Source organism: Gymnoscopelus microlampas, assembly GCF_963454915.1.
Source record: "Gymnoscopelus microlampas genome assembly, chromosome: 5".
Taxonomy (NCBI): Eukaryota; Metazoa; Chordata; class Actinopteri; order Myctophiformes; family Myctophidae; genus Gymnoscopelus; species Gymnoscopelus microlampas.
The window spans coordinates 50,573,653-50,645,741 of NC_139942.1; the positions used below are offsets into that span (position 1 = coordinate 50,573,653).

General features: G+C 43.4%; 3 protein-coding genes across 3 annotated transcripts in view; 1 reads left to right on the forward strand and 2 right to left on the reverse strand.

Annotated features, from left to right (window-relative positions):
• The window catches only part of LOC311045160 (transmembrane protease serine 9-like), a 72,701-nt gene extending 63,903 nt beyond the window's left edge, over positions 1-8,798 (reverse strand). The window contains exons 1-3 of the mRNA XM_084056970.1: positions 8,697-8,798; positions 6,129-6,203; positions 242-316 (exon numbers count right to left, since the gene is read on the reverse strand). Of these exons, the coding sequence (XP_083913096.1) occupies positions 242-316; positions 6,129-6,203; positions 8,697-8,739 (193 nt within the window). The 5' untranslated portion in view covers positions 8,740-8,798. The remainder of the gene's footprint in view (positions 1-241; positions 317-6,128; positions 6,204-8,696) is intronic.
• A 13,771-nt stretch (positions 8,799-22,569) lies between these two features.
• LOC311045737 (chymotrypsin B-like) lies at positions 22,570-27,649 on the reverse strand. The gene is made up of 8 exons (XM_084057758.1): positions 27,535-27,649; positions 26,618-26,716; positions 25,889-26,004; positions 25,683-25,762; positions 25,290-25,365; positions 24,130-24,310; positions 23,484-23,620; positions 22,570-22,938 (listed from the first exon to the last, which is right to left on the reverse strand). Exons 1-8 carry the CDS (start codon positions 27,575-27,577, stop codon positions 22,777-22,779), a joined length of 894 nt encoding a protein of 297 aa, XP_083913884.1. The 5' UTR covers positions 27,578-27,649; the 3' UTR covers positions 22,570-22,776.
• Positions 27,650-35,775: 8,126 nt separating this feature from the next.
• On the forward strand, positions 35,776-52,308 carry LOC311045161 (uncharacterized protein; the record flags this gene model as incomplete). The annotated part of the gene is made up of 4 exons (XM_084056971.1): positions 35,776-35,904; positions 36,996-37,068; positions 41,844-41,929; positions 44,799-52,308. The coding sequence occupies exon 4, from the start codon at positions 44,965-44,967 to the stop codon at positions 52,306-52,308; it is 7,344 nt and encodes a 2,447-aa protein (XP_083913097.1). The 5' UTR covers positions 35,776-35,904; positions 36,996-37,068; positions 41,844-41,929; positions 44,799-44,964.
• Between the last annotated feature and the right edge of the window lie 19,781 nt (positions 52,309-72,089).

A 72,089-nucleotide genomic window follows, 5' to 3' on the forward strand; every position in this document is an offset into this window, starting at 1 on the left:
GGCTATTTTATATATTTTATTAATTTTGGTGGATAAACATTTATCATTTTATATTTTACACATTTCAATTAAGTTCTGCTCATGTAAACAATACATCAGATCATGAAGTAACTCAGTAGTCTTCTCAGATGCTTACTCTTACTCAAGTAATTATTGGGATGGCTTTACTTCTACTTGAGCCATTATTATTTGAAAGAAACAAGGCCTTTAATAGAGAACAGTTTTTGGCTCCTCTACCCACCTGCGTCTGTGGTTCCGTTGCCAACAACCACTTCTTCAGGGGAACGCACATAGACTGCTGATGTCAGGTGTGAGCCTGTTGAAAACATGGAGAGTACCAGTCAAAGCTGAGCAATGCAACCAAAAGGTGGGAAAAAAGTGGTCGAAGTACATGTAACTCAGGTCCGTTTTTATAAAAAATAGAGAAGGGTTTAACCCTTTAAAACCAGGAAGGCATCTGTGTCATTTTAACCACTTTAACTATTATTTTCTACTTTGGCTATTAAAAAATAGCTGAAATACAAGCTCACAGCGCGTCACTTTGTGCCGCTCTATGAGCTTGTAGATCTGCTATTTTTGAGAAATCGTGAAAATGTGTCCCTGGAACAAAACATTTTGAGATGGGGGTCGGCGGACAAATACACATCATTTTAGGGGTCCTTGACATGGAAAAGTTGTAGCACCACTGATATAGCAACATATTGTTAGGATTTAGAAATCATGTTTAGATATGTATTTGGCCGCGGACCCCCATCTCAAAATATTTTGTTGCAGGGAATCCCAGAAGAAAATATTTCAAAAAATTATGTATTCAAAGATTTGCACACATTTTCAAGATGTTTCAATTATAGCAGATCTACAAGCTCACAGAGCATTTTATATTTATTTTCCCATTTTTCCTGCACTGGTTGTCGCTCAGCACCTGCCCAGTTTTGGGTTTGGGATGTGCATGTCTGTCTTCTTTTTCATTAGTTTCATATTTCACACTGCATCCTTGCATTGTATTTTGCATGTTTTATATGTTTTGAAATATTTAATTCCATTTTCAATGAGTCAATGAGGTTATTTTACGTAACATATCAATAGCACAATAATAGCACATAGTAAGGTTGATTGAAATAATATATTGATTGATCACAAATTCATAAGTGTTTTTATTTTACCACCATCTTGGTGGTAAAATAATTGTTCTATTGTTCTCATCTCGTATTCTATCTGTCCAGCACCTGGAACTTTATACTGTAGATGGGTGTGATTTGTTCACTTTTACTTAACCACTTAAATCCCATACATTGTTGAGCGGAGCCCCTCAGGGCTCTATGCTAGTCACTAGTGTCTTTCCTGTTTTTGCTACACATAATATATTTGCAGAACACAGATCTACAAGCTTGTGAGCTTGTAGATCTGCTATTTTTATGCTAAGGTTTTCCACAGATTAATACAGATGATGGGGCTTAAGTGGTTAAATTGTGAATTTGCCTCTAATGTAACGTGTTAGGGGAGATGGAAAGAGGAAGTACCATCATGTTACTGATATTAGTCACAAAGGGACTCTGTGTACTTCTCATCTTTAGCAAGTTAACACCCTTAAACTATAAGACTGTGGTAAGACACAGTGAGAGGCAGGGCTGCACGGACCCCCCTCCTCTAGCTATATGGACGGCCCCCCTCCCTCTAGCTACATGCACGGAACCCCTCCCTCTAGTGTGTGGACCCCCTCCCTCTAGTCACTAGAGGGAGGGGGGTCCATGCACTAGAGTCTAGTGCATGGACCCCCCTCCCTCTAGTGCATGGACCCCCCTCCCTCTAGTGCGTGGACCCATCTTTCCTCTAGTTATATGCTTCGACCCCCTCCCTCTAGCTACATGCATGGACCCTCTACCTATAGCTACAGTACATGAGTGGACCCTCTACCTCTAGCTACATGCATGGACCCCCTCCCTCTGACTATATGCATGGGCCACCTCCTCTAGCTACATGCACGGACCCTCTCCCTCTAGCTACATGCATGAACCCCCTCCCTCTGACTATATGCACGGACCCCCCTCCTCTAGCTACATGCACGGACCCCCTACATCTAGCTACAGTACATGCACGGACCCCCTCTCCCTCTGCTGCATGCATGTAATGTGTGAGTTCTATGAAATTAGCATCATTTCCTTTTCTACTTTAACAAGACAGAGTCTGGTGTTGTCTCCATGTCCAGTCTTTAGTTACCCCCAAAAAACATCATTTTCATTAGTTGAAAATAAAGAATTTCACGAATGAAATAAAAAGAATCAAAAGAAAATCCCTAAATTAGAACTATTTTTGGTCCTGGGGAAACTGATTTCTCCTTTGGGTCTTGAGCTAAAAAGTTTGGTGCGTGCGTGCCGTGCGTGCGCGCGAGGCTGTGATTCCAAACTGACCCCTGTCAAAGTCTTAACCCCCCCCGCCCCCCCTAAAAAAAAATATATATATTCAAAGATTTGCACACATTTTCAAGATTTTTCAAAAATAGCAGATCTACAAGCTCACAGAACATTTTATATTTATTTTTCCATTTTTCCTGCACTGGTTGTCGCACAGCACCTGCCCAGTTTTGGGTTTGGGATGTGCATGTCTTCTTTTTCATTAGTTTCATATTTCACACTGCATCCTTGCATTGTATTTTGCATGTTTTATATGTTTTGAAATATTTACAATATTACATTTTTACATTTTCAATGAGTCAATGAGGTTATTTTACGTAACATATCAATAGCACAATAATAGCACATAGTAAGGTTGATTGAAATAATATATTGATTGATCACAAATTCATAAGTGTTTTTATTTTACCACCATCTTGGTGGTAAAATAATTGTTCTATTGTTCTAGAGAACAATTAGAGAACAATATGTGTGCTTTTTACCCCTTTTTCTCCCCAATTGATTCCTCCCCACACTTTTGTGTTTGTGGGGAGATCACTGCTGCAGTACTGAATCGCCTGCCAGTGAGGAGCCCTCACTGGGACGACTTAGACTTAGAGTACTACTACTCCTCCCGCCCAACATTCCCTGCTGACAGGTGCCACCCCAATCCGATTAAAGTTGGCAAGCTGCCCTACCACAAATTAACACAATGCACAAGCATTTGAAGATGAAACATCCAACACAGATGCGTAAAGACTCTTCACAACAGCTATACTTTTGGCATCCAGGTGAAACGACATTAATCATAAAGGTGGACACGTTAAAACGTTACCACTTGAACTGGATAGCTCTATGAGGAGACTACAATATTCTCACAAATATTTTATCAACTTTCCCTTGGCTGTCCCAACCAGACGCATGGACGTCTGGTTGGGCAGGTGCCATCCCAATCCGTAGGAATACGTGCCGTGACAAATATCTCCCTCCCCGCCCGGCTTACCTCCCCCAAACACGGGCCAAATGTGTTTGTATAGATAGATGCTCGACAGAGCCGGATGCACCACAGAAAGTTACCTCTGCACCAGTGACCTCTCTTGGCCAGTTGGCTCCTTGAAATGGGGGTGTGCGTGCGTGCGGGCGGGCATGCGTGCGTCCGTGAGTGCGTGCATTCGTGCGTGCCTGCGTGCCACACCAGCACGAGAGTTTATGAACAAAGAAAGAAACAGGTGTAGTGATGTGCTCAACTCCAAAGCTGCAAGGTGTGAAAAGACAAAGAGGCCACAAGAGTGAGGGGGCGTATGTGTAATATACTAGTGGATCCGAGAAGCCCTGTTCTCAGCACTGAACAGGAGAGAAAAGCACCGTTTTCACAGAAAGGTGCCAGGTGTGAAAGGACAAGAGACACCTACATTTCTGAGAAGCTGACGACAAGAGTGAGGGGGTGGGAAACAGTGTCACAGTTCCATTTACATTTACCCTTAAACTGGCTGACACAGCAACCCAGCGTCACCTTCGCTGTTTGCCATTGCCCTTGAGCTGCGAGTGGTGGGGATTTGCAGGGAACAAGCAATTCATTCAAATAGGTGACAACTGTCATAAATGAATTTTATATGTGACATACATGTGTTTGTTTGTCTCAGACCCTGAGCAGTCTCTTCCATCCTTATTTAAAACTATTGATAAGTTGTCATCTATTTCAGGCTATAAGGGGAATTGGTCAAAGCCTGAGGCTCTTCCTCTTGCTCCATATTTTCCCAAATCCCTCTTTCAGGGAAGATTTAAAAGAAACATAGGAACTGTTACTCTTAAGGTCTGTAGGTAACCCATACCATGCTATAGTTGCTGTGTGCATGAATGTACATTAATTGTCTCCGCCAGGCCGAAAGGCATGGCGAGAGAGTGTTTTACCCCCTGTCCGTCCGTGTGTGTGTGTGTGTGTGTGTGTGTGTGTGTGTGTGTCATTCTGTCTTGTCTGTGTACAGCTAATCTCTGGCACCGTTGGCTTGATCGCAGCGAAACTGTGCACACACAGTCCCTGGATGCCAAAGCCGAACCTCTGCTCCAAATGTTTCACATGGGCCTTTTATAGCGCCACCAGGAGGCCGATTTGTGCAAAACACATTTTTGAACAGTATTCCTACAAATTTTGGCCAAAAATCCCCCAAACCGGTACACAGTATCTCTATAGTCATTAAAAGAAGCAGCCAGGGGCACGGTGGCGCAGTCGGTAGCGCTGTCGCCTCACAGCTAGAAGGTCCTGGGTTCGATTCCCGCCAGGGACGCTGTGGGCGCTGGGGGCGTGTCTTCTCCTCCGCGTCATCAGCGCCCATACCCAGGGTGGGGTTGGCGAAAGGGCCTACTCTGTGTGGAGTTTGCATGTTCTCCCCGTGTCTCCTAGGGTAGTTAATACCCTCACAAAAACATGTAGTAATCCTGGTCGCTATACCGCCTCCCCCATGACAGCCGGGGCGCCTGATGGAGGGGAAGGGAACTGGTTGGAATAACGTGTTCCTTCCACGCGCTACGTCCAACCAGGGAAACTCCCCCCTGTCAGGTGACAAGAAGGTCAGTTGGCTCTCATGCACTGAAGGAAGCATGAGCTCGGCCCTGGCCTCCCTGGCTGTGGGGGACTGGTGTAGCGCTGGTGTAGGGCTGGTGTAGCGCCCAGGATCACTTAGGAAATTGGCACCGGGTGAAAAAAATGGGTTACAAAAATCGCGGGATAAAAAAAATTATATTAAATTAAAAAAAAATAAATAAAAAAAAAAAAAAAGAAGCGGCTCATTTCAGATTTTTCATATTCCATCCTGATTGGCAAAAATTGTCTTTCAAAGTTTGCAGGAGTCCTCTGTTTCGAACAAAATGCCTCAAATCATGAACACAGCATGCAATTTCCGTGAAATTTTGCACACACATTCCCATTAGGCCGAGGAAGAAATGCCATTTGAAAATGTTCAAATCAGCCTCATGGTGGCGCTGTAACAGGCCGATTCGTGTTTTTACCTATAACTGCACCGATCAGTGTAAAACTTTGTATGCACACTCTCTAGAGGCCAAGGACAAACCTTTGCCCTGCATTTTTCACATTTGCCTTTTATAGCGCCACCAGGAGGCAGACTTATGTAAAACACATTTTTTGATATTAAGCCTTCATATTTGATCCAAATTTCACGCAAATCGGTACACATGATCTCTATAGTCATGTGATCAAGACGGATCTGTTTGATTTTTCATATGCCATCCTGATTGGCTACCATTGACATGTAATGTTTGCAGGAGTGGCCCGTTTTGAACAAAATGCCGCAAATCATGAATGCAGCGTCCGATTACGGTGAAACTTTGAACGCACATTCACACTATGTTGAGGAACAAATGCCACCCTTTTAACATTGGCCTGTTATAGCGCCACCAGCAGGTCAAATTTAGCAAAACACATTTTTAGAACAAAATGCCTCAAATCATGCATGCAGTGTCCGATTGCCGTGCAAGGCCTAGGAATAAATGGCATCCTTTTCACATTGGCCTATTATAGCGCCACCAGGAGGCCATAATAACCTACCTGACCTGGCGGAGACTTGTGCTCCGAGGAGCACTTTTTCTAGTTTTCACTTGATACTTACTCAAGTAAGTATCAAGTGACTAAGTAATCTAAGTAATCATTCAGGTGGCTGAGCCATTATTATTTTAAAGAAACAATGCCTTTAATTGACAACAGTTTTTGGTTACTCTACCCACCTGTGTCAGTGGTACCAGTGTCAACAACCACTTCTTCTGGAGAATGGACGTAGACTGCTGATGCCAGGTGTGGGCCTGTTGATGAGATGAATGGTAACCGTTAAACCTGAGCAATACAACTAAAAGGCGATCTCACCCTATTTTGGACCAGATTTTGCCAATATCTCAGTTTTGGCTATGCATCTCTGATGTAAGGTTTTTCATATAATTAATAAAAAATAATAAGTCACCAGCATAAGGTTGCAGGCTAATGTCAATGTTAAATAAAAATAAATAAAAAATCACACCCTGTGTGAAGGAAGCGGTGGCTTTGATGAGGTTATTTAATTGGTGTGTGTGTTTGTGCGTGTGCGTGTGCACATGTGCAGTGCTGGTGGCCCCCTGGGTGCCACACATGGTCCCTAGTGTGACTATTGTGATGGCAGACCCCTGGCAATTTTGGTGCGGATCGGAGCTGCAGTGCGCCTCGCAGGTCTGCATATTACGTGTATGTGTGTGTGTGTGCGCGTGTGTGTGTGTGTATGTGTGTGCACGTGTACAGTCCTGGCTTGCACGTGTGCAGTGCTGGCTTGTGTGTGTGTGTGTGTGTGTGTGTGCATGTCTTTAAGTGGCGCATGTGTTGCAACAGAGCGCCTCGCGTGCGCGCGTATGTGTGTGTGCATTTGTGTGCGCCCGCGTGCAGTGCTGGCTTGTACATGTGTGTGCATGTCTTTAAGTGGCGCATGTGTTGCAACGGTGCGCCTCGCAAGTCTGCATGTTACGTGTGTGTGTGTGTGTGTGTGTGTGTGTGTGTGTGTGTGTGTGTGTGTGTGTGTGTATGTGTATGTTTGTGTGCATTTCTTGAAGTGCCGCATGTGTTGCATCTTTGGACACACAGAACGTTCAAATGTAGAGCGGCTGGCACCGCTAAAAATCTTACAGAACAACCTCTTAAAGCGGGGTGATGCCCCCCTTTAAGGCAAAAATATTGTTAGACAAGTCTGTAAAAAAAATTATGACACTGCTTTTGAGATCAAATCCTGCATCTACATTGCTGAGTAACCCTCCTGTTCCTCTCTAAGATAATTGCTACACACAATAAAAGCATCCAGCGAATGCAAATGCAACTAGAAAAAGTGCTCCTCGGAGCACAGGTCTCCGCCAGGTCAGGTAGGCTATTGTGGCCTCCTGGTGGCGCTATAATAGGCCAACGTGAAAAGGGTGCCATTTCTTCTTAGGCCTTGCACGACAATCAGACTGACTGCATTCATGATTTGAGGCATTTTGTTAAAAACATGTGTTTCGCTAAATTAGACCTGTTGGTGGCGCTATAATAGGCCAATGTTAAAAGGGTGGCATTTGTTCCTCAGCATAGTGTGAATGCGCGTGCAAAGTTTGAGCGCAATTGGACGGTGCGTTCATGATTTGCGGAATTTTGTTCAAAACAAGCCAATAATGCAAACTTTAGATGTCAATCTTAGCCAATCAGTATGGAATATAAAAAATCAAACACATCCATCGTGATCAGATGACTATAGAGATCATGTGTACCGATTTGTGTGAAATTTGGATGAAATTGGAAGGAGTAGTATAAAAAAATGTGTTTTACATAAGTCGGCCTCCTGGTGGCGCTATAAAAGGCAGATGTGAAAAATGCAGGGCAAAGGTTTTTCCTTGACCTATAGGGAGTGTGCATACAAAGTTTTACACAGATCGGTGCAATTATAGGTAAAACCAAGAATCGGCCTGTTATAGCGCCACCATGAGGCTGATTTGAAAATGTTCAAATGGTAGTTCTTCCTCGGCCTAATGGGAATGTGCGTGCAAAATTTCACGGAAATTGCATGCTGTGTTCATGATTTGAGGCATTTTGTTCAAAACGGAGCACTCCTGCAAACTTTGGAAGACATTTTTAGCCAATCAGGATGGAATATTAGAAATCTGAAAGACCCGTTTCGTTTAATGACAGTAGAGATACTGTGTACCGATTTGCGGGATTTTGGGACAAAATCTGTAGGAGTACTGTCAAAAAATGTGTTTTGCACAAATTGGCCTCCTGGTGGCGCTATAACAGGCCCCTGTGAAAAATTTGGGGCAGAGGTTCTGCTCTGGTATCCAGGGAATGTGTGTGCACAGTTTGGCTGCGAGCAAGCCAACGGTGCCGGAAATTAGCTGTACACAGACAGATCGAAGGACGGACACACGGACGGACGGACGGACGGACGGACGGACGGACGGACAAGGGGTAAAACATACTCTCTCGCCATGCCTTTCGGCCTGGCGGAGACAATAAATGTGTTTAAGCTGTATTTTTGTTTCTTAGACATTTTACTATCTGCCATAACGTTTTTCAAATCAACAAACAAATATCACTAATCACTTAAACCCCAGAGTGCCTATTCTGGGGGAATATTCGCCCAAAATTGCACATCTACAAGCTCACAACACATTGAGTTGTGAGCTTGTAGATCGGCTATTATTGGTGAAGATATTAATTGTAGACGGGGGGAAAAGTGTACTTGGAGTACAATTGTAAATGTTTCTAGGAATAGAGGGTTTAAGTGGTTTTAAAATATATTCATACTGTACCTGAGCTCCACAGCAGAAGGAACATCAAGACTAGTTGTTTCATATCTGAAGCTGTCAGGACAAAGGTTGTCAGGTTCTGTAGTCTGAACCTGACCTTCACTGAACAACACTTACTGTTTTATATCTGTGTAGTTGTCACATGTCAGCTCTACTCATTATGTATTCATCAGGGAGTGGTTTACTTTCTTAATGATATTCTGAAAGTAAGCTCTCATCAACACACACACACACACACACACACACACACACACACACACACACACACACACACGCACACGCACAGCGACACATCCTTTGTGTTGTGTGGTTCCTGTATCAGCTGGTGGTTAAAGCCACATGTTTTCAAATAACTGAAGCTGTTATATATGGGGAGAGATAGTGTCTCAAAATTATTTGTGAATCCAATACAATGATGCACAAATATACCATGATTTACAAATGTGTTTCCATGATTTACAAATGTATTTTGCAATCTGCAAACACAAATTATTTATTTGTGACTTTTGTAAAAAATAATTTGTAATTTTTGCAAAATATAATTATACTTTTGTGTGCATTTATCATAAAATATATTTTGTAAATAATCAATTCTGCGTGCGAATTGTTGAATCTGCATTTGTGAGTCTTGACAAATGCAGAGGCATTTGTGTTGAATCTGCAATGCTGAAATGGTGTGTAAGAAAGGTCAACAGTGCCTCTTCTGTTTAAGAAAGCTAGCCAACTTTCTGGATAAGTCATTGAATATTTTATTCTACAGATCTTTCATAGAGTCTGTTATTTCATTTGCTGCCATCTGTTGATATGGAAACCTTGGCGTTAGACAGAAAAATGCCCTTAACGGGGTTGTGAGGGGGGCTAAGCAATCTATGTAAGCATGTGTGCCTGTGTGTGTGGTAATCTGCTTTACTTTCCTGCTAAATTTCGTCAGTTAACCAACTTCTGTTTTCCTCATAACTCTACTTTTACTTAAGTAAAAGTGTAGGTACTTAACTCGGATGCTTTTACTTAAGTAAACAATTCAGCTGTGTGAGTCATCTATATGACCAGCAGGTGCTTAAGAAAGCATCATCTATTAGAGCGGACAGCTCTCACCCCCTAAATCCTGAATATGAGTTATTGCCTTCCGGCCAAAGGTTAATGATCCCTGCAGCTAAAAACAATAGGTACAAATTTTCATTTGTACCTACTTCCATTTGTGTCATCAATAATAGAAGCAGGAGGAGGTAGCTATTATAGTAGCTATTATTATCTGGATCTTGTGATCATGTCTATGTCTATGTTATGTCTTGTGTATGTATGTTTACTGTGTCTTGGAGTTTCCTATCATCTGCTGTAACATAAATTGCCCAGTTTGGGACATAATTAACCTGAACTTGAACTTAGGGTTAGAGACAGTAGAGTTAGGAGGAAAACAGAAGTTGGTTAACTGACGCAATTTAGCAAGTAAAGCAGATTACCACACACACAGGCACACATGCTTACATAGATTGCTTAGGGTGTGGGGGCACGACGCTGCTGCAATACACACACACACACACACACACACACACACACACACATACACACACACACACACACACACACACACATACACACACACACACACACACACACACACACACACACACACACACACACACACACACACACACACACACACACACACACACACACACACACACACACACACACACACACTCATAGATTGGGTGTGAGGCACGAATGCTGTGATACAGACACACGTATGGATGCTTTTACTTAAGTAAAAAATGTAAGTACTTCTTGCTGAGAGCTAGAAATGTACCTGGGACCTCCGGAGTTCTAGAAGGGCTCACTAACCATTCAGCTATGGCCGCCCCAAAATGTTTGGAAGTGGGATCAACCTGCAAGCAAATTGATCCCAACCTAGAAGGCTTCTAATCCCATATCCCAGTGTGACATTCATTCCGCTGCCATTGGCTTCAACAGACCCCTGATCTACAGTAATACAGAATACGGAATTACTACAAGGGGACCACCAAACCTTTATGTGATTCTATTTTTATTTTTTTTACATTAACAACTTGAACCCTAGCATCCCTATTCTGAGGAGAACTTTAGCCAAAAATTGCAGATATACAAGCTCACAATGCCTCACACTTGCGAGGCATTGAGAGCTTGTAGATCGGCTATTTTTGGCAAAGAGGTTTTGGAGTAGAGGGGGGAAAAGAGCAGACTAAGTCAAAAGTAAAAGGTCAAATTGACTAAGTATTGACGGTTTAAGTGGTTAAATGTCTGAAAATACACATTTAACATGAATCTAACACAACACTGATAATAGTGCTGTCATACAGTACAGTGCTGTCAAACACACAAATCGAGTGACCTCGGAACCGTCGGACCCACCTAAACCTACTCGGCCGGCATGGAAAAGGTGTATGCCTGTGTGTGTGGTAATATGCTAAATTTCGTCAGTTAACCAACTTCTGTTTTCCTCCTAACTCCACTGTCACAAGTTCAAGTTCAAGTTAATTATGTCCCAAACTGGGCAATTTATGTTACAGCAGATGATAGGAAACTCCAAGACACAGTAAACATACATACACAAGACATAACATACACATAGACATGATCACAAGATCCAAATAATAATAGCTACCTCCTCCTGCTTCCATTATTGATGGCACGAATGGAAGTAGGTACAAATGAGAATTTGTACCTATTGTTTTTAGCTGCAGGGGTCGTTAACCTTTGGCCGGAAGGTAATAATTAATATTCAGGATTTAGGGGGTGAGAGCTGTCCGCTCTAATAGATGATGCTTTCTTAAGCACCTGCTGGTCATATTGATGACTCAGACAGCTGAATTGTAACCCCACAATCTTGCTAGCCCCCCTCACAGCCCCGTTAAGGGCATTTTTCTGTCTAACGCCAACGGTTTCTATACCAACAGATGGCAGCAAATGAAATAACAGATTCTATGAAAGCTCTGTAGAATAAAATCATCAATGACTTATCCACCTGAAAGTTGGCTGGCTTCCTTAAACAGAAGAGGTGCTGTTTCTTACACACCATTTCAGCATTGACGAGGTTGCAACTCTCCATATAGTAGGCCCCACCAAGCCCCCAGAACCCAGTGTTCTTTGTCGTTTTGAGTCGTGAGGCACTCACTATGGGAAACAGCGCCATCTGGCGATGCAACAGAGCTACACAATACGCTCCCGGGGCCCATTTCATTGGGCTAGAGGGTATGTCACGCGACCGGCTGTCCCTTCCCCTTTCCGGAAGGACATATAAGGCCCGGTTGTGACGTTGTACTTCCTCTTCAGTTCCTCTGTTCGCAGACACTACAAGGCTACACGCTTTTAAAAACTGAAAATTCTTATAACTTCGTCATTTTGGATTTCTGAGAGAAACCAGCTCTAACCCTTAAAGCGGAGACTCGGATTAGTCGCCCACGGGTTTTCTCTCTCACCAAGATTCGCTTTTCGACTTCAAAACAACTCTAAACTACATCGTGGTGAGCCGGCTTTTTAGCCACTGTTAGCTGCTATTAGCTTCCTAGCCTCTAGTCGCTACCTAGCTTAGCTGCTCGGCTACTACCGCAGCACTAGCCCCCCCCCAAACCGAGCTAACTCCCCGTACAGAGCCGTTAGCTTGTGTTCTTTATCGCCACACGATGTCGGCTCCTAAGAAAGGCCTCAGAGGCGTCCCATATTACCAGGGCCCTCTGCCAGCGAGGCAGTGCGGACTCCCCGACTGCTCGGCCACCATTGATGGAGACGATCCACACACCATCTGTGTTGCATGTCTCGGAGTGGCGCATGCTTTCAACGCGCTCTCCGACCCCGTGTCCTTCTGCGACGGCTGCTCCCGGTACTCGGAGAAGTTTTTACGCGCCAGATACGGTCAAGCCAGGGCCTATGCCAGTGATGCTAGCGGCGCCCGCCTAGCTCACCAACGACCCACCCGCCTCCCCACCCCAGCTGCTGCGGCCGGTGGTTCTCACCGTCAACAGCGTTCCCTCATGCCTCCTCCTGCTACACCGAGCCCTGTGGAGAGCCGTGCCAGCACCCCGCAGGGCCATAGGGGACACACGGCGACCACCGCTGCCTTGGGTGTTGGACCTCAACCCCCACAGCAACAGGCTAGCCCACCTCTCCCCTCCCCCCCACCCCATGTGTTTCTCCCCAGCGGCGTTCTCCAGCTGGAGGACGACATACAATCAATGGAGGGGGAGTACAACGAAGACTTCGTGGAGGGAGACGGTTTCGAAGAGGAGGATGAGGAAGAGGAGGACGACGACGAGGACGGCGCCCTTCCCTGCGGCCAGGACTCGTCGGACGTCGCCATGCTGAGCCCAGCAAGAGGAGACAACAGACAGACCGTCTCCACTAGCACCTCCACCCCCCACCCCTCCTCTCTCCCCTCCTCTCTCCCTCTCTCCTCTCCCCAGGTGGACCTGGCTGCCGAGGCCCCGAAGCCCAAGCTCTCTGTCTCCATAGCTTTCGAGCGGGCGGTGCTCAGATGTGGTCAGCAGCTCCAGATAGAGGAACCACAAGCCTCCACCTCTGAAGCTGCACCCTCCTTCCCGGGCATGGCCGCCCCAGAACCTCGCCGCCCGAGGATCAGAAAGCTGCCAGTGGCCAGGGGCTTCAAGGAGGCTCTTCAGTCCTCCTGGAAGGGCCACGCTGACCCACATAAGCTGCAGTTTGACATCAACGTGGCTGAGGGAGAAGGTTTGGGACTCAGCCTTCCCCCCATGGACACTGTTCTGGCCACCAGTCTGGGAGCGATGAGCATTGGACGGGTCTCCCTTACCTCCAAGCCCACCTTTACACACCAGAAGGACAAATCTGCTTCAGCAGCCACGCTGAGGTCCTACAAGGCAACCAGCACGGTCGCCAGGAACCTCAACGCCAGCACGCTTCTACAAGGCTCCTTGAGCTCGATGCTCCAGGACCTGCTGCCGAAGCTGGGCGAGCACGCCGAGGAGATTGAGCTGGTGATGCAATTAATTATTCAGCTCAACAAGCACTCCACTGAGTGGTCCGGGCGGTCCCTGGATCTCTGCGCCTGGCAAGAGCGCACCAGGTGGCTGGACCTAGTCAACTTCCCAGGCGAGGCAGGCCAGGAGGCCAGGAAGCAGCTCTTGGCCCTCGACCTGGACCCGGAGAACCTCTTCAAGGACGGGGCCAAGTTCATCAAAAAGTTTACTGATGAGAGGAAGGCAACTCAGGAGGCCGCTTCAGGAGTCTTTGAACCAATCGCCTCCTCCTCCTCCTCCAACGCCAGACCTCGTGGTGAGAGACCTGCAGCGAGAGGTGGGCGCTCCTCCTCTCGCCAATCTAGGTCAAGCCGCCCCTCAGACACACCCTCATCGGGCACATCCAGGGAGAGGACCCATGAGGAGGCCGGTGCTCGGCCTCGAACCTCTCGCCCCACCAGCACCGCTGCCCGGGCTCCACGTCGCAGCACCACCCGCTCCCGTCGTGGGCAGGGGAAGTGACATTTGCCCCTCTGTTCCCCCCAATGTCAGGCAGGCTTGGGGGGACACACAGCACTGCCAACCGCTCCACACAGAGCTGCTCGGTCAGCCTGGAATTACGCGGACCCCCACGGGGAAGAGACAGGGACCCTTTTTGCATCCAGAGGACGGAGTCATGGACCACTCCTCAACAGCCAAGCAACAAAAAATGTCGCACATTTCTGTATGGCCTGTAATGCATTACCCTGTAATTGTTTCATTAAATGTGTTGCAAGTTACAAAACCTTGTCTTATCTCGACCCCGCCTGTGGACCAGGGGGAACGGGGGCCACCTACATGGCGGCTCCCCGTTCTCGGTGGTCCCCCTATGAGCCCACAGTGCTCGGGAAACCCGGTTCTCGGTTTCCCGAACACTTGTGGGACAAACATACTGAATACATTCACACCAATGCAGGTAAAATTAAATTCAGTGGTGAAACCAGTGCCACCTTTGTCCGCCAGAGGGCGCCCAAGTTGCACCTTGGCACAAGGGTCACGCCGGTTTCACCATCCATATCTCCCATCCGGGAGAGGGCGCCAGAACGCCATTTTAGTGAAGGGGTCTCACAAGATGGCCGCACGGAAGGTAGGCAAGAGAACTACATCTGTAGTCCAGTTGCTGACGTCAGGGTTGCACCGCGTGCAGAGTCACGTGACTTCCTTGAATCTCCCAGTCAGTCAGATAATGCCTACACCGGCACGATCGGCCACGTCACTAGTTTCCATGACAACGACCAAACGGTTAGTGGGACGAATGACACACACAACCCCCCCCAACCCCCTAGCTCGCTGTTTAACGCAGTGGAAAGGCTGCCACCCGTCTCCATGGGTGCTACGCACCATACAGAAGGGGTACAAATTGCAGTTTTCTGCAAAACCCCCTATGAACGACAAAGTGGTATTCTCCAGCGCAAAAGGCGCAGCGGCGATAACGTTACGAGAGGAGGTTCTCTCTCTCTTAAACAAAGGCGCCATAAGGGAATTATCTCCCGACCAGAAACGCCTGGGTTTTTACTCGAAATATTTCCTGGTCAAGAAAAAGGGGGGGGGGGTGTACGACCCATACTGGACCTGAGAGGTCTCAACAAATTTCTAACGAAATTCAAGTTTCGCATGCTGACGACCGCGACGCTTTTACGCACGGTGCGTCAGGGCGACTGGTGGACCAGCATAGATCTGAAGGACGCGTATTTTCACATTCCCATTTACCCACCGCACAGAAAGTTTCTGCGCTTCGGTTTCGAGGGGCGGGTGTACGAGTACATGGTGCTCCCGTTCGGAATGTCCCTGAGCCCCCGTGTTTTCGTGAAGTGCACACAGGCGGCTATAGCTCCTTTGAGGAGGCAGGGAATACGCATGGCGACATACATCGACGATTGGCTCCTGGCGGGGAGCTCCAGCCAGGAGGTGACGAGACACACGGAGATAACTATCTCCCATCTGACGTCGCTGGGTTTCACCATCAACTTTCAGAAGACCGTGCTGACTCCATGTCAACAAACCTCTTTCATAGGGATTGCACTGGATTCGACCACGCTGGTGGCACGTCTATCCAAGGAGAGGATAGACAGTTTTCTAGCCTGTGTGAGGTCTTTTCGAGTAGGGAAGAAAATCACGTACAGGCTGTGCTTGCAAGCGGCGGGGCTCATGGCTTCGGCCATACACCTGGTCCGCCTAGGCAGACTATTTATGAGACCTTTTCAGCGGTGGGTGCGGGATCTCAACATTCCACCCACTATGGGGTCTTGGAAGGTTCTAGTGTCTCCACGTTGCATGGAAGCGCTCGAACCTTGGTCACGCGCACTTTTTCTTTCAGAAGGTGTCAGAGTAGGTGCTGTGATCTCACGGAAGGTTGTCACGACAGACGCCAGTATGACTGGATGGGGCGCAGTCTACGAGGGTCGTGCGGCCAGGGGAGTGTGGGACCACAATCTGAGATTGGCCCACATCAATTACCTAGAGCTGATGGCGGTGTTTCTCGCACTCAAGCGGTTCGAGGCGCACTTCAGCGGTTGCCATGTCCTGGTCAGGACGGACAACACTACGACCATGTGCTACATCAACAAGCAGGGAGGCTTGGGCTCCAGAGTGTTGGACAACCTAGCCCGGGAACTGACGATGTGGTGCGACTCATGCCTACTGTCAGTTTGTGCGGTCCATGTCCCGGGCCTCCAGAACGGCGGGCCGGATCTGCTGTCCAGGGGCAGGCTTTGGTACGCGGATTGGTCACTCAATCCGAAAATAGCGCGCCTGATTTGGACCAGGTTCGGCCGACCACGGATCGATTTATTTGCCTCAGTAGAGAACGCGAAGTGCTCTCGCTTTTTCTCGGAGAAGGCAACGGACCTCTCGTTGGGACTGGACGCGTTGGCTCACAGCTGGCCGAGGGAACTGCTTTATGCGTTCCCGCCACTGGAGCTCATCCGCCCAACTTTGGAGAGGGTCAGGCTCCAGGGCCTGACTGTACTGCTGGTGGCTCCAACATGGGGCGCGTGGAGATCGGAGATAACTCCTCTACTCTACGCCGAACCCTGGTCCCCAGTGTTGTGCCTGAACGCGTTCAATGAACGATCGTTCATGAACTCGTTCATATTTTGGGCGAACGTGAACTGAACGTACTGTATATCCGCTAGATGAACGTTATCGTGAACGCGTTCATTCTGGCGTTTGTGAACGGCGTTCTCTCACAGTTTAACTTCGTTCAAGAGTGTCCCAAATTTCCATGGTTACATCGGTTTGTCATGTTGTATTTCATCCTATTCTGTGTTTCCGAGGCGTCTTGAACGCACCATCAGCCAAAAAAAGAGAAAAGCAAGGCGGTGTCTAAACATTCATGTGCGCAGCGCGGAGTCCGAATCAGAGTGAACAGTCTCATTGCAGCGACAGCTAGTGAGCAGCACAGACAGTTACAGTACGGCCACTCGGCCAGGGCGAAGAGCTGACACTTTATCCGCTCTGCGAAGCTCATTTCCCGGCCACAAGCATTTGGAAGTTGACTTCTGACTTGTGTCTCTTCCAAAGTATCGGTGTTGTTTCCTTGGCTTCACTGCCGACAAAATTAACTTGAAGCTTGGCTGAATTAATAAGTAAACACCGCGGAACGGCGAGATGAGTTTGTCCGTGGCTGATGCGTCGTGCACCGTAGCCTGCAGCCGACTTTAGGACGGTAGCCCCGGCCCCCGAACCTCTGAATGAACGTATTGTAGTCTGGACGTCCGACCCGACTTTATTTTGGGATTAAAAGTGGACTTCTGCACCTGGCTTTTGATGTTAACAGTGTCATACACTCACTTTGACAAGCCCCCAGCCCCCCCCCCCCCCAAGATTAATGAAAATCTTTAGAAAATAGCAGATCTACAAGCTCACTGTGTTGCACCATGACCTGTTGTGAGCTTGTAGATCGGCTATTTTCCAATATCCAAAACTTAAATAGGGCTGAAGTGATACATGTATTTGTAAAATCTACTAAGTAACTAGTAACTCAAGTTTTCAAATAATTAAAAATAAGTACAATATTTGCCTCTGAGATGTAGAGTAGAAGTAAGTAAGTACTGAAAACTGCTAATACTCTAGTAAAGTAAAAGTACCTCAAAATTGTACTTAAGTACAGTACTTGAATAAATGTGCTTAGTTACTTTACAGCACTGGAAATAATAAATATAGGGTGCTTTGTGTATGTACACCAGAGAGGATATAATGTATAAGAAAATTAAATAAATAACATTGGTTTTATAATGTATTGGATAAATAATAAAACTATAGTAATAATAATAAATAATATATTTGGATGCATCCTGCTCCATATACAATACAATGCACTGCTTTTCAGTTCATCATTCAAGTTTGAGACAATAAAAAATATGCGATTAATATGCGATTAATCGCGCGATTAACTACAAAAATCATGCGATTAATCGCGATTAAAAATTTTAATCGCCTGACAGCACTAATATATATTGAAAAAAAAGAACGAAAAAGAACTGAACTAGTTCATTTTTTGAACCATGAACTTTAGTTCAAAATTTTGAATTATGAACTGAACTTTGAACTAGTTCATTTTAAAATTTGTGAACTGAACTTTGAACTAGTTCATATTTTAAGTGAACTTTCCCAACACTGCTGGTCCCTTCCTCCAATCACGGATCTGCTGATGCAGGCAGGGACCGAGATCAACCACCCCAGCCCCAGGGACCTCGACCTGTGGGTCTGGCCCGTGAGAGGGCCAATCTAGATTCGTGCGGCCTGCCCCCTGACGTGGTAGCTACGATTCAGGGAGCCAGGGCCGGATCCACTAGGGCTGCCTATGACATTAAATGGAATGTTTTTGTGTCATGGTGCCAGGTACAGTCACCAGTGGTGGTGGCTTTCCAAGCGCCGGTACGCAGCGTCCTTATTTTCCTGCAGAGCAGGTTAAACCAGGGCTTGACCTTCTCGACGGTCAAAGTGTACTTGGCGGCCATCGCCGCCTGCCACGAAGGTTTCGAAGGTTACGGAACGGTTGGCAAGCACCCTCTGGTGCGGCGCTTCATGGGTGGAGCCAGGCGAGCCAGGCCGACTAACAGGCCTCTGTTTCCGGCCTGGGATCTGGTGGTGGTGTTGAATGCTCTCTATCTCCCTCCTTTTGAACCCCTTGAGACGGTGAGCCTCAGGGTGGTTAGCCTTAAGACGGTCCTCTTGGTGGCCCTGTCTACGGCTAAGAGGGTCAGTGACCTGCATGCACTCTCGGTGAGTTCGGAGTGCTTGAGGTTCTCGGGTGATGGCAGGAGGGTTCTGTTGAAACCGAACCTGGCATTCGTTACCAAGACCGGAGTGGTGGCACCGGCTCCGGTCGAGTTGGTGACTTTTCATCCACCCCCTTTTGCTTCGGCGGAGGATGAACGGTTACATTGTCTCTGTCCAGTACGGGCCCTGAGGCGCTACTGTCAGATGACTGGGGTCAGTAGGTCGTCAACACAATTGTTTGTCTCCTACGGCCGAGGTGACCAGCGGAAAGCGATCGCTAAGCCGACGCTTTCTAGGTGGATAGTTGAAGCCATACAGCTCGCCTATGCTAGCAGTGGGGCCCCAGTACCTGTTGGACTGAGGGCGCACTCGACTAGGGGATTGGCTGCGTCCTGGGCCCTCTCTAGGGGGGCTTCGGTCCAGGAGATTTGCACGGCCGCTAATTGGTCGTCTCCTTCGACCTTTGCAGCTTTCTACAGCCTGGACGTGGCGGCTTCCTCTGTGGCGCACGCAGTCCTGGGCGTGGCAGCCTCATCTACTTGAGGTGCCTTTCTCCTCCTGATGTGATCCCGTGGGGCTAACGATCTGTTGGTCCTCGGGAGCAGGGGGCCCTGTTCCCTTATTTTAAGGTTGGTAGGTGACGGACCTTGTCCTCTATTAGCTGAATAAGGCGGACTTCGGTCTGTCAGGGTCTCTTTTATATCATTCCTTGTGCCGCGTCCAGGCCCGGTGGGTCTGGACGCCCCGGAGGCTGGGGCCCCGCTGTGTGCGGGCCCCTGGGCCGGAGGGGGCATGTGCGGTTTTTCAGGGATTGAATGTTTTTAACGCTTCCGGGGGGTTTATAGATCCCATAGTGAGTGCCTCACGACTCAAAACGACAAAGAACTAGAGGTTACGTAGGTAACCCCGGTTCTTTTAGTTTAGGAGTGAGGCACTCACCAAACACCCCTTTGTTTCGCCACTGCGAACAGAGGACCTGTGGTAAGAGGAAGTACAACGTCACGACCGGGCCTTATATGTCCTTCCGGAAAGGGGAAGGGACAGCCGGTCGCGTGACATACCCTCTAGCCCAATGAAATGGGCCCCGGGAGCGTATTGTGTAGCTCTGTTGCATCGCCAGATGGCGCTGTTTCCCATAGTGAGTGCCTCACTCCTAAACTAAAAGAACCGGGGTTACCTACGTAACCTCTAGATTTCATTGAAGCCAAATGGACATGCTGGCCATTCATGGTACTGCAGCTTAGGGGCCTCAACATGAACGAGCGAAAACGGTTTCGACCAATGGGCTCGACTCACGAGCAAGCGCACGAGCTTGCGCACGGGGCTGCGCGCTTCTGTGACGCAAAACGCGTCACAGAAGTGACGCACTGGGGCCCAAAATAGGCCGCGCCCACCAAATTTCCAACCCGGAAGAAGGGGTGATTTAGGACTATGCGCTGGGTGAGCAACTCAATGCAAGTGGATGGGAGGAGATTTCGGGTGCCCTCTCTATTATTTTTAACTCTATGGGCCCCACCCATTTGTGCCAGACTAGGTTTTCCACCATTTTGTGCCAGTTTTGATCCCACAGATTTTTTCCAAAACACATTATTTGGGGGGCATGTGATTAAGATGTATCAGTCCGATGTTTCATATTCTGATTGGCTATGATTGACCTCTGCGCTCCGAGGAGTGCACTTTTCTATTTTTGCATTTCCAAAATGTGGAATGGTGGCATGGGCTCACGCTCATATGATCAAATCCCACTAAAAGGTTTTCTGAAAAGTTAGCAGCCCTCATAACATTGCAACAAGTACATAGAAGTACATGGAACATCAACACATGCTAGCATCTGTGAAAGGCGGGTGCTTTACTTGAACAGGGTGGTTTTAACACCTTTGGGTACTTAGAATAGACAAAGCACCACAAACAATATAGGTTACCGAAAATGATCGCTTCACTTATAAAAGTTGAGAAAACCACACCCACAGTAACCAACTGCTGACATTTCTTTTCTCCACCCTTGATGCTTAATATATTTTAAATTTTAAACCTAAATATTTGACCTAAATCATGACTTTGTAAACAGCTCTAACACCCCTTGCAGTCCTTATACTTCTAATAATCATGATGTTAATCACTTAACTACAACAATTTCCTAAATCATTTTCAAAAGAGCAGATCTACAAGCTCAAACTTGTGAACTTGAACATTGTACTGGTTCACCCTGGCGTGTGCGTCAGTGGCGGCCCGTCAATGGAGACACCGCCCCGACCTCTCCCAAACCTTTCTTCAATAAATATAACTCTAATTCTCTTTATATTTTAAGTTATTAAACCAACAAGCTTAATAGTGTAAATTGTATAATCTGCCACAAAATGTGGATTAAAAAACGCAATGCAAGTGTGCAGGGACTCTGGGAGCGCAGGTATCTAGCGGCCAGCGCATGAATATATATCTTACAGTACATGTGGGAAACCAGTACAAGTGGTTAGAGCGGAACAAGGAGCGCCCGTTCTTTCCAGAGCGGGAGGCCAGGGCCTGGTACGCTTAGCTTTCTATGCCTGTATGTCTATGCTGAGTTATGGTTCGACGCACGCCGGTATTGCAAATCTACAAGCCCACAGCTTGGAGACATGGGTAACTGCAGGCAAAGATGGCACTGGAACATGGCCGTGTTTACACCAAGCTGTGATTGGTCTTTTGAAAAAATATCATTGGGCAGAATTGTTACTAGGTAGATTTGCTGAAACACTTAGAATAATTGTCTAATTTCTCTCTCTTATACCGTATACCTTATACCTGTGTTTTGGCCGCAGTTGTGCCGGGGAGCGATCCACAGACCCGCAGACCCGGACAACGAGTCCTCTGCCGTCCCTGGGCGACCCACCCAGGGTGGTATCACAAGTCCTCTGCCGTCCCTCGGCGAGCCACCCAGGAGGTATCGCCCGTTTTCTGCCGAGTGAAAAACTTGCCTTTCGTTCAACTTCTACCCCTCTGTCACATGGTACTATTTTTTGTGTCCATAGTACCATGTGACAGAGGGGTCGAAGTTGAACGAAAACCTGCACTATATGGTAGAAATAGGTCAACAATTCAAATTACGCTAGTTTTTTTGATTAATTCATTTTTAATGAGTGCAAAAGCATTTATGGTTGGAAAGTTAGCCGTTTGCTGTAAGCATGTTGGCATGATGTATGTGTGAAAGGCGGGTGCTTTACTTGAACAGGGTGGTTTTAACACCTTTGTACTTCGAATAGACAAAGCGAAGGGACCAAAGTGACTCTATGTACCCTGACATTGTGGTCAGCTTAGGTTCCAGAAGCTTCTTGCTTTACTTCGAAAAGTTGAGAAAAACACACCCACAGTAACCAACTGCTGACATTTATTTTCTCCTCCCTTGTTGATTTTTCTTTTTTTTTTAACAGATAGGACCTTTAAGTCCTATTCAAATTAATTGTACATCATTTTCAAGTAACCTTTCGGTCTAACACTTTAAATAGACAAATAAATGTATCATACTACAGTGTTATAACAATAAAAACACCCTGGTGGCTTTAGAATTATATCTTATGTAGAGATAAAGACAGAGATAAACAAGATTCACATGAAAAGGCAGTATTGTATAGTTTAAAAAAAAGTTTATTCTCATGGCTATGTGATTTTTCACAGATGTCACAGATGGCTAATCCTCTCTATGAACACAAATTTACAGCAAATCAACAACACAACTGCAATTTCAAGAAGTATTCATTCAAGCAATAAGCAATAAGCATTTATTACTGCAAACAAGTTGCACATCAAGGACACATAATGTACACTCAGGCATTTGCAATGATTGTATTATTGATTGTGTTATACTAGCTGTTTACAGTTTAGTTGTTAGCCATGGTCCGGTCCATCCAGGCGCGCAGGTTGGTGACGGCTGCGTACACACCAGGCATGCTGGTAGGGCAGCCTTTACGACCCCAGGAGGTCACACCGTACAGGGTCCAGGCTCCATGCTTCTTACACACCAGGGGACCACCAGAGTCACCCTGAAACAACAAGTGGTGTGTTTTTAATCACTTATCCACAACAATTGACTAAATTATTTTGAAAAGCAGATCTACAAGCTCAAGCTGATTAACTTGTACATTGTACTTGTATCTAAAACTCTTCCGGGATAAACAGTCTCATGCAAACAAAGACAGATGTGTTCGTGGCGACGAGCATGTGGATTCAACCCTGTGCGGTTCACCCAGGCGTGTGTGTTGTGTCGTCTGTACATAACACTGTTTACGCCAGAAGTGTTAAAAATAATAAACTTTCAGCGGTTGCTGTGTTTTGGATGTTATCAGGACACGGAGTGGATACAAGACTAAGATTATACTATGAGAGCTGTGTTGGAGTTTATGAACAGACTGTCTGTTGTTTCTAATTCTACACCCATTCTTTGTTCAATTCATCAGTATAATTATCTTTGTTTTTGGATTACCCTGAAGGAATGCAAAACAAACATGAAAAAAGTTATGTTGGGGGTGAAATATTCCTTTAATGTGTTTTCAATGTCAAAATGTAATTTGAAGTCAGTGTCACTCACACTGCAGGTGTCAGCTCCAGCGGCTCCAGCACAGAACATCTGATAGGTGATGGATCCCCTGTACCAGTAGTTCCTGCACTGCTTGTGGCTGATTGTGGGCAGACAGGCCTGCTGGAGCTTGTCAGGTCTCTGGGCAGCTGGAAGAATACACATTATTAATAAAGGTAAGGTTTTAGCTTTGAGCTATAGACAAAATATTCCACTGAGAATGACACATTGAAGCTTTGCAGTTTTTGCAGTTCTATTGTGAATAAGAAGTTTCAAACTGACGTAATGTCAGTTACAGTATGTTATGTGATTGATCTTATTCTAAATGTTAGTCTGCTCTATTTGCCTTGCAGTAGCTTACTTGCACGTGTGTATCCAACTTTATTTTATTTATTTGACTTAATAGCATTAACAAAATGATGATCACCCCCGCCCGGCTTCCCTCCCCCGAACACGGGCCAATTGTGTTTGTATAGACATTCACTCCGGATGCACCACGGTGGATTCGAAGCCAAAACATCTGCGGTGGTGGTCAGGGGTTTTAACACTGCGCCACCCGAGCATCCAGTTACTTGCATGTCCACCCCCATCCAACTTTCACTGTTCTAAAAATCATTGAACTGACTGTTCAAAATATAGTTTGGTGTCATTCACTCACGATTGTAGCGGGTCCGGCCCCAGCCAGTGGCCACACACTTGGTGCCAGCAGGGATGTGGTCACCAGTGTCAACCACACACACGGGGGACACATGCTTGCTCATCTGGGCAGGGCTTTCCAGCTTGATCAGGGCGATGTCATAGTCAGTAGTCTGGTCGTTGTAGTGGGGGTGATTGAAGACCTACCAGGGAAATCAGACAGACATCTAAAAGCTCAGTCCACACCAATGATCTGCAATGCAACAAAACCGTTTCAAAGTTTCAGCAGCAGTTTGTTGTTGCTTGTTGATTGAATGCCTTGGCAAGGCATTGGAGGTTCACAAAACCAGACTAATGAGTATAGGGATGTCTGTGCCTTTGCTACCGCCACTCCTAGGCTTTGGAACAGCCTGCCCATCCACATTAGAAGTGCTCATTTTATCGAGACTTTTAAACCCCTTCTCAAGACACACTTTTTTCATTAGCTTTTAATCACATTTGAGTCTATGCCTTGACCTGATTGATGTACAGGTATGTACAGTAACATGTGACTTTGTTGTTGCTGCACTTGCATATTTTCTTGTTGATGTTTTGTTTCGCCTTGTACAGCACTTTGGTCAATTGTGATTGTTGTAAATGTGCTCTACAGTATTATGTTCAATTCAATTCAATCTTTATTTCAGACCTTGGGAGATCCATATCACAATTATACAACACAACACAAAAATACATAAAAACTAGAAAATGTGCTCCTCGGAGCACAGGTCTCCGCCAGCGGACCCGTGCTATTTTAACCAAAGGAAATCACTTACCCTATCTTTAATAACATATACAGAGACGGACGGAGAGGAAACGATACTCTCCATTAATCCTGTCAATATTACATATTGTCACGTGTCACTTGACCAATGTTAGCTTGGCTGATGGATAGGTGTGTCACTTCAAAACATATAAATGATGTTTTGAAGTGACACACCTATTTATAGGACTCTATTCCATTATGCTTCTCGCTGGCCAATCAAAGCCCACCCTTTCAACATATTGTCACGTGTCACGTGAAGCTTGACCAATGTTTGCTTGGTGGACACACAGAAGGACGAGAACGAAAACATAGTCTCCTGGCGGAGACAATAAAAGCAAAATAGCCCACATGTACATCATGTCATAATAAACAAACAGTACCTTTCCAACCCTCATGCTCTGGATGTTGGATGTTGTTTTGAGGTTGTGCTGGCCCAGGATTACACGGTGAGATCGACTGAAAAGATGGTGAGATTTAATGAAAATAATTTCATGAGCCTCAGACTAGAACAGTTTTTTTTAAATTGTACGTAATCTACGTATGTATTTTTTATTGATTATACTTTGCTGTGTCTCTGCTACCGTAAATACATCAATTAAAACCTAAATAAAGATGTGATATACATTGCATATACAGAATATATATATATATATATATATATATATATATATATATATATATATATATATATATATATATACACACACACACACACACACACACACACACACACACACACACACACACACACACACACACATTGTCTACTGTACCTGACATCGCAGTGGGCAGCAGTCACAACCCAGTCCTTGTTGATCAGTGATCCACCACAGAAAGGCCAGCCACTGTAGGTCTGAATTCACATTAAGGTTCCATTAAGGCGCCAGTATATTTTTCTAACTATTCAGCCATTATGTGTGAATAATGAAATGTGTGGATAATGAATTGTTAAATATAAACAAAGTGTTGTATAATGTACCTGCAGGGAGACCTGCCAGGGCCAGGAGTGAGGTATAGCCTCTTGACCATTGATGATACCTAATCCATCACTGGGACATCCAGGGACTTTTGGTTTGATGGCAGGAACACCACAGTCTGAAAAACATATACAGTACATACACACATGCACACGTGTGTGTGTGTGTGTGTGTGTGTGTGTGTGTGTGTGTGTGTGTGTGTGTGTGTGTGTGTGTGTGTGTGTGTGTGTGTGTGTGTGTGTGTGTGTGTGTGTGTGTGTGTGTGTGTGTGTGTGTGTAGGTACATACATACATACATACATACATACATACATACATACATACATACATACATACATACATACATACATACATACATTACATTACATACATGGGTTATAGGGTTAAACATTCAGATTACTGCTGTTTGAATTCATTTCAACCTAACCCTTTGTCATGTAAGAGAGTCATGCAAAATTAGTGAAAAAAGCAGGTCTTTCACTTTGAATAAAGTTAAGCCCCCCCCCCCCCCCCCCCCTTATTTGTGTTATTTTGTTAAGATTAAATGTATGATTGTGTATTGTTTTATTCAAGGTGATATTGTTTAGGCCATAATTTAATACATGGCTATTTTATATTTATTTTCTATAGGACAAGCATTTATCATTTTATGTTTTAGACCTAAAAAAACCAACATGAAAAGCATATCAATTATCAAACACTTGAGTACAGTGTTTGGCTGCTGTACTCACCTCTGCCTGTGGTAGACTCATGTCTGCCTGTGGTACCATTGTGAACAGTAGTCACATCTTCAGGGGAATGCAGGTTGACTGTTGATGCTGGATTTGTACCTGTTGAAAAGATGGAGAGTACCAGTTAAAATTTGTTCTAAACTGGTCAAAACTTACAATGACTTATTTTGGACCAATGATGACGTTTGATGTTGTGAAGCTTACACTCTGTCACTCCCGAGACAAATTTGAATTGAACCCCCAAATTTGAACAAATCTATGAGCCAAGAGCAAGAATCCTTTCCTCCATTGTCGAATGGTAATGTTAACGCTCATCCCAGCCAGGATGATAACCAAACTGTAAACTACAACGAATGAACCTCAAACACAGACTAAGTATTTATTAGTTTAATGATTACTAATTATCTCACCCTCACAATGCAACAAAAATATGCCAAAATTATAAAACTACTAAGCCCTCGGGTGGATATTGGAAACGTGGATACGGAAAATGGAAATGCTGAAGTCTCCTTCCTCCAAACTGTACAAAAATTAAAGGAGCAGTTCACCCACAAAATTACGTATTTTCTATCAATTGCACACCCAATGAAACTTTGCATTCATTGGGATGGAGATTTTTGTTTTAGTCACATTCTTGAGCCAATAATTTGATGACCGGGTGGCTGGTCAGTAGGAGACTCAGTAGGAGACTCAAAGAGTCGACTCCACCGGTCATCAAATTATTGTCTCAGGAATGCGACAACAACTAAAAAAAATCTCTGTGAATTCAAGGCTTCATTGGGTGAACTACTCCTTTAAGTACAGTGCTTATTGTAAGTATCTTACAGTAAGCAAGGTATTCAACCACATGAATGCCTAAAATGTAATTGTAATTCACATCGTCCAACAAGGATGGTTAAAACAGAGTCGTACTTTACCTGAGGTCCAGAGCAGAAGGAGCACAAAGGTTATTTGATTCATATCTGGCTGTCAATACAGATACAGTCATATGACGCTCAGATCCAGTTAGTCTGAACTGGACCTTCACTGAACAACACTTACTGTCTTATATCTCTGTAGTTCTGACATGTCAGCTCTCCTCTTCTCATCTTCTCATTATGTATTCATCAGGGAGTGGTTTATTTTCTTAACGATGGACTGGAAGCTGGTAGCTGACATCAACACATCACACACACACACACACACACACACACACACACACACGCATATTTTTTTGGTTCACTCTTAATAGTGTGTTATAGACAACATGATGTATAGTACAAGGTTATTGACAACAACAAAAAAACATTAAATGTCAACATTTCTAAATATGTCTGCTTTTCTGTACAATATATCAATATATATTAATATAGCAGATCAAGATCTGAGTTTTTTTGCAACTCGATTTTATGGTAGTGTGAGTTGTGTGTAGTGTTTTAAAAGAACAGCCCTGTTTTAAAACATGTGATCAAGCATTCAAAAATGCTAATTAAATAAAATAATAAATATATAACTGCATCAGCTAGACATACTGACACAGTAAGCAGTTCAGACACAAACAAAACTAAGAAGGGAAGTCAAGGTGTGAACCACTAGAACGTGTTGCTTCTTCACACATTGATCAGCTCCTTGGTCTTCTCGATGTTCGGGAAGCCCTGCCCTGCGACGGCATCATTTGAACTACTACTGCTGGTAGCAAACTGGACGATGGACGTCATGGCAACATGTCAATAGATACAGTAAATAACAAAATTACTCTATTCATAGAATCTCTGCTGTATAGGAGACCATTGGATAGTGATGTCTTACATGTGACAATGTTCCTTTTAAGGACACTTACAGCTACATCCATCCACGTTTTAGTTTTTGCAGTAATGTACGCAAATCATTAAAACATTGATCGATTGATTGATTGTGTGCATATTCAAAACACATTATACATTAGGTTGAATTCATATCAACCAGCAGTAGTGAAGTGTTTTACCATATATTACAGTATGTATGTTTATTCAGGCTTTGACTCTCCAGTATCACCATGTGTTCGTCCACTTCAGTGATCTACGTGTCTGATGAACGGACCATCGTTGCCAACGACACTGTAAACTGATGTTACTCTACCTGTCATCTACACACCAGTGACTGCCAACCATTTTGAGCTCTGTACCACGTATTTCCTTAAGGACCAACCCAACCCAACCCACCTCACATCTCTTTCTCTCTCTCTTTCTCTCTCTCTCTCTCTCGCTCGCTCGCTCGCACGCGCGCGCGCCTTCAGCAGAAAATAACGTGCATTACTGAGTTCACATCAGCGCAGGCTGCGCAGCGCTGCTTGTCACCCTAAAACCGAAATAAAGTAACAAAAAAAGTAACTTTATCCGCAGGAAACCCGGAAAAAAATCGCGCGCGAGCGGGGGACACGTATCATGTCCCGTATCATGCGTAGAGCCCCTGTGGAGTCTAAAGCGGCACTGCCCCTGTCTGTCCGTCCATCCGTGTGTGTGTCCATCCTGTCTGTGTGTTAGCAGCTAATCTCTGGCACCGTTGGCCCGGTTGCTCAGAAACTGTGCACACACACTTCCTGGATGCCAATTCAGAACCTCTGCCCTATTTTTTTCACATGGGCCTGTTATAGCGCCACCAGGAGGCTGATTTGTGCAAAACCCATTTATTAGTGTGGTTGCCCTAACAGGGCAACCAGACTATAGTACTCTATACACTTTATTAGTGTGGTTGCCCAACAGGGCAACCAGACTATAGTACTCTATACACTTTATTTCTTTATTTATTAGTGTGGTTGCCCAACAGGGCAACCAGACTATAGTACTCTATACACTTTATTTATTTGTTTCCATCTTTATAGATTAACTTTTTTTCAAACCGCATCTCCTCCCACAGTTTTTATACCCTAATGTTGTGCCATATATCAAAATGACCGTCTTGAACGGGAATCGTGCGCGTGTATAGGGCTAAGAGATTGGTTGAATAGTTTAATTGATATTAATTTATTAGTGCATTAAATTTCCCCATCCACTTTCATGTAAAAGTCAAAAAACTCAAATTCAAGTATTTTTTTCTCAGAAACCTTAACAGCTAGAGTTATCAGATTTGGAGGGATAATTCATAATTAAGTCCCAAATTATTGAAAAAAATATCACACCATTCGGCCTCATGGTGGCGCTATAACAGCCCCCTTTACGTTTTGGCCTGTAACTCTTGAACCATAGGTCCGAAAATCAAAATTTCTTTTCACCTGGATTCCTTGGGTCACTACGCATCTCCCCATATAGGCCACGCCCATTTGCGTCAGGATAGATTTTTTGATATTGATTTATTTGTGCATTAAATTTCCCCATCCACTTTAATGGGAATTGCAAAAACTCCCATTCAAGTATTTTTTTCTCAGAAACCGTAAGAGCTAGAGTTACCACATTTGGAGGGGAGGTTCATAATTTAGTCCAAAATTATTAGAAAAATAATCACACCAATCGGCCACATGGTGGCGCTATAACAGCCCCCTTTACGTTTTGGCCTATAACTCTTGAACCGTATGTCGTAATATCAAAATTTCTTTTTCCCTGGATTCCTTGGGTCCCAACGCATCTCCCCATATAGGCCACGCCCATTTGCGTCAGGATAGATTTTCCGCCATTTTGAATTTTCTTCAAAACACACTTTTTGCTCCTTTTCCTATTTTTTTTTTCCAAATCTCACAAAAATCGGTACACGCGATCTATGGACCCATGCGATATACCTATCCAAGCGGCATTTTGATAGTCCGTACCGTTCGTCCGTAAATGGCTTCCAAAGTTAGCGGGAGGGGCCCGTTTGACCAAAAATGCCATAAATCACGAACGAAACGTCCGGTCAATCCCAAATTTGAATCACATGTCAAGAGTGGTATACTAAACCAATCCCCAAAAGCATTTCCACTTTAATCCATAGGGGGCGCCACAAATGCTCAAAATGTAACCGTTTGCTGCAAAAACATGATTTTTGGGGGATCAATCCTCTCAAAATGAAACGCAAGCGATCTCAGGAGTGACGTGACAATGTAATTGGCGCAGTCTCCGACGGTATTCCTCCCGGCGTATTACTCGAGTCCCGACCGGCGTCGGCGCAACCACACTTTGCAATTGCCAATTGCGACGCGTCTAGTGTTAACATTGTTCCTGATCAATGTTAAACTTTAAAGCTTAACTCCTCCCACAGTTTTGCCAGCACACACTCGTGCCATATATCAAAATGACCGTCTGGAACGGGAATCGTGCGCTTGTATAGGGCTAAGAGATTGGTTGAATAGTTTAATTGATATTAATTTATTAGTGCCATTAAATGTCCCCATCCGCTTTAATGTAAAAGTCAAAAAACTCAAATTCAAGTATTTTTTTCTCAGAAACCTTAACAGCTAGAGTTATCAGATTTGGAGGGATAATTCATAATTAAGTCCCAAATTATTTAACAAAATATCACACCATTCGGCCTCATGGTGGCGCTATAACAGCCCCCTTTACGTTTTGGCCCGTAACTCTTGAACCGTAGGTCCTAAAATCAAAATTTCTTTTCACCTGGATTCCTTGGGTCACGACGCATCTCCCCATATAGGCCACGCCCATTTGCGTCAGGATAGATTTTTTGATATTGATTTATTAGTGCATTAAATTTCCCCATCCACTTTAATGGGAATTGCAAAAACTCCCATTCAAGTATTCTTTTCTCGGAAACCGTAAGGGCTACAGTTACAAAACTTGGAGGGGAGGTTAATAGTTTTTTGAAAAATTATTAAGAAAATAATCACACCAGTCGGCCACATGGTGGCGCTATAACAGCCCCCTTTACCTTTTGGCCTATAACTCTTGAACCGTAGGTCGTAAAATCAAAATTTATTTTTCCCTGGATTCCTTGGGTCACGACGCATCTTCCCATATAGGCCACGCCCATTTGCGTCAGGATAGATTTTCCGCCATTTTGAATTTTCTTCAAAACACACTTTTTGCTCCTTTTCCTTCAATTTCTTTCCAAATCTCACACAAATCGGTACACGTGATCTATGGACCCATGCGATAAACCTATCCAAGCGGAATTTTGATAGTCCGTACCTACCGTCCGTAAATGGCTTCCAAAGTTAGCGGGAGGGGCCCGTTTGACCAAAAATGCCTCAAATCACGCACGAAACGTCCGGTCAATCCCAAATTTGAATCACATGTCGAGGGTGGTATACTAAACCAATCCCCAAAAGCATTTCTACTTTGATCCATAGGGGGCGCCACGAATGCTCGAAATGTAACCGTTTGATGCAAAAACATGATTTTGGGGGGATCGATCCTCTCAAAATGAAACGCAAGCCATCTCAGGAGTGACGACACAATGTAATTGGCGCAGCCTCCGACGTTATTCCTCCCGGCGTATTCCTCGAGTCCCGGCGGCCGCGACCCGCGACCGGCGTCGGCGCAACCACACTCTGCAATTTCCCCGGAATTGCGACGCGTCTAGTGTTAACATTGTTCCTGATCAATGTTAAACTTTAGACCTTAACTCCTCCCACAGTTTTGCCAGCACACACTCGTGCCATATGTCAAAATGACCGTCTAAATCGGGAATCGTGCGCGTGTATAGGGCTAAGAGATTGGTTAAATAGTTTAATTGATATTAATTTATTAGTGCATTAAATTTCCCCCATCCGCTTTAATGTAAAAGTGAAAAAACGGAAGTTCAAGTATTTTTTTCTCAGAGACCGTAAGAGCTAGAGTTACCACATTTGGAGGGGAGGTTCATAATTTAGTCCAAAATTATTAAAAGAAATATCACACCATTCGGCCTCATGGTGGCGCTATAACAGCCCCCTTTACGTTTTGGCCTGTAACTCTTGAACCGTAGGTCCGAAAATCAAAATTTATTTTCACCTGGATTCCTTGGGTCACTACGCATCTCCCCATATAGGCCACGCCCATTTGCGTCAGGATAGATTTTCCGCCATTTTTAATTTTCTTCAAAACACACTTTTTGCTCCTTTTCCTTCAATTTTTTTCCAAATCTCACACAAATCGGTACACATGATCTATGGACCCATGCGATGAATATATCCAAACGGCATATTGATAGTCCTTACCGTTCATCAGTAATTGGCTTCCAAATTTAGTGGGAGGGGCCCGTTTTACCAAAAATGCCAAAAATCACGAACGAAACGTCCAATCGATCCCAGATTTGAATCACATGTCGAGGGTGGTTTACTCGACGAATCCCCAAAAGCATTTCCACTTTGATCCATAGGGGGCGCCACAAATGCGTAAAATGTAACCGTTTGATGCAAAAACATGATTTTCGGGGGGGTCAATCCTCTCAAAATGAAACGCAAGCCATCTCAGGAGTGACGACACAATGTAATTGGCGCAGCCTCCGACGTTATTCCTCCCGACGTATTCCTCGAGTCCCGGCGGCCGCGACCCGCGACCGGCGTCGGCGCAACCACACTCTGCAATTTCCCCGGAATTGCGACGCGTCTAGTTTGTTTCTTTATTTATAGATAAACTTTTTTTCAAACCGCATCTCCTCCCACAGTTTTTATCCCCTAATGTTGTGCCATATATCAAAATGACCGTCTAAATCGGGAATCGTGCGCTTGTATTTTGCTAAGAGATTGGTTAAATAGTTTAATTGATATTGATTTATTAGTGCATTAAATTTCCCCATCCACTTTAATGTAAAAGTGAAAAAAATCACATTCAAGTATTTTTTCCTCAGAAACCGTAAGAGCTAGAGTTACTACATTTGGAGGAAAGGTTCATAATATTGTCCGAAATTATTATAAAAATAATTAAACCAATCGGCCTCATGGTGGCGCTATAACAGCCCCCTTTACGTTTTGGCCTATAACTTTTGAACCGTAGGTCGTAAAATCAAAATTTCTTTTTCCCTGGATTCCTTGGGTCACGACGCATCTCCCCATATAGGCCACGCCCATTTGCGTCAGGATAGATTTTTTGATATTGATTTATTTGTGCATTAAATTTCCCCATCCACTTTAATGGGAATTGCAAAAACTCCCATTCAAGTATTTTTTTCTCGGAAACCGTAAGGGCTAGAGTTACTACATTTGGAGGAAAGGTTCATAATATTGTCCGAAATTATTATAAAAATAATTAAACCAATCGGCCTCATGGTGGCGCTATAACAGCCCCCTTTACGTTTTGGCCTATAACTTTTGAACCGTAGGTCGTAAAATCAAAATTTCTTTTTCCCTGGATTCCTTGGGTCACGACGCATCTCCCCATATAGGCCACGCCCATTTGCGTCAGGATAGATTTTTTGATATTGATTTATTAGTGCATTAAATTTCCCCATCCACTTTAATGGGAATTGCAAAAACTCCCATTCAAGTATTTTTTTCTCGGAAACCGTAAGGGCTACAGTTACAAAACTTGGAGGGGAGGTTAATAGTTTTTTAAAAAATTATTAAGAAAATAATCACACCAGTCGGCCACATGGTGGCGCTATAACAGCCCCCTTTACCTTTTGGCCTATAACTCTTGAACCGTATGTCGTAAAATCAAAATTTCTTTTTCCCTGGATTCCTTGGGTCACGACGCATCTTCCCATATAGGCCACGCCCATTTGCGTCAGGATAGATTTTCCGCCATTTTGAATTTTCTTCAAAACACACTTTTGGCTCCTTTTCCTTAAATTATTTTCCAAATCTCACACAAATCGGTACACGTGATCTATGGACCCATGCGATAAACATATCCAAACGGTTTTGTAATAGTCCTTACTGTTCCTCCGTAATTGGCTTCCAAATTTTGTGGGAGGGGCCTGTTTTACAAAAAATGCCAAAAATAACAAACGAAAGGTCCAGTCAAACCCAAATTTGAATCACATGTCGAGGGTGGTTTACTCAACAAATCCCCAAAAGCATTTCCACTGCCCAGTTATCCAGATGCCCACATGTCCCAAGTGCCTAGTTCCAAGTTGTCCAGGTGCCCACATGTCCCTACTGCCCAGATGGTTTTGGTGCCCAGTTGTCACTAGTGCCCAGTTGACTAGGTGCCCACATTTCCCTAGGTTTTGGTGCCCAGTTATCCCTATCGCCCGATGCGTTGTGAGCTTATCATGTTGTGTAAAGTACAAAAAACACAAATCCTCATTCAGGTGCCCACTCCACCAGGTGCCCAGTTGTCCAGATGCCCACATGTCCCAAATGCACAGTTCCCAGTTGTCCAGGTGCCCACATGTCCCTACTGCCCAGATGGTTTTGGTGCCCAGTTATCCCTAGTGCCTGATGCGTTGTAAGCTTGTAGATCTGCTATTTTCTAATGATACATTTTGTATACATTTTATGCATTTGAACACTTCAAATAATTACTGCTTTTACTTCTGGTACTTTAAGTATATTTTGATGCCGATACTTATTACTACTTAATTATTATTATTATTATTATTATTATTATTATTATTATTATTATTATTATTATTATTATTATTATTATTATTATTATTGCTGTTGTTGTTTCGTTATTTTACTTTTTGCTTATAAAAAACAAAATAACTACATAGAAATATTTCAGTAAAATTATCTTTTTTAAGATTAATGTAAGGATCATTTTTAGAGGTTAGAAAATATTTTTCTTCTCATTAACTCCTTTTAGTCTTTATTTTTCTTTTCATTAGCCTAACTTCTTTTTTTTTAAACTTTTACTTTACTTTTATTTTTATGACGCTGTTCTATCATGCAGACATTCAGTGTAGACGGCTGTTTATCTTATTATTATTATTCATATTGGTATAACATGATGATTGTTTTCATAGACCTGTTTGCTTATTTCTCTCGCACAATGTGGCAATACTGTGATTCAGGCCGGATGACGTAACGACACACGCTTAACGTTGCCATGTCCGCTTATTATAAGCGAATTGTGGCTACTTTTTCTCTCAAGTTGCTCGTAAATATTGGTGGTTGCTACTTTCTGCCATTGTTTCTTAAAGTGCAGTTTCGCAAGGATCGCAAGGAGTTGTGAGCTTGTTGGTTGGCTTTTTTCATATAGCCTAGTTTTTAAAGGGCGAAGGGCTCGCTTCTTTTGGCCTTGTTTTCATAGACCTGATTGCTCGTTTCTGTCGCAGAACCTGGCAACCCTGGCTCTGAGCACATGTTGATACAAGCCGTCCCCTTCCCCCCCTTCTTCTCACAACTTTGTTTGGCCGGTTGGATATAGTGGAGAGAGGAATTGCAAGCTCTTAAACTTCATTTACCTTTATATCTTATCACTGATCTACATATTTTCTTCAGAGGAGTTTCATTTCGTCGTCTTTTGTGTGAGGTGAGTAATAATATACTTGTTATTTGTTATATTATATAGTATAATCCGTCCATTAGCTGATATGCTAACTTTCCACGCTAACGTTGCATCGTCATGGATGAACTGCAACCTGGTGTTTGCACTTTTCCCCGTTTTGTTCCGTACATCTACATAAACGTTCACATTTCAAACAAAGGGTTTACCTGATGGCCACGGATGTTACAATTATGTACGGTCCACCAGAAGTACCCGTATTTTCCGTATTGTTCAATTAAAAGACTTTTAATCCGATCGGCGGCCATTTTCTCATAGAGTTATATGGTATCAGAGTGCAATACACTTCCCAACCGATAGGGTCACACAGTTGAAAGCATGGCGGAAATGGTGAGAGACTGGCCACCGATCTGATTAAAATGCTTTTTATTGAACAATACGGAACATACTGGTACTACTTTGGGCCCCTACATAATTGTAACATCCGTGGCCATGAGATAAGCACTTTATATTTGAAATGTGAACGTTTATATAGATGTACAGCCCGTAAATGGACAAAGTGCAAACACCAGGTTGAAGTTAAGCCATGTTTCATGACTACTTCTGTAGGCTAAGCTGCGTTTGTTTTCGGTGTCGGTGAGACATCGTCTCACAGTCGACCATATATCTGTATCAATTCATTATATATAACACAAAATGCAGCTTTTACTTGACTATGCATTTGTTTGTTATATATTCTGTTAAAAAAATAACTTGTGATTAAGACCGACAACTAGCCACTAACAGGCATTATCCTGTAGGACTTAAGTAAGTGTGTGTGTGTGTGTGTGTGTGTGTGAGAGAGAGAGAGAGAGAGAGTCAATACTGTTTTTGCAATATTTATGTATTTATATTATATCAAAGATTGAAAAGTAGCAGATCTACAAGCTCACTTGTGTGCTTAATAAATTACCTCAATGGAAAAAGCACATTTACACTACTGAATATAGCAGATGTAGAAGCTCATTTGTAGATCTACATAAGATGTGGTGTGAGCAACTGTCTATGTACATCAATAACAAATGTATATTAAGTTTAACTTTGTGTCTAAAATACATATTTTTAATATTCATTTGCAGGTGTGGTGGAGATCTTGTTTGTTGGTGACAAGAGCAGACAGACTTCTTCCTGTGTGACACTACTGCAAGCCAGGTTTGTTTAACACAGTGGTTCTCAAACTTTTTCATGTCAAGGACCCCTAAATTGACACTTATTAGCCCACGGACCCCCATTTGAAAAGATATGCCAGGGACCCCCATAAGAGAAGATTTTTACAGCTCTCGTGCAGTGATTCTCAACCATTTTAATTTCAAGGACCCCCAGTTTGACATGCATTAGGCTACGGACCAACATTTAATGGCATTCATATCTCTGGGACCCCAATTCATATTGTCAAATCAATGTTAATTTAACTCTGAGAGTGTCCAAATGGAACCAAATGGACCCGCTAGGGTCCATTTGGTTCCATTTGTACACTCTCAGAGTTACAGACTCATAAGGGTCCATTTGGTTCCTGTCCATCATTTAGCTGGGTACCCCCTGGAACCCCCTCAAGTACCCCTGGGGGTCCCCGGACCCCACATTGAGAACCATGGGTTTAACATACAAACCTGACACATTTGTAATCATCTAATGTTTCCATTATGAACATGGTCTTGGGGTCAAAATGGCATATCTACAAGCTCATAGTGTGCCACTCGGTGCTGCGCTATGAGCTTGTAGATCTGCTATTTTTGAAAAATCTTGAAACTTTGCAAACATTTTTAACCCTGATCTCTGCTTCTGGGGGTCCCTGGAACAACATATTTTGACATAAGGGTCTCTGTGGGAAAATACATATCATTTTGGGGGTCCTTTGCAAACATTTTTACTCCGATATATGCTTATGGGAGTTCCTGGAACAACATATTTTGAGATGGGGGGGGGGGGTCAGCGACCAAATGCATATCGTTTTGTGGGGTCCGTTGGCAGCTTGTAGATCTGCTATTTTTACTCTTATTGTGTGACACTCTTGTATGATGAAGTAGGGCAGTGGTTCTCAAACTTGTTGATTTCAAGGACTTTTATGTAGATGTACTAGCCACTAACAGGATAAAGCAGGGCTGAGATGAGGTGGGGGGGGGAGGGTCACACATGGTCACACACCACTTATTCTTATTTAAAATAGCGGATCTACAAGCTCATTTTCTGAGCGTGTAGATCTGCTATTGTCCCTATATTGACATGCTCACGCCCTTGTGCTCAGACTGTCTGTCTATCTGTGTACATTTGTGGTGTGAGTACTGTACAGTGTTGCATTGCTGAGTTGGTATGTTGCCATAGTTAGACTAATATTGGACTTGTACTTCTATCCACTACATCTCAGAGGCAAATATTGTACTTTTAATCCACTATAACTGTTAGACAACTTTAGTTACATTGTAGATTTTGGTTATTGTTTAAAAAACATAGGCTACATTGACCACTTCGGCCCCATTTAAACTTTGGCTAATTGAAAATGGCTGATCTACAAGCTCACAATGCGACGTGTTGTGAGCTTGTAGATTTGAAAATAGCTGATCTACAAGCTCACAATGTGACGTGTTGTGAGCTTGTAGATTTGAAAATAGCTGATCTACAGGGCTTTGACATTACAATAGTTTGAGAATCACTGGTCCAGGTGACAAGCATGTGTTCATTGTTGCTTCAAGTTTCTATGGAGTTGTCATCTGACTGAAAGGTGATAATAAGGGTGATTAGAGGTGTGGTTAGGGGTTGAATAAATTACCCATTTTCTGAGCTTTCAGATCTGCTATTGTCCCTATATTGACATGCTCACACCCTTGTGGTTAGGGGTTGAATTAATTACCTGTTGTTGATTGCCATTAACATGCCCTGATTGTGTTTCATCTATGTCTGTGTTATCCATATGTGGCCAGTGTTTCAGCACAATATGACTTGTCTGTTTTCAAATGTCAAGGTCTGTCTTGGCACTGTTTCTTTGCTATTGTCCAGTTTATAGAAAGCTATATGCTGATAGCCATCATTGCCTTTTGTTTATTTAGTAACAGGGAACACCCTGTCTCTGCAGGTCCCTTTTAAACAGAGAATAAAGGGTGGGTTGGCAATTGAATCAATAACTGGATTGGATAGGCTGTGTCCTGTATAAGTTCTCTCTTCTGATTGGATGAAATTGGTCTCTCCAATCACAATTTCGTTTTAAAGGCAGTTACTGTGTCACATAGAAGGAGTATACTAACAGTAGCACCCCTACTTAAGTAAGACTGTTTGCATTCTGGTACAGTGCTGTAGTCAATTGGTATGGTTGCTGTGTTTTCACGTTGTGGATGCAATGTATTATCTAGTATATTCATTTCCATTTGATAATATGCTTTAATAAGTACCTGACAAACAAACATACTCACTTGTGTGTCTTTGGGTCAATCCAGAGCCAGTGTTTAAGGAGCCATTGCCAATATCGATAGCTTGTTTACTTATATTGTGATAAGTGCTAGGCATGCCTGAATATTGTATACCCTTTAAGACCCTTTAGGACCGGGATCACTGTCATTTAGATTTATTTGGCTATTCAAAATATCTATTTTACTATTATCTACTATTCAAAATAGCAGATATACAAGCTCATAGCGCAGCACCAAGTGAGCTTGTAGATCTGCTATTTTTGAAAAATCTTGAAACTTTGCAAACATTTTTAACCCTGATCTCTGCTTCTGGGGGTCCCTGGAACAACATATTTTGACATAAGGGTCTCTGTGGGAAAATACATATCATTTTGGGGGTCCTTTGCAAACATTTTTACTCCGATATATGCTTATGGGAGTTCCTGGAACAACATATTTTGAGATGGGGGGGGGGGGGTCAGCGGCCAAATGCATATCATTTTGGGGGTCCGTTGGCAGCTTGTAGATCTGCTATTTTTACTCTTATTGTGTGACACTCTTGTATGATGAAGTAGGGCAGTGGTTCTCAAACTTGTTGATTTCAAGGACTTTTATGTAGATGTACTAGCCACTAACAGGATAAAGCAGGGCTGAGATGAGGTGGGGTGGGGAGGGTCACACATGGTCACACACCACTTATTCTTATTTAAAATAGCGGATCTACAAGCTCATTTTCTGAGCGTGTAGATCTGCTATTGTCCCTATATTGACATGCTCACGCCCTTGTGCTCAGACTGTCTGTCTATCTGTGTACATTTGTGGTGTGAGTACTGTACAGTGTTGCATTGCTGAGTTGGTATGTTGCCATAGTTAGACTAATATTGGACTTGTACTTCTATCCACTACATCTCAGAGGCAAATATTGTACTTTTAATCCACTATAACTGTAGACAACTTTAGTTACATTGTAGATTTTGGTTATTGTTTAAAAAACATAGGCTACATTGACCACTTCGGCCCCATTTAAACTTTGGCTAATTGAAAATGGCTGATCTACAAGCTCACAATGCGACGTGTTGTGATCTTGTAGATTTGAAAATAGCAGATCTACAACCTCACAATGCGACGCGTTGTGAGCTTGTAGATCTGCTATTTAACAATTATCTCTCAAATTGGCAGCCATCTGTAGCCATGTGATAAGGCATTATACATATTTGAAAATAAACCAAAATCTACAAAGTAACTAGTTTTCTAACAATTGTAGTGGATTAAAAGTACAATACTCTTTAACATTACAATAGTTTGAGAATCACTGGTATTCAGGTGACAAGTATGTGTTGCTTCAATGTTCAATAGAGTTGTCAGCTGACTGAAAGGTGATAATAGGAGGGTGATTGGAGGTGTGGCTAGGGGTTGAATAAATGATCCATTGTTGATTCCCATTAACAGGCTCTGATTATGTCTGCTCTGTGTCTGTCTTATCCATATGTGGCCAATGTTCAGCACAGTATGACAGTTTTCAAGATCGATCTTGGCACTTTTTCTTTGCTATTGTCCAGTTTATAGAAAGCTATATGCTGATAGCCATCATTGCTTTGTGTTTGTTTAGTAACAGGGAACACCCTGTCTCTGCAGGTCCTTTTTATGCATGCAGTACACATGTCTTTTCAGCCTATTGTAAAAAGGAGAGCACTTTACTGTAATGGCTGCATGAGATCACTGTACTGTATCTATAGCTGCATGCATGAGACCACTGCACTGCACCTAGAGACCACTGTACTGTATCTACACCACTGTACTGTATCTCTTGCTATATGAGACCATTGCATCTATAGCTGTATTATGTACTGCATCTATAGACCACTGCACTGTATCGATAGCTGTATGAGACCACTGTACTACATCTATAGACTACCTACTGTGTCTATAGAATGCTGTACTGTATCTATAGACCACTCTAGTGCATCTGTATACCTCTCTAGTGCACCTGTAGACCACTATTGCATCTGTAGACCACTCTATTGCATCTGTAGACCACTGTAGTTCCTCTCTAGCCCACTCTAGTGCATCTGTAGACCACTCTAGTGCATCTGTAGACCACTCTGTTGCATCTGACCACTGTTGTGATATGTAGACCACTCTAATGCATCTGTAGACCACTCTAGTGCATCTGTAGCCCACTGTAGTGCATCTGTAGACTACTCTAATGCATCTGTAGCCCACTGTAGTGCATCTGTAGACCACTCTAATGCATCTGTAGCATTTTTCTGGGACTCATTTGAATGACCACCTGTGGGTCCCGGGACTTGAAAACCTAGCAACATCACTGATAGCATATCTACAAGCTCACTGTGACTTTAATGTTTGGAAAATAGCAGATCTACAAGCTCACTGTAAGCTTGTTGCTTTATTTTAAATAGCCGATCGACTAGCTCACTTGTCAGCTTCTAGATAACCTGTGAGCTTGTAGATCTGCTATTGTCACTATTTATATAGTGAAAATATATATTTGTGTCTAAAATACAGTATTTTTCCTTGAATTTTCAGCTGTGCCGTGGCTGTACACCGGACCTGATATCTTGGCCAACACAGCTGTGGACTGAGGGGACCGTCCCAGACTGCACTACTGCAAGGTTTGTTTAACATAACACATGTGCAAATCAAAGCATTTTAGATCTAACTATCTAATGTTAGTATATGGAAATTGTCTTGGGGTCAGTCCATTGTCCGTTTTTAAGGAGGCATTGTCAATATATATACTCCGTAGCTTAATTGAAACACATTTTCTTTATTTTTTAAATGCCAACTACAACCTATTATTTTCGCTTATTTTGCACATTTTAATGTCGCCACCAGGCCGGAAGGCATGGCTGAGACTATGTTTTGCACACTGTCAGTCCATGTGTGTGTCATTCTGTCTGTGGACAGCCAATCTCTGGTTCCGTTGGCTTGATGGTAGTGAAACTGTGCACACACGCTCCCTGTATGCTAGATTAGAATTCTGCCCCAAATTAGTCACATGGGGCTCCTGGTTGTGCCACCAGGAGGCCAATTTTTGCAAACACACTTTTGACTGCTCTACACATGTTGTCCAAACATCACACTAATCGGTACACAGTATCTCTATTGTCATTCAACGAAACTGGCTCTGTTTTGAACAAAATGCCTCAAATCATGAACACAGAGTGCAATTTCTGTGCCCTTTTGCACACACATTCCCACTAGGCAGAGGAAGAAATGCCACTTGAAAAATGTCAAGTCAGCCTCATGGTGGCACTATAGCAGGTCGATTCATGTTTTTACCTATAACTGCACTGATCTGTGTAAAACCTTGTATGCACACAACCTAGTGGCCAAGAAAAAGCCTTTGCCCTGCATTTTTAACATCTGCCTTAAGCGCAATCAGGTAGCTGACTTGTGTAAAACTATTATTTTTCCCTATTGAAACTGCAATGATTATATTTCCCCCAAATGAATCTGGAAAATGAGGGCCGAAACGTACTCAAAAAGTTGTGCAACTTTGCACACACATCAAGTGAAGAAAAATTACGTATTTTAATCGTCTCAAAAAGGGGCATGGCCTAATCGCTCAATAGCGCCCCCTACAAAACTTCATGCTTCAAGCCCAACAATACAACTTCACCTACATGCATGAAAATTGTTACAAACTTGTATCATGTCCCGACTTACGAAAAAGTCTCTTGGAGCTATGACCAAAACCAAACCGGAAGTTGGCCATTTTTTATTGGTAGTGGCGTTTTTGTGCATTTCACGCCGTTTTCACAGGTTGTACTTTAACTGACTCCTCCTACGCGGATTATCGGATCCCCCTCAAATTTGCTCACACACAAAAGACATTAACAATGAAAAGTTATCAAAAGCTTGTGTAAAACGATGTGACCACGGCAAAGCGTCAGACTTCAACGCCAAACAGGAAGTGAAAATAGCCGATCTACAATTCCTATTGGCTGGCCTTTAAACAGCCATAACTTCGGTTCGCAACAAACTACAGAGTACAATTTTGGTATGTGGATTAAGACCACCAATAGGGACGAGCTGTCATTTCTGAAGCCCCACCCCCTCTGTCTTCCTATTGGCTGGCCTTTAAACAGCCATAACTCAAGTTCGCAGCATACTACCCAGTAGAAATTTGGTATGTGGACTTAGACCACCAATAGGGACGATCTGTACTTTCTGAAGCCCCGCCCCCTCTGTCTTCCTATTAGCTGGGCTTTATACAGCCATAACTCCACTTCCCAGCATCGAATATCTACAACATTTGCTAGGTACACTTAGACGGCCAATAGGGACAGGCTGAAATTGCTTAAGCCCCGCCCCCTCTGTGTTCCTATTGGCTGGGTTTTAAACAGCCATAACAACGGTTCCCAGCATCAAAAACCCACAAAACGTCCTAGGTACACTTTGGCGTCCAATAGGGACAGGCTGAATTTGTTAGGTAATTTAGCCTTACTTTTCAGCTGATTGCCATACAGGCTTGTATCGTAGATGTATACAGAACGTCAAGGACCCGGTCATCGCTGTGTGCAGCTTTAATTCTAGTTACATACTGTTTCCACACATTTTAAAAAGGTAATGACTATGTAGGATCCATTTTAGTCAAAGCTGTCAGCCATTCTTATTCCAAAAATTCAAATGAAATAAAACAAAATGGTTACACCATTACTCTACAGATAAATGGTAATAGTAAACAACAGTAAAAAAAAGTTTGCAACAGCAAACTTATGAATTAATCCTTTATTTTCCCATACTGCTAAACCTAATATAAACTATGTAGATGATACGAGTGCCGTACTTATATTCTATGGTGTACTCATCATATACATAATCTTTGGTATACATATATTCTTATGTAATACTTTCTCTCTTTAGTTATACTTTTCCAGTATCCAGTCAATTTTTTGGTTAATATTGTATACAATCTTGAATGGCTAAAGTTCAACAAGGGAATGTCAGCTATTACAAAACTCAAGTCTGTTATAGCCATAATGGCATGAATGATAGATGGATATGAATAAAACAAGCACCATACATACAAATGCAGCTGTTATATTGTTAACATACCAATAATGCACATTATGGAAAGATGAAAAAACTCAACAGTCAGAGTAATTACTTCATATATACCGATACTTGAGCAGATCTAAACAAAGATTTTCATCAAAAATGTGCCATTTAAACAGCCATAACTACAGTTCGGAGCATGCTTAACGCCCCAAACTTCGTAGGTGCTATATAGCAGTGTAAAACACTTCAAATGGCTATGCTTCAGTGACCAATGCTCTTAGCAGCGCAACATAGGACTAGGTTTGAAGGCTGCGCAGAAGCCTGAAAATCTACTGTCATAAAATGGCACACACGGTTTTTACTTTTTTTTTTTTTTTTTACTTTTAAGAATATAACGGTAGAAGAAAAATATATTAAAAAGTAATTATATTGTGAAACTATAGCGCTAGTCTGAAATTGTTCTATTTTTTTTTCTAGTGTTCATCGGATCGGAACACCTCTTCTGGTGACTTTTTAACGGTAAGTAAGTCGATTCTAGATGCCTTGAGTGATTTTTGACTAATGCTACACTAGTGTTGAAGGTAGTTTTTTGGTAAAGACTGTACATTTTAATAAAAGTTCAGATCAAAAACTTGGTGACATCATGCCTGGTCGTGGGAAGAAATCTAACGCTAAAAGGAAATTCTGGGATTCTAAATTAGCCCATGCAGATGCACCAAACAGTTGCACAGTGGTCAATGAAGGAACACAACATGCACAGTCTGATGTTGAAGACAACATTGGCGAGGCCATGGACCTTTCCAACAATGACCCTGTACAACAAGCATGCACCCCGCCACCCTCTGTGAAATCTGTGCAGGCATCCAAAAGCCAAAATCATCATAAGTTTTCCAAAATGTCAAAGAATCGGCAGTGTACATGCATGGCTCTGACATTTTTGGCACACCAACATGAAGGTCTTGACTTGAAGATAGATGATCTTGACAAGATACTAGACAAGGGAGACAGTCTGTATAAAAGAACAATAGAACAACTAAAAAGACAAAATCAGTTTCAGTCATGCCTGCTGACAATGGAGGAAGTACCTCTCAATGTCCAAACAAAACACAATACGTACTCCGTGAAAAAATCGAACGTGGAAATGGGATATATGAGAGCTGAGGGAGAGCCCCACCGACAGCATTGGTTCCTGAAGCTTCAGGAAAGACTTAAGTGTCTGTCTGAGGACGTCAAATATGCACTCCTAACAGTATCACCATTCACCATTGCTGTTTTTAGAGACAGGTCTGGAAGATATGGACTGTTTGACTCTCATCAGAGAAGTGCTGATGGCCTACCTTTGCCTGGAGGAAAGGCTGTAATGATGACATTCACTCAGTTGGATGATCTGTTCGCTAAGATAGACCAGCTAATTGACTTCTCACATGAAAACACGATAGACAAAATGCAGTTTGACTTCATGCCAGTGACATTTGAACAGACAAATGCTCGGTCACCCCATCGGTCAACAGTGCAAGTTCATCCTGACAACCTGCATCACAAAGAGCCTGTCGATCTAACTTGTCAGGATGAAACAAACACTGGACCTCCAATCACCAAGCATTGTCTGCAGGCTGGCCATTCACTGTCAACACAAGTGATGTCAGACACTACAAATGAAGGGGCAAACAAAATGGGTAACCAACGAAAACGTAAAATAGCGAGGAGACAAAAGGACCAACTGCAATCTGATAGCAAGGAAAAACCTAGGACTCCGAGGAAGGAATACATGAACAAATACATTGCCATGAGAATCATAACAAATAAAAAATTCAGGACAAGGCAAAAACAACTTAAGAACGCATACTTTAAAAGAACATACAATGAAGATTGTATGTTCAGAGGGCAGCATCAGGTCAAAATGAAGGCATATGGCAATAAGAGGTTCAAAGTAGATGAGGAGTTCAGAGGGCAGCATCAAGTCAAAATGAAGGCATATGGCACAAGAAGGTACAGTGAAGATGAGGAGTTTAGAGAAAAGCATCAGCAAAAACAGAAGGGATATAGAAACAAGAGGTTCAAAGGAGATGAGGAGTTCAGAGGGCAGCATAGGGTCAAAATGAAGGCATATGGCAAAAAGAGGTTCAAAGGAGATGAGGAGTTCAGAGGGCAGCATAGGGTCAAAATGAAGGCATATGGCAAAAAGAGGTTCAAAGTAGATGAGGAGTTCAGAGGGCAGCATAGGGTCAAAATGAACGCATATGAAAAAAGGAGGTACAATGAAGATGAGGAGTTTAGAGAAAAGCATCAGCAAAAACAGAAGGGATATAGAAACAAGAGGTTCAAAAGAGATAAGGAGTTCAGGGAAAAGTTCAGGGAACTCATGAAGTCCTACATGGCCCGCAGATGCAAAACGGACCCATTCTTCAAGATGCGGTGTACGATGCGACGTTCAATGAGAACAAGAAATAGATACAGGGAGTTATGTGATAACTTACGCAAACGCAGCATTGCAGTAAAAGCAAGGACAGATTTAGATACTGCGAGGATAGATTTAGTTACCGCACCCCAACAGAATGAGCTAATACAAGGCGCTATAGCGAAGTTCCAGGAAGCCATAAAAATTGGACCAACTTATGTTTGCACAACGTGCCATCGGACTCTTTTCTTTGATCAAGTGTATCTTTGTCAAAGGTCAAAATACACGATCAAACCCGCCGTGGTTGCTGCCTGCTTAACAGGCAAATACCTTCATTCGTGTGATGATCAATGTGGAGGGCCGAAAGATTGCGCTGTACCCTTAGAAAGGCGAAAAGAGTGGATTTGTCAAAGCTGTCACAAAAGTGTAGAAGTAGGTAGAATGCCACGCTTGGCTGTCGCAAACAACCTGGGACTAGCCCCCATTCCTCCAGAGCTCCGCCAACTCAATGTGCTGGAAAGACAAATTTTAGCAATAGACATACCGTTTGCCAAGATTCTCACACTTCCTAAAGGCAAACAGAGTGCGATACATGGTGCTGTGGTTTGCGTGCCAGCAGACGTGGCAACCACAGTAAACACGCTACCCAGACGGCTCGATTCATCCTGTTTGTACAGAGTGAAGCTGAAGAGACGTCTGCGGTACAAAGGCTATCATCTTTTTCACACTGTCAATATGACCAATGTGTTATCGGGCTTGAGTAAACTCATCGAGACACACCCCGACTACAAAAACATCATAATCCGAAATGATGAGAGCATCAACGATGCAAATGTGGAGGGCCAGCTTGAAGAGCTACCCACTGTTGAACAGACAGCCACAGATGAAGTCATGGACAGTTGTGATGAGGCCGAAATGATGGAAGTAGCCGATGCTACTGAATCTTTCGACCCATCACAGGGAGTGGATCAACATCCACCCACTGCCCAAGATGAGCAAGATGCGCTGAGACCTGGACATGGCTTGGACGGTTGCTTGCAACCGGATGACATTGGACAAGAGACAATGACATACGGCGATGGCATTTTCTGCCTCGCCCCAGCCGAAGGAAACAGGCCTGTCAGCTACAGCACAGTCCCAAATCTCGAAGCAAAGGCCTTCCCTGTCTTGTTTCCAACTGGCGAGAACACGTTAGATCGGAAGAGAAAGCTCAAACTGAGCCCAAGCAGGTACTTTAACGCAAGGCTTTTCAATGTTGATGATCGTTGTGCGAGAGACCAAAGCTATCTCTTTTTTGCCCAGTTTGTTACAGAGACCCACACGGCCAAAAGCACCATCTCAATTCAATTGAGGAAGGGCAAACCCTATAGCAAGGATGGTCGCAGGATCACTAACAAGATGTTGCAGGACAAGCATGAAGTCGAGAGACTGGTCCGAAACCGCGATGCAACAAGGTTCATACAACCCCTGAGGGGGACGCCAGCCTACTGGCAGAAGACCATGTTTGATTTGTTTGCCATGGTCCGTCAGTTAGGCCCACCTACCTTCTTTTTGACCTTAAGTGCTGCCGAATTCAGATGGCCAGAGGTCATAACGGCAATAAAAGCACAGCAAGGCCAAATAGTGGATTTTGACAAGCTTGACTGGAACGAGAAATGCGACATCCTCAGAAGCAATGCAGTGACTACAATGCGCATGTTTGACAAGCGAGTTGCTCATGCGTATACAAAACTGCTGCAATCTGATGCTCGCCCGCTCGGTCACGTCATAGATTGGTTCCATAGAATAGAGTATCAGGCCAGAGGTTCCCCACATGTTCACGCCTTATTGTGGGTAGCCAACGCCCCCAAACTTGGGGAAGACTCGGACGAGAAAATATGCGAATTTGCGGACCGCTACATTTCGTGCCAGCTGCCTGATCCAAACGAAAATCCTGTGCTTCACCGAATTGTCCAAGAAGTTCAGATGCACAGCAGAAACCACACAAAGTCCTGTAAGAAAGGTAACAGGACATGCAGGTTTGGTTTCCCCAAGGCACCAGTGGACTCAACCTGGTTAACTAACCCAGTGCCAGTTGATCCAACGGAAGAAGTCACGGATGAAGACGAAAGTGGCGCAACAGGAGGAAATGATCCTTCATTTCCTCCTGTTGCACCCCTTTCGTCTTCATCCGTGACAGACGAAAGTGCAAAGAAGGGTACCGAAGGCATAGGCAAACAACAGAAGGCAAGAGCACAGGCTTCTTTGGCCAAACTCAAACCTCTGTATGATCTACTTCTGGACTTACCATCAGAAGTAACCGACCTCTCAGAGTTGCTGGCAAAGTGCAATTTGACTCACGAAGAGTACGACAGCTGTCTTGAAGACATGCGAAATGTCCAGGTGCTCTTGATGAAGCGTGGAGTCAAGGATTGCTATGTGAACAACTACAACCCAGTTTTGCTGGAGGCCTGGAATGCCAACATGGATATCCAGTTTGTCCTGGATCACTTTGTTTGCATCTCATACATGTTGTCCTACATATCCAAGGCCGAACATGAGATGGGTGAGATGCTGAAACAAGTAGTCGAAGGCATAGACCCCACGAAAGTGACCGAGAGGGGTGCAATGAACGAACTTGTTCACGCATACATTAAAAACAGACAGGTTAGCTCTCAGGAGGCAGTGGCCCGGACTTGCAGCTTGTCATTGAAGAAATGCTCGCGCCCAGTTGTCTTCCTCCCGACGGATGACAATGCAATGAAAATGAGCCTCCCGCTCAGCTTGCTGCAGAAAAGACCAGGAGATTCGAACCAAGTGTGGATGTCGAGTCTTCTGGACAAATACAATGCCAGACCCAAAACGTCGGTGTTTCACAACATGTGTCTCGCAAAATTTGCATCCGAGTACAGAATCGTGTACGGTAGCGAAACAAAAAAGCCAGATTGCCTTAAGCTGTCTGACAACATGGGAACCATTAAAAAGCGCATGAAAAAACACGCGGTAATCAGATACGCGAAATTTTCGGAACAGAAAGACCCCGAGAAATACTTCGGCACCTTGCTGAAGGCTTACCTTCCGCATCGCTATCAGACCACACTGAAAACCGTAGACTTCCCCACCTACAAGGAGTTCTACGAGTCTGCGTCGGTGAAAATACCTGGGCAAAAAGGGACTTGGCGCGCGAATGCCATCGTTGCGGAAAACAGGATGAAATATGAAAGACATGCTTCTTCGATGGAAGAAGCATTACAGGAGTTCATGAAAAATGGCCCCGCGGAAGATGCGTGGGCCAACATTGCCCCCGAAAATGAGCTCGAGCGGATGGAATGTCTTGCCGAACAAGATCAACATCCACTTGCGGACGACGAACAAGACGACGTCCCAGAGTTCAGTTGTCAAGAGGTGGGTACAATTGTTGCGCACAGGGTGTCGGCTCCGCAAATGAGCCTCGATTACCTGCGCTCATTGTGTCGAAACCTCAACCGGACTCAAGCCTCCATCTTTCACTCGGTACGTGACTGGTGTTTGAAGAGCGTACTTGAGAAAATTGACAAACCCGAACCCTTCTTTTTCTTTGTCACTGGGGGTGCTGGAACTGGCAAATCCCATCTGATTAAGTGCATCTACGGTGAGGCAACAAGGATTCTCCGTCGACTCTCCAGACTGTCTGAAGAGACGGATGCATCCATGCCCACGGTGCTGCTGTCTGCGTTTACAGGAACTGCGGCATACAACATCGCGGGAAACACATTGCATTCCCTGTTGAAGTTGCCCAGAAAACTGAACCCACCCTACATAGGGCTGGGAAACAAATTAGATGACGTGAGGGCAAAGCTGGGAAATGCGGAGATTATCGTCATAGATGAGGTCTCGATGGTTTCAAAGGCCATGTTTCTTTACATCCACTGGAGACTGCAAGAGATCAAAGGCAGTAAGAGGCCATTCGGTGGCATGTCGGTACTTGTAGTAGGCGACTTTTACCAGCTCCCTCCAACATCCAGTGGGAAACCGCTCTGCGTGCTCGAAGAAGGCACACCGGACCTTCTGCACCAACACTTTCAGATGATCACGTTGACCGAGATCATGCGACAGAAAGATGATGTGCCCTACGCACAGCTTCTGAATAGGTTGAGGGTCAAAGCGAAGAAAGATCCGCTGAGTGACACAGACAAAGCACTCCTTGCTCAACGAGTGACATTGCCTCACCTTTGTCCTAAGGATGTTGTGCACATCTTTGCAACCAACAAAGAGGTGTCTCAACACAACGCCAAATCTTTGTCTGCGCTCCACAACCAGATTGTCAACATACCCGCGGAAGACTATAGGCAAGTCGATAACCACAGGACTCGACTTGCCAGTCCCCGTACAGGAGATCATCAGGATCTTCTTGACAACTTGCAGGTTGCAGTAGGCGCCCCAATCATGATCATTAAGAACATAGATGTGGAGGATGGCCTTGTGAACGGGACATTTGGCAAGGTTGATAGTGTAGAGATACAGGTAAACAAGGACGAGAGTAGAGTAGCCAAGCTTTGGCTTGTAGTAGACAAGCCTGGAGCAGGACAGAAATACCGGAAAACTACACCTGGCTCTGCACAAGTGTACGTCGAGAGATACGAGGACCACCTGAAAGATAAAACGCTTCGTAGGCAATTTCCCATCAAGTTGGCATATGCTTGCACAGCTCACAAAGTCCAAGGCATGACTACACAGTCTGCAGTGGTTTCCTTGAAACGGATCTTCCAACCAGGCATGGCCTACGTTGCCCTCAGTAGGACAACGTCATTGCAAGGTTTGCATATAATTGACTTCGATGCGAAGAAAATCTATGCTGATCCTGCAATCACAGCTGCCCTAGAATCCATGAAGACCGCCTCACTGGACAGTTTTATGCCACTGTTAAAGTATCGAGAGACGACAGGCCAGGCGCAAACACTCGCGATTATACATCACAACACGCAAAGTTTACCGGCACACATTCGAGACATCAGGCAACATCACGAACTAACCCATGCAGATGTCCTGTGCTTGACCGAGACTCATCTCACCGGCTGCAATGTGGCTGACAGTCTCCAATTAGATGGATACACCATGTTCAGCCGCAACAAGCACATCTCGTACTCCAACCTTCCTGAACGTGCAGAACAGGATGGCGGAGGCGTCGCTGTGTATGTGAAAGACCATTTCCAGGCACGTGAAAAGCGTTACATACACAATGTGACCAACCTCGAGTTTGTGGTCGTCAAGATAGAGTCCCCTGTCAAGCTTCTGATAGCTGCAGTGTACAGACCACCATGTTACGATGACCCGTTCATGGACAATCTTAAGGCCCTTCTGGACGCCTTAGAAGTGATGGACCACCATCCCATCGTAGTCTGTGGTGATTTCAATGAAAATCTACTGGCCAGTGTAGGTACTCCGATAGCAATGCTGCTCGAGTCCAGAGGATACACACAACTGATCAAGGAGAAGACTACTGACAAAAACACGCTGTTGGATCACATTTACATCTCAAGACCACAGCAATGTCTACAGTCTGGAGTATTACGTACATACTACAGCTACCATGATCCTGTGTATTGCGTATTATCCTCCGATCAGGACTAGTGCATAGCCTGCAAGACAAGCTTGCAAACACTGGAACCATGTAGACCTTAGTTAGTTGTAGAACATCGTGCTCTTTCCCACCAAACGCATTCTGACCTACTATATTCTAATATATAATATATCCCATCTGCCGCACTCAATAACAAACGGATTGCGAACAATGGAACCTACTGATGCTTGGATTGGACATAAACAATTGTTATTAATAGTGGTCACCAGAGATGTTGTCGAGACGGCAGGAACTATTCATAGCCACACGCTACCTCATGCTCTGGTGCCACTCCAGTGTAGGTACTCAGATAGCAATACTGCTCGAGTCCAGAAGATACACTGTTCAAAAAACACGCACCAAACCAAGCCGTAGGGCCATCTTCCGCAGGGACATTTTCATGAACTCCTGTAATGCCAAACCGAGCCGCAACCCGCGCACCAGACCAAGCTGCGACGCGCGCACCAAACCGAGCCGCAACCCGCGCACCAAACTGAGCCGCGACCTGCGCACCAAACCGAGCCGCGACACGCGCACCAAACCGAGCCGCGACCCGCGCACTAGACCAAGCCGCGACGCGCGCACCAAACTGAGCCGCGACCTGCGCACCAAACCGAGCCGCGAGCCAAAATACCGACGCGTGACACGTTGTTTTCAGATCTACTGATGCTTGGATTGGACATAAACAATGGAAGGATGGCAAATAGTGGTCACCAGAGATGTTGTCGAGACGGCAGGAACTATTCATAGCCACACGCTACCTCATGCTCTGGTGCCACTCCAGTGTAGGTACTCAGATAGCAATGCTGCTCGAGTCCAGAAGATACACTGTTCAAAAAACACGCACCAAACCAAGCCGCGACCCGCGCACCAAACCGAGCCGCGACGCGCGCACCAAACCGACCCGCGCACCAAACCGAGCCGCGACCCGCGCACCAGACCAAGCCGCGACGCGCGCACCAAACCGAGCCGCAACCCGCGCACCAAACTGAGCCGCGACCTGCGCACCAAACCGAGCCGCGAGCCAAAATACCGACGCGTGACACGTTGTTTTCAGATCTACTGATGCTTGGATTGGACATAAACAATGGAAGGATGGCAAATAGTGGTCACCAGAGATGTTGTCGAGACGGCAGGAACTATTCATAGCCACACGCTACCTCATGCTCTGGTGCCACTCCAGTGTAGGTACTCATATAGCAATGCTGCTCGAGTCCAGAAGATACACTGTTCAAAAAACACGCACCAAACCAAGCCGCGACCCGCGCACCAAACCGAGCCGCCACGCGCGCACCAAACCGAGCCGCGACCCGCCCACCAAACTGAGCCGCGACCTGCGCACCAAACCGAGCCGCGAGCCAAAACACCGGCGCGCAACACGTTGTTTTCAGATCGTTATTTTCAGTGCGACACAAGCATACATCATTTGAAGGGAATCCCACTTTTTAAGAAGAAAACACCAGAGCAATAAATACTGCCGCAAACATCTGCTTTTCTTAAACAAATCTCTCTGTTCCGTTAACATTCTCTTCCCCCTTCCACAAAGTGTTGTTGTTCTTTAGGGATACTGCATTAGGATATAATGTACACAGTCACACACACACATAGAAGATATGGAGATTGGAGATCAAAGAAAACAATAGAAGGGGGGGGGGCGTGTAATTGGGGACCCATAAAATGTTTCTGGGACCCATTTAAATGACCACCTGTGGGTCCCGGGACCCATTACATTGAAAACCTAGCAACATCACTGCAAATCTCACCTTTTTTGTCTTGTTGAGTATTATTCATATTGTAGGATTCTTTTGTCTTATTCATATTGTAACATTATTTTGTCTTTTTTCATAACTATTGATTGTGAAGCATTTGTTTGAAAAGAACACTAACACTTGTTTCCCTGTTTTTCAGAAGCCGTCCAGCACTGACAGATTTGTTTTGCCTTTAACCTTTTTCTACTTTTCAGGAATGTTCTTTGTGAATGATTGTCATATTTCTAAGATAATTGCATTCCATTTATGTTGTGGCTCGTGAACCGGTAGTACCCAATTTCTATAAACACAATATTGGCCATCCCTGAAATTAATAACAAACTCACACATAAATTAAACAATTCGAACAAATGCATAACAAACTATTTTGGATTGTATACTGCCTTTTCATGACCCACTACCTTATATTTACATGTGCATGTTGTAAATGTTTAACTCACCATTTGTTTTTAGGGCTGTAAGACTGTAACACTTATTAGGACTAAATTATTTTATAATTCATTTTGACAAAAAAATATAATTTTAGTCAAACAGCCAATATATACGCATTGAAATAGGACTTAATTTCTTAATTAAACTAGTAAATGTAATCCCAAAATAATTATGGAAAATGTTACACATTGATTCATTGATAAATACAAAATTAGACATCTACAAAATACACTTTGAGATAATTCACTTAATCAATATAGTTGCAGCCCTACAATTTTACCTATTTTTCAGAATGTTAAATGTTGTTTAATAATATATTAATATATTTACCAGGAGCTTGCTTGATCGCCTTTTTTAACAAAGGGGTCGGTGCAAGAATTTTTCCCTGTGCACTCCTAAATTGGCTGAAATAGGAGGCAGGTTTTTTGCTTCACCCTGGAAAATATTGCATTTACTTAAAAGTTAGAATATAATTTTGGATAACAACAGTAATAGTAGTAATAATAATCATTCTAGCATCAATAATATATCTGTCAATAATAAACTGTTTACAGGCATTGTAATAGTTACCATAATATATAATTGTATAATTATCACTAATAACTATAATTAACCTATATATAGAATCTTAAAATATAACCATACTATTATTACATATAGAATCATAATAACAACTATAATAACAATAATTGATAGGACATTATACCAAATATATTGATGGTGTTGCTTACAGTAAAGGTACCAATAATACAATTGTGTTAATAAATACTTTAAACTATACCTGCTCTGCTTTGTCTCTACTTATTATTCTTTTTACCATGTGTTTGAAAAGTGAATCTATATGTTTGCATGTATTTAACATTTACAATGAATATAGATGTGTGTTTGAGTTGTTCTGGAATTACCATTCACAATCAGAACGGTTCTTGACTACTAAAGCTGAACAAAAAGTGAAACTTTGGAATGTGACATCTCATTAAATACCTAAGCCCATACACATATGAACATAAAATACAAAAGTTGTTGGTTTAACTGACAATAATTTTTGCCTTCTACTATCTGGTGTTTTAATTGATTTATTTGACCAACTTATCCACTTAACGGTTTGATCCATGCAAGAGTCAAAGCTTGTAATTTAAAGTGTTGTCAGACTATAATCTCTGCCTGCTGGACAAAATGGACTTCAATCCCTCTACTGTGTGTAAAATTGTGAAGCAATTGGTGCCTGCCTGGTGATGACAAGTCTGTCACAATGTAGGCTAAACAATAGTTTTTAATTGTGGTATTGACGCCATTCAGTAACATTGATATGCCTGATATGCTGGGGAGTATCTATTGTACAATATACAAAATGGTATGGCTTCAACCCAGCTACTTGCCAGGTCAACAACTATCGTAATGGTTCCACATGTATTAAATGGTGAGACATTCCCAAGTACATTACAAGGTATTTAATATCTATTATCAGGCTGGGGGAAAATAGGTGCTGAATCTTATACTCACAAAACATGACATCATAATATAAGTGTGGGGAAAATGTGAAATGTCTTCTGAGTATTTACAACTTGTTTGCAAATAGCAGATATGCCATTTACTCTATATACACAGGGTATGTCTCCTCATAATATCTCAGATCAGAACAATAAGGTAAAAACAAATAGCAAGTTTGCTTTAACAACAATTTATTTTGAGATCTACAACACCATCTGTTCCACTTGGGACTGGACTGTGAACTACCATGTGACGATGGATTCCTTGGACCCCCATGGCCACAACCCAGAACTCTGCATGGGCGCAACCACACTCTGCAATTTCCCTGAATTGCGACGCGTCTAGTTAGTGTGGTTGCCCTAACAGGGCAACCAGACTATAGTACTCTATACACTTTATTTATTTATTAGTGTGGTTGCCCAACAGGGCAACCAGACTATAGTACTCTATACTCTTTATTTATTTGTTTCCATCTTTATAGATAAACTTTATTTCAAACCGCTCTTTCTCCCACAGTTTTTATCCCCTAATGTTGTGCCATATATCAAAATGACCGTCTAAATCGGGAATCGTGCGCGTGTATAGGGCTAAGAGATTGGTTGAATAGTTTAATTGATATTAATTTATTAGTGCCATTAAATGTCCCCATCCACTTTAATGGAAAAGTGAAAAAACTCAAATTCAAGTATTTTTTTCTCAGAAACCGTAAGAGCTACAGTTATCAGATTTGGAGGGATAATTCATAATATTGTCCGAAATTATTGAAAAAAATATCACACCTTTCGGCCTCATGGTGGCGCTATAACAGCCCCCTTTACGTTTTGGACTGTAACTCTTGAACCGTAGGTCCGAAAATCAAAATTTCTTTTCACCTGGATTCCTTGGGTCACTACGCATCTCCCCATATAGGCCACGCCCATTTGCGTCAGGATAGATTTTTTGATATTGATTTATTAGTGCATTAAATTTCCCCATCCACTTTAATGGGAATTGCAAAAACTCCCATTCAATCCCATTCAAGTATTTTTTTCTCGGAAACCGTAAAGGCTACAGTTACAAAACTTGGAGGGGAGGTTAATAGTTTTTTGAAAAATTATTACGAAAATAATCACACCAGTCGGCCACATGGTGGCGCTATAACAGCCCCCTTTACCTTTTGGCCTATAACTCTTGAACCGTAGGTCGTAAAATCAAAATTTCTTTTTCCCTGGATTCCTTGGGTCACGACGCATCTTCCCATATAGGCCACGCCCATTTGCGTCAGGATAGATTTTCCGCCATTTTGAATTTTCTTCAAAACACACTTTTTGCTCCTTTTCCTTCAATTTTTTTCCAAATCTCACACAAATCGGTACACGTGATCTATGGACCCATGCGATAAACCTATCCAAGCGGAATTTTGATAGTCCGTACCGTCCGTCCGTAAATGGCTTCCAAAGTTAGCGGGAGGGGCCCGTTTGACCAAAAATGCCATAAATCACGAACGAAACGTCCGCTCAATCCCAAATTTGAATCACATGTCGAGGGTGGTATACTAAACCAATCCCCAAAAGCATTTCTGCTTTGATCCATAGGGGGCGCCACGAATGCTCAAAATGTAACCGTTTGATGCAAAAACCTTATTTTGGGGGGATCGATCCTCTCAAAATGAAACGCAAGCGATCTCAGGAGTGACGACACAATGTAATTGGCGCAGCCCCCGACGTTATTCCTCCCGGCGTATTCCTCGAGTCCCGGCGGCCGCGACCCGCGACCGGCGTCGGCGCAACCACACTCTGCAATTTCCCCGGAATTGCGACGCGTCTAGTTTGTTTCTTTATTTATAGATAAACTTTTTTTCAAACCGCATCTCCTCCCACAGTTTTGATCCCCTAATGTTGTGCCATATATCAAAATGACCGTCTAAATCGGGAATCGTGCGCTTGTATTTTGCTAAGAGATTGGTTAAATAGTTTAATTGATATTGATTTATTAGTGCATTAAATTTCCCCATCCGCTTTAATGTAAAAGTGAAAAAATTCACATTCAAGTATTTTTTTCTCAGAAACCGTAAGAGCTAGAGTTACCACATTTGGAGGAAAGGTTCATAATATTATCCGAAATTATTTAAAAAATAATCACACCATTTGGCCTCATGGTGGCGCTATAACAGCCCCCTTTACGTTTTGGCCCCTAACTCTCGAACCGTAGGTCCTAAAATCAAAATTTCTTTTTCCCTGGATTCCTTGGGTCACTACGCATCTCCCCATATAGGCCACGCCCATTTGCGTCAGGATAGATTTTTTGATATTGATTTATTTCTGCATTAAATTTCCCCATCCACTTTAATGGGAATTGCAAAAACTCCCATTCAAGTATTTTTTTCTCGGAAACCGTAAGGGCTACAGTTACAAGATTTGGAGGGGAGGTTAATAGTTTTTTGAAAAATTATTAAGAAAATAATCACACCAGTCGGCCACATGGTGGCGCTATAACAGCCGCCTTTACCTTTTGGCCTATAACTCTTGAACCGTAGGTCGTAAAATCAAAATTTATTTTTCCCTGGATTCCTTGGGTCACGACGCATCTTCCCATATAGGCCACGCCCATTTGCGTCAGGATAGATTTTCCGCCATTTTGAATTTTCTTCAAAACACACTTTTTGCTCCTTTTCCTACAATTTTTTTCCAAATCTCACACAAATCGGTACACATGATCTATGGACCCATGCGATAAAGATATCCAAACGGCATTTTGATAGTCCTTACCGTTCGTCCGTAATTGGCTTCCAAAGTTAGCGGGAGGGGCCCGTTTTACAAAGAATGCCAAAAATCACGAACGAAACGTCCAATCGATCCCAGATTTGAATCACATGTCGAGGGTGGTTTACTCAACAAATCCCCAAAAGCATTTCCACTCAGACCCATAGGGGGCGCCACAAATGCGCAAAACGTAACCGTTCGATGCAAAAACATGATTTTTGGGGGGATCAATCCTCTCAAAATGAAACGCAAGCGATCTCAGGAGTGACGACACAATGTAATTGGCGCAGCCTCCGACGTTATTCCTCCCGGCGTATTCCTCGAGTCCCGGCGGCCGCGACCCGCGACCGGCGTCGGCGCAACCACACTCTGCAATTTCCCCGGAATTGCGACGCGTCTAGTTAGTGTGGTTGCCCTAACAGGGCAACCAGACTATAGTACTCTATACACTTTATTTATTTATTTCTTTATTTATTTATAGATAAACTTTATTTCAAACCGCTATTTCTCCCACAGTTTTTATCCCCCAATGTTGTGCCATATGTCAAAATGACCGTCTAAATCGGGAATCGTGCGCGTGTATAGGGCTAAGAGATTGGTTGAATAGTTTAATTGATATTAATTTATTAGTGCCATTATATGTCCCCATCCACTTTAATGGAAAAGTGAAAAAACTAAAATTCAAGTATTTTTTTCTCAGAAACCGTAAGAGCTAGAGTTATCAGATTTGGAGGGATAATTCATAATATTCTCCGAAATTATTGAAAAAAATATCACACCATTCGGCCTCATGGTGGCGCTATAACAGCCCCCTTTACGTTTTGGCCTGTAACTCTTGAACCGTAGGTCCTAAAATCAAAATTTCTTTTCACCTGGATTCCTTGGGTCACGACGCATCTCCCCATATAGGTCACGTCCATTTGCGTCAGGATAGATTTTTTGATATTGATTTATTAGTGCATTAAATTTCCCCATCCACTTTAATGGGAATTGCAAAAACTCCCATTCAAGTATTTTTTTCTCAGAAACCGTAAGGGCTACAGTTACAAAACTTGGAGGGGAGGTTAATAGTTTTTTGAAAAATTATTAAGAAAATAATCACACCAGTCGGCCACATGGTGGCGCTATAACAGCCCCCTTTACCTTTTGGCCTATAACTCTTGAACCGTAGGTCGTAAAATCACAATTTCTTTTTCCCTGGATTCCTTGGGTCACGACGCATCTTCCCATATAGGCCACGCCCATTTGCGTCAGGATAGATTTTCCGCCATTTTGAATTTTCTTCAAAACACACTTTTTGCTCCTTTTCCTTCAATTTTTTTCCAAATCTCACACAAATCGGTACACGTGATCTATGGACCCATGCGATAAACCTATCCAAGCGGAATTTTGATTATCCGTACCGTCCGTCCGTAAATGGCTTCCAAAGTTAGCGGGAGGGGCCCGTTTGACCAAAAATGCCATAAATCACGAACAAAACGTCCGGTCAATCCCAAATTTGAATCACATGTCGAGGGTGGTATACTAAACCAATCTCCAAAAGCATTTCTACTTTGATCCATAGGGGGCGCCACGAATGCTCGAAATGTAACCGTTTGATGCAAAAACATGATTTTTGGGGGATCAATCCTCTCAAAATGAAACGCAGGCGATCTCAGGAGTGACGTGACGATGTAATTGGCGCAGTCTCCGACGGTATTCCTCCCGGCGTATTACTGGAGTCCCGACCGCGTCGGCGCAACCACACTCTGCAATTTCCCCGGAATTGCGACGCGTCTAGTTAGTGTGGTTGCCCAACAGGGCAACCAGACTATAGTACTCTATACTCTTTATTCTTTCTTTATAGATAAACTTTTTTCAAACCGCATCTCCTCCCACAGTTTTTATCCCCCAATGTTGTGCCATATGTCAAAATGACCGTCTAAATCGGGAATCGTGCGCGTGTATAGGGCTAAGAGATTGGTTGAATAGTTTAATTGATATTAATTTATTAGTGCCATTAAATGTCCCCATCCGCTTTAATGGAAAAGTGAAAAAACTCAAATTCAAGTATTTTTTTCTCAAAAAACGTAAGAGCTAGAGTTATCAGATTTGGAGGGATAATTCATAATATTGTCCGAAATTATTGAAAAAAATATCACACCATTCGGCCTCATGGTGGCGCTATAACAGCCCCCTTTACGTTTTGGCCCGTAACTCTTGAACCGTAGGTCCGAAAATCAAAATTTCTTTTCACCTGGATTCCTTGGGTCACTACGCATCTCCCCATATAGGCCACGCCCATTTGCGTCAGGATAGATTTTTTGATATTGATTTATTTCTGCATTAAATTTCCCCATCCACTTTAATGGGAATTGCAAAAACTCCCATTCAAGTATTTTTTTCTCGGAAACCGTAAGGGCTACAGTTACAAGATTTGGAGGGGAGGTTAATAGTTTTTAGAAAAATTATTAAGAAAATAATCACACCAGTCGGCCACATGGTGGCGCTATAACAGCCCCCTTTACCTTTTGGCCTATAACTCTTGAACCGTAGGTCGTAAAATCAAAATTTATTTTTCCCTGGATTCCTTGGGTCACGACGCATCTTCCCATATAGGCCACGCCCATTTGCGTCGGGATAGATTTTCCGCCATTTTGAATTGTCTTCAAAACACACTTTTTGCTCCTTTTCCTTAATTTTTTTTCCAAATCTCACAAAAATCGGTACACGTGATCTATGGACCCATGCGATAAACCTATCCAAGCGGAATTTTGATAGTCCGTACCGTCCGTCCGTAAATGGCTTCCAAAGTTAGCGGGAGGGGCCCGTTTGACCAAAAATGCCATAAATCACGAACGAAACGTCCGGTCAATCCCAAATTTGAATCACATGTCGAGGGTGGTATACTAAACCAATCCCCAAAAGCATTTCTACTTTGATCCATAGGGGGCGCCACGAATGCTCAAAATGTAACCGTTTGATGCAAAAACCTTATTTTGGGGGGATCGATCCTCTCAAAATGAAACGCAAGCGATCTCAGGAGTGACGACACAATGTAATTGGCGCAGCCTCCGACGTTATTCCTCCCGGCGTATTCCTCGAGTCCCGGCGGCCGCGACCCGCGACCGGCGTCGGCGCAACCACACTCTGCAATTTCCCCGGAATTGCGACGCGTCTAGTTAGTGTGGTTGCCCAACAGGGCAACCAGACTATAGTACTCTATACACTTTCCATCTTTATTTATTTATAGATAAACTTTTTTTCAAACCGCATCTCCTCCCACAGTTTTCATCCCCCAATGTTGTGCCATATGTCAAAATGACCGTCTAAATCGGGAATCGTGCGCTTGTATTTTGCTAAGAGATTGGTTGAATAGTTTAATTCATATTGATTTATTAGTGCATTAAATGTCCCCCATCCACTTTAATGTAAAAGTGAAAAAACTCAAATTCAAGTATTTTTTTCTCAGAAACCTTAAGAGCTAGAGTTATCAGATTTGGAGGGAAAATTCATAATTAAGTCCCAAATTATTTAAAAAAATATCACACCATTCGGCCTCATGGTGGCGCTATAACAGCCCCCTTTACGTTTTGGCCCGTAACTCTTGAACCGTAGGTCCTAAAATCAAAATTTCTTTTCACCTGTATTCCTTGGGTCACTACGCATCTCCCCATATAGGCCACGCCCATTTGCGTCAGGATAGATTTTTTGATATTGATTTATTAGTGCATTAAATTTCCCCATCCACTTTAATGGGAATTGCAAAAACTCCCATTCAAGTATTTTTTTCTCAGAACCCGTAAGAGCTACAGTTACCACATTTGGAGGGGAGGTTAATAGTTTTTTGCAAAATTATTAAGAAAATAATCACACCAGTCGGCCACATGGTGGCGTTATAACAGCCCACTGTACCTTTTGGCCTATAACTCTTGAACCGTAGGTCATAAAAGCAAAATTTCTTTTTCCCTGGATTTCTTGGGTCACGACGCATCTCCCCATATAGGCCACGCCCATTTGCGTCAGGATAGATTTTCCGCCATTTTGAATTTTCTTCAAAACACACTTTTTGCTCCTTTTCCTCAACTTTTTTTTCAAAAATCGGTACACGTGATCTATGGACCCATACGATAAACCTATCCAAGCGGCATTTTGATAGTCCGTACCGTTCGTCCGTAAATGGCTTCCAAAGTTAGCGGGAGGGGCCCTTTTTACACAAAATGCCAAAAATCACGAACAAAACGTCCAATCGATCCCACATTTGAATCACATGTCAAGGGTGGTTTACTCAACAAATCCCCAAAAGCATTTCCACTTTGACCCATAGGGGGCGCCACAAATGCGCAAAATGTCACCGTTTGATGCAAAAACATGATTTTTGGGGGGGTCAGTCCCTTCAAAATGAAACGCAAGTGATCTCAGGAGTGACGTGAAAATGTAATTGGCCCGGTCTCCGACGGTATTCCTCCCGGCGTATTACTCGAGTCCCGACCGGCGTCGGCGCAACCACACTTTGCAATTGCCAATTGCGACGCGTCTAGTTAGTGTGGTTGCCCTAACAGGGCAACCAGACTATAGTACTCTATACACTTTCTTCCACTTCAAGATAAACAATATTTCGAACCGCATCTCCTCCCACAGTTTTTATCCCCTAATGTTGTGCCATATATCAAAATGACCATCTAAATCGGGAATCGTGCGCTTGTATTTTGCTAAGAGATTGGTTAAATAGTTTAATTGATATTGATTTATTAGTGCATTAAATTCACCCATCCACTTTAATGGAAAAGTGAAAAAACTCAAATTCAAGTATTTTTTTCTCAGAAACCGTAAGAGCTAGAGTTACCAGATTTGGAGGGAAAATTCATAATATTGTCCGAAATTAATGAAAAAAATATCACACCATTCGGCCTCATGGTGGCGCTATAACAGCCCCCTTTACGTTTTGGCCTGTAACTCTTGAACCGTAGGTCCGAAAATCAAAATTTCTTTTCACCTGGATTCCTTGGGTCACTACGCATCTCCCCATATAGGCCACGCCCATTTGCGTCAGGATAGATTTTTTGATATTGATTTATTTCTGCATTAAATTTCCCCATCCACTTTAATGGGAATTGCAAAAACTCCCATTCAAGTATTTTTTTCTCGGAAACCGTAAGGGCTACAGTTACAAGATTTGGAGGGGAGGTTAATAGTTTTTTGCGAAATTATTATGAAAAGAATCACACCAGTCGGCCACATGGTGGCGCTATAACAGCCCCCTTTACCTTTTGGCCTGTAACTCTTGAACCGTAGGTCGTAAAATCAAAATTTCTTTTTCCCTGGATTCCTTGGGTCACGACGCATCTTCCCATATAGGCCACGCCCATTTGCGTCAGGATAGATTTTCCGCCATTTTGAATTTTCTTCAAAACACACTTTTTGCTCCTTTTCCTTCAATTTTTTTCCAAATCTCACACAAATCGGTACACGTGATCTATGGACCCATGCGATAAACTTATCCAAGCGGAATTTTGATAGTCCGTACCGTCCGTCCGTAAATGGCTTCCAAAGTTAGCGGGAGGGGCCCGTTTGACCAAAAATGCCATAAATCACGAACGAAACGTCCGGTCAATCCCAAATTTGAATCACATGTCGAGGGTGGTATACTAAACCAATCCCCAAAAGCATTTCTACTTTGATCCATAGGGGGCGCCACGAATGCTCGAAATGTAACCGTTTGATGCAAAAACCTTATTTTGGGGGGATCAATCCTCTCAAAATGAAACGCAAGCCATCTCAGGAGTGACGACACGATGTAATTGGCGCAGCCTCCGACGTTATTCCTCCCGGCGTATTCCTCGAGTCCCGGCGGCCGCGACCCGCGACCGGCGTCGGCGCAACCACACTCTGCAATTTCCCCGGAATTGCGACGCGTCTAGTGTTAACATTGTTCCTGATCAATGTTAAACTTCAAACCTTAACTCCTCCCACAGTTTTGCCAGCACACACTCGTGCCATATGTCAAAATGACCGGCTTCACCAGGAATCGTGCGCTTGTATTTTGCTAAGAGATAGGTTGTATAGTTTAATTGATATTAATTTATTAGTGAATTCATTAATCCCTATTGACTTATAATGGGAAAATGCAAAGACTCACATTCAAGTATTTATTTCTTCGAAATCGTAAGGGCTAGAGTTACAACACTTTGAGGGAAGGTTCATGATTTAGTCCAAAATTATTTAAAAAATCATCACACCAATCGGCCCCATGGTGGCGCTATAACATCCCCCTTTACGTTTTGGCCTATAACTCTTGAACCGTAAGTCGTAAAATCAAAATTTCTTTTACCCTGGATTCCTTGGGTCACGACGCATCTTCCCATATAGGCCATGCCCATTTGCGTCAGGATAGATTTTACGCCATTTTGAATTTTCTTCAAAACACACTTTTTGCTCCTTTTCCTTCACATTTTTTCCAAATCTCACACAAATCGGTACACGTGATATATGGACCCCTGCGATAAACCTATCCAAACGGCATTATGATAGTCCTTACCGTTCGTCCGTAAATTGTTTCCAAAGTTAGCGGGAGGAGCCCGTTTTACAAAAAAGGCCACAAATCACGACCGAAACGTCCAATCGATCCCAGATTTGAATCACATGTCGAGGGTGGTTTACTCAACAAATCCCCAAAAGCATTTCCACTTTGATCCATAGGGGGCACCACAAATGCGTAAAATGTAACCGTTTGATGCAAAAACATGATTTTCGGGGGGATCAATCCTCTCAAAATGAAACGCAAGCCATCTCAGGAGTGACGACACAATGTAATTGGCGCAGCCTCCGACGTTATTCCTCCCGACGTATTCCTCGAGTCCCGGCGGCCGCGACCCGCGACCGGCGTCGGCGCAACCACACTCTGCAATTTCCCCGGAATTGCGACGCGTCTAGTTAGTGTGGTTGCCCAACAGGGCAACCAGACTATAGTACTCTATACACTTTATTTATTTGTTTCCATCTTTATAGATTAACTTTTTTTCAAACCGCATCTCCTCCCACAGTTTTTATACCCTAATGTTGTGCCATATATCAAAATGACCGTCTTGAACGGGAATCGTGCGCGTGTATAGGGCTAAGAGATTGGTTGAATAGTTTAATTGATATTAATTTATTAGTGCATTAAATTTCCCCATCCACTTTCATGTAAAAGTCAAAAAACTCAAATTCAAGTATTTTTTTCTCAGAAACCTTAACAGCTAGAGTTATCAGATTTGGAGGGATAATTCATAATTAAGTCCCAAATTATTGAAAAAAATATCACACCATTCGGCCTCATGGTGGCGCTATAACAGCCCCCTTTACGTTTTGGCCTGTAACTCTTGAACCGTAGGTCCGAAAATCAAAATTTCTTTTCACCTGGATTCCTTGGGTCACTACGCATCTCCCCATATAGGCCACGCCCATTTGCGTCAGGATAGATTTTTTGATATTGATTTATTTGTGCATTAAATTTCCCCATACACTTTAATGGGAATTGCAAAAACTCCCATTCAAGTATTTTTTTCTCGGAAACCGTAAGGGCTACAGTTACAAGATTTGGAGGGGAGGTTAATAGTTTTTTGCGAAATTATTATGAAAATAATCACACCAGTCGGCCACATGGTGGCGCTATAACAGCCCACTGTACCTTTTGGCCTATAACTCTTGAACCGTAGGTCGTAAAATCAAAATTTCTTTTTCCATGGATTCCTTGGGTCACGACGCATCTTCCCATATAGGCCACGCCCATTTGCGTCAGGATACATTTTCCGCCATTTTGAATTTTCTTCAAAACACACTTTTTGCTCCTTTTCCTTCAATTTTTTTCCAAATCTCACACAAATCGGTACACGTGATCTATGGACCCATGCGATAAACCTATCCAAGCGGAATTTTGATAGTCCGTACCGTCCGTCCGTAAATGGCTTCCAAAGTTAGCGGGAGGGGCCCGTTTGACCAAAAATGCCATAAATCACGAACAAAACGTCCGGTCAATCCCAAATTTGAATCACATGTCGAGGGTGGTATACTAAACCAATCCCCAAAAGCATTTCTACTTTGATCCATAGGGGGCGCCACGAATGCTCGAAATGTAACCGTTTGATGCAAAAACATGATTTTTGGGGGATCAATCCTCTCAAAATGAAACGCAGGCGATCTCAGGAGTGACGTGACGATGTAATCGGCGCAGTCTCCGACGGTATTCCTCCCGGCGTATTACTGGAGTCCCGACCGCGTCGGCGCAACCACACTCTGCAATTTCCCCGGAATTGCGACGCGTCTAGTGTTAACATTGTTCCTGATCAATGTTAAACTTCAGACCTTAACTCCTCCCACAGTTTTGCCAGCACACACTCGTGCCATATGTCAAAATGACCGTCTAAATCGGGAATCGTGCGCGTGTATAGGGCTAAGAGATTGGTTAAATAGTTTAATTGATATTAATTTATTAGTGCATTAAATTTCCCCCATCCGCTTTAATGGAAAAGTGAAAAAAATCAAATTCAAGTATTTTTTTCTCAAAAACCGTAAGAGCTAGAGTTACCACATTTGGAGGGGAGGTTCATAATTTTCTCCCAAATTATTTAAAAAAATATCACACCATTCGGCCTCATGGTGGCGCTATAACAGCCCCCTTGACGTTTTGGCCTGTAACTCTTGAACCGTAGGTCGTAAAATCAAAATTTATTTTTCCCTGGATCCCTTGGGTCACGACGCATCTTCCCATATAGGCCACGCCCATTTGCGTCAGGATAGATTTTCCGCCATTTAGAATTTTCTTTAAAACACACTTTTTGCTCCTTTTCCTTCAATTTTTTTCCAAATCTCACACAAATCGGTACACGTGATCTATGGACCCATGCGATAAACCTATCCAAGCGGAATTTTGATAGTCCGTACCGTCCGTCCGTAAATGGCTTCCAAAGTTAGCGGGAAAATGCCATAAATCACGAACGAAACATCCGGTCAATCCCAAATTTGAATCACATGTCGAGGGTGGTATACTCAACCAATCCCCAAAAGCATTTCTACTTTGATCCATAGGGGGCGCCACGAATGCTCAAAATGTAACCGTTTGATGCAAAAACCTTATTTTGGGGGGATCGATCCTCTCAAAATGAAACGCAAGCCATCTCAGGAGTGACGCGACGATGTGATTGGCGCAGTCTCCGACGGTATTCCTCCCGGCGTATTGCTCGAGTCCCGACCGGCGTCGGCGCAACCACACTCTGCAATTTCCCCGGAATTGCGACGCGTCTAGTTAGTGTGGTTGCCCTAACAGGGCAACCAGACTATAGTACTCTATACACTTTATTTATTTATTTGTTTCCATCTTTATAGATTAACTTTTTTTCAAACCGCATCTCCTCCCACAGTTTTTATCCCCTAATGTTGTGCCATATATCAAAATGACCGTCTAAATCGGGAATCGTGCGCGTGTATAGGGCTAAGAGATTGGTTAAATAGTTTAATTGATATTGATTTATTAGTGCATTAAATTTCCCCATCCACTTTAATGTAAAAGTGAAAAAATTCACATTCAAGTATTTTTTCCTCAGAAACCGTAAGAGCTAGAGCTACCAAATTCGGAGGGAAGGTTCATAATATTATCCGAAATTATTGAAGAAATAATTAAACCATTCGGCCTCATGGTGGCGCTATAACAGCCCACTTTACCTTTTGGGCTATAACTCTTGAACCGTATGTCCTAAAATCAAAATTTCTTTTCACCTGGATTCCTTGGGTCACGACGCATCTCCCCATATAGGTCACGACCATTTGCGTCAGGATAGATTTTTTGATATTGATTTATTAGTGCATTAAATTTCCCCATCCACTTTAATGGGAATTGCAAAAACTCCCATTCAAGTATTTTTTTCTCAGAAACCGTAAGAGCTAGAGTTACCACATTTGGAAGGGAGGTTCATAATTTAGTCCAAAATTATTAGAAAAATAATTACACCAATCGGCCACATGGTGGCGCTATAACAGCCCACTTTACCTTTTGGCCTATAACTCTTGAACCGAAGCTCGTAAAATCAAAATTTATTTTCACCTGGATTCCTTGGGTCCCGACGCATCTCCCCATATAGGCCACGCCCATTTGCGTCAGGATAGATTTTCCGCCATTTTGAATTTTCTTCAAAACACACTTTTTGCTCCTTTTCCTTCAATTTTTTTCCAAATCTCACACAAATCGGTACACGTGATCTATGGACCCATGCGATAAACCTATCCAAGCGGAATTTTGATAGTCCGTACCGTCCGTCCGTAAATGGCTTCCAAAGTTAGCGGGAGGGGCCCGTTTGACCAAAAATGGCTAAAATCACAAACGAAACGTCCAATCGATCCCAGATTTGAATCACATGTCAAGGTTGGTTTACTCAACAAATCCCCAAAAGCATTTCACTTTGACCAATAAGGGGCACCACAAATGCGCAAAATGTCACCGTTTGATGCAAAAACATGATTTTTAGAGGGCAACCAGACTATAGTACTCTATACACTTTATTTCTTTATTAGTGTGGTTGCCCAACAGGGCAACCAGACTATAGTACTCTATACACTTTATTAGTGTGGTTGCCCAACAGGGCAACCAGACTATAGTACTCTATACACTTTATTAGTGTGGTTGCCCTAACAGGGCAACCAGACTATAGTACTCTATACACTTTATTCCACTTCAAGATAAACTTTATTTCAAACCGGATCTCCTCCCACAGTTTTTATCCCCTAATGTTGTGCCATATATCAAAATGACCGTCTAAATCGGGAATCGTGCGCTTGTATTTTGCTAAGAGATTGGTTAAATAGTTTAATTGATATTGATTTATTAGTGCATTAAATGTCCCCATCCACTTTAATGTAAAAGTGAAAAAACTCAAATTCAAGTATTTTTTTCTCAGAAACCGTAAGAGCTAGAGTTATCAGATTTGGAGGGATAATTCATAATATTGTCCGAAATTATTGAAAAAAATATCACACCATTCGGCCTCATGGTGGCGCTATAACAGCCCCCTTTACGTTTTGGCCTGTAACTCTTGAACCGTAGGTCCGAAAATCAAAATTTCTTTTCACCTGGATTCCTTGGGTCACTACGCATCTCCCCATATAGGCCACGCCCATTTGCGTCAGGATAGATTTTTTGATATTGATTTATTTCTGCATTAAATTTCCCCATCCACTTTAATGGGAATTGCAAAAACTCCCATTCAAGTATTTTTTTCTCGGAAACCGTAAGGGCTACAGTTACAAGATTTGGAGGGGAGGTTAATAGTTTTTTGCGAAATTATTATGAAAAGAATCACACCAGTCGGCCACATGGTGGCGCTATAACAGCCCCCTTTACCTTTTGGCCTATAACTCTTGAACCGTAGGTCGTAAAATCAAAATTTCTTTTTCCCTGGATTCCTTGGGTCACGACGCATCTTCCCATATAGGCCACGCCCATTTGCGTCAGGATAGATTTTCCGCCATTTTGAATTTTCTTCAAAACACACTTTTTGCTCCTTTTCCTTCAATTTTTTTCCAAATCTCACACAAATCGGTACACGTGATCTATGGACCCATGCGATAAACCTATCCAAGCGGAATTTTGATAGTCCGTACCGTCCGTCCGTAAATGGCTTCCAAAGTTAGCGGGAGGGGCCCGTTTGACCAAAAATGCCATAAATCACGAACGAAACGTCCGGTCAATCCCAAATTTAAATCACATGTCGAGGGTGGTATACTAAACCAATCCCCAAAAGCATTTCTACTTTGATCCATAGGGGGCGCCACGAATGCTCGAAATGTAACCGTTTGATGCAAAAACCTTATTTTGGGGGGATCGATCCTCTCAAAATGAAACGCAAGCCATCTCAGGAGTGACGACACAATGTAATTGGCGCAGCCTCCCACGTTATTCCTCCCAGCGTATTCCTCGAGTCCCGGCGGCCGCGACCCGCGACCGGCGTCGGCGCAACCACACTCTGCAATTTCCCCGGAATTGCGACGCGTCTAGTTAGTGTGGTTGCCCAACAGGGCAACCAGACTATAGTACTCTATACACTTTATTTCTTTATAGATTAACTTTATTTCGAACCGCTACTCCTCCCACAGTTTTTATACCCTAATGTTGTGCCATATATCAAAATGACCGTCTTGAACGGGAATCGTGCGCTTGTATTTTGCTAAGAGATTGGTTGAATAGTTTAATTGATATTAATTTATTAGTGCCATTAAATGTCCCCATCCACTTTAATGGAAAAGTGAAAAAACTCAAATTCAAGTATTTTTTTCTCAGAAACCTTAACAGCTAGAGTTATCAGATTTGGAGGGATAATTCATAATTAAGTCCCAAATTATTTAACAAAATATCACACCATTCGGCCTCATGGTGGCGCTATAACAGCCCCTTTTACGTTTTGGCCCGTAACTCTTGAACCGTAGGTCCTAAAATCAAAATTTCTTTTCACCTGGATTCCTTGGGTCACGACGCATCTCCCCATATAGGCCACGCCCATTTGCGTCAGGATAGATTTTTTGATATTGATTTATTAGTGCATTAAATTTCCCCATCCACTTTAATGGGAATTGCAAAAACTCCCATTCAAGTATTTTTTTCTCGGAAACCGTAAGGGCTACAGTTACAAAACTTGGAGGGGAGGTTAATAGTTTTTTGAAAAATTATTAAGAAAATAATCACACCAGTCGGCCACATGGTGGCGCTATAACAGCCCCCTTTACCTTTTGGCCTATAACTCTTGAACCGTAGGTCGTAAAATCAAAATTTCTTTTCACCTGGATTCCTTGGGTCCCGACGCATCTCCCCATATAGGCCACGCCCATTTGCGTCAGGATAAATTTTCCGCCATTTTGAATTTCCTTCAAAACACACTTTTTGCTCCTTTTCCTTCAAATTTTGTCCTAATCTCACACAAATCGGTACACATGATCTATGGACCCATGCGGTAAAGATATCCAAACGGTATTTTGATTGTCCTTACCGTTCATCCGTAAATGGCTTCCAAAATTAGCGGGAGGGGCCCGTTTGACCAAAAATGCCATAAATCACGAACGAAACGTCCGGTCAATCCCAAATTTGAATCACATGTCGAGGGTGGTATACTAAACCAATCCCCAAAAGCATTTCTACTTTGATCCATAGGGGGCGCCACGAATGCTCAAAATGTAACCGTTTGATGCAAAAACCTTATTTTGGGGGGATCGATCCTCTCAAAATGAAACGCAAGCGATCTCAGGAGTGACGACACAATGTAATTGGCGCAGCCTCCGACGTTATTCCTCCCGGCGTATTCCTCGAGTCCCGGCGGCCGCGACCCGCGACCGGCGTCGGCGCAACCACACTCTGCAATT

What these genes read in the sequence shown, in the direction of transcription:
- LOC311045737 (XM_084057758.1), bottom strand. Translation starts at nt 27,577, where the DNA reads ATGAATCAAATAACCTTTGTGCTCCTTCTGCTCTGGACCTCAG. An exon ending in CCTTCTGCTCTGGACCTCAG is followed by an intron (nt 26,717 to 27,534) that starts GTAAAGTACGAC and finishes TCTTTTCAACAG; the next exon opens with GTACAAATCCAGCATCAACA. An exon ending in AGAGCATGAGGGTTGGAAAG is followed by an intron (nt 24,311 to 25,289) that starts GTACTGTTTGTT and finishes TTTCCCTGGTAG; the next exon opens with GTCTTCAATCACCCCCACTA.